The sequence below is a fragment of the Triturus cristatus genome, chromosome 6 (assembly GCF_964204655.1).
Source record: "Triturus cristatus chromosome 6, aTriCri1.1, whole genome shotgun sequence".
Classification (NCBI taxonomy): Eukaryota; Metazoa; Chordata; class Amphibia; order Caudata; family Salamandridae; genus Triturus; species Triturus cristatus.
Window position 1 is genome coordinate 528,718,035 of NC_140589.1, and position 72,089 is coordinate 528,790,123.

Below are 72,089 nucleotides of genomic sequence, written 5' to 3' on the forward strand. Positions count from 1 at the left end.
TGCACTTAAACTAGTGAAGTACACCAATTACTGTGGGTCAAGTACAAATACAAGTTCAATCCTCACCGCTGACCACCAATGTTAGATCTGGGGGTCTCTAGTTGGCAGGGTAGGTACCACTGTCCAAGTAGGGACCCTTGCTTCTAGTCAGGGAAAGGGGGATACACTGTTAAGATAACCCCTGCTCACCCTCTAGGTAGCTTGGCCTGAGCAGTCTAGGCTATCAAAGGCAATGTGTAAAGTATTTGTACCAACACTCACAGTAACACAGTGAAAACACCACAGATTTACTCCACACCAGTTTTAGAAAAATAATGTATCTTTACTAAAAACTTCACAAGACCAAATATTACAGACAAACCAACATATAATTTAAAAAGGTTACTTTAAGGATAGTTCAAGAGTTTGCAGAAAGTACTCCAGGATGTCAAAGTCAGTGTCCTGCACAATGCGACTCTCAATGCACAAAATGCGACACTTTCGTGCCCAACAGTACCTGTAGTTGCGATAAGGTTCCCAAAAGCTATAACAAGGAAGATGGCAAAGGCGATGCGATGCTCCTGAGATCCTGGGGAGGCTTTGCAGCAGCCCTGCTTCACGCAGCAGAGGTGGATGCGCCGGCTCCGATCTGTAGGGGGAGGATGCGATACCTTTGGCTTTCGTTGCGTAGGTTTCTTAGGGGGAAGCTTCACGCACAGGTTCGATGCGACACTCTTCGATGTGGTGCGATGCGTGGCGCAGCGTTGCCTTCCGGCGCCGCAACTCTCGATGCGCCACGGAACGGGACTCTGCGTCGACGCACGCAGCGATTGGAGACTTTTCACGCACCGGCAGTGGTGCGGCCCGCAAACTGGTTCTGCGACAACCCTCGCAATGGCAGGAAGCTTCACGCTTCGGGACGATGCTCGACGCACTCGGCGATGCGGAGACCCTGCGTGTTGCGATGGTGCCGCGATGAAATTTTCCACGCACTCTCGTCTTGCGACACGCAATCGGATGATGCGCTGGGTACCAGTCACTCTTGTTCACGCTTCTGCTTCCCAGCTCCCTCAACACAGCAAAACGACCTCCTGAAGCCCCAAGACTGGGCAAGCACTCCAAGGCAGGTCAGAACTCTCTCAGCAGAGTTCCAGGGGAGCTGGTGGTGAAGTCCTTTTGTTCCTGGGACTTCTTAACAGGGAGCCAGCTCTTCTCAGGCCCTTGGAGATCAGAATCAAAAGAAGGGGACACAGCAAAGTCCTTCCCCTCTCCTTGGCAGCAAAGCAAAACAGCAAGCAGGCAGTCTTCTCCTCTTCAGTTTCTTCCAGCTTTCTCCTTGGCAGAGGTTTCTTCTTAGTTCCAAAGTGATCCAAAGTTTAGGTGTCTGGGGTCCTCTTCTTATACCCCTCCAAGTCTTTGTCTCTTGTGTTTCAGTGGGGGGATTCCCCTGCTCAAACCGGTTCCTGGGTGTGCTCTGCTCTGGAGCACCTGGTTCCTTTCAGAGTGAGGGGCAGGGTCGTTAGACGCTCAGCAGGAGGTGGAGCCTTCTTTGTGCCAGCAGAGGCAGAGTCCTCAGCCTGGCCAGCAGGGGGTGGAGCCAGCTTTGTGTTTGTCAGGGGCAGCCCTATTCAGACCCAGGGACTACTCCTACCACCCATCTAAAGCAGATCTCCCTATTCACCCTGCTGCTGACTCATCCAGGCTCCTGGAGCCACCTAGCACATCACCTGACACCAGTCAGCCAACCAGCACACAGGCACACAGGAAGGTTAAACAGGAGAATAGCTACTTTCTAAAAAGTGCTATTCTCACACAGTGAATTTAAAAACCATCTTGCTAAAAAGATGTATGATTAAATTCTGAACACAGAGATACCAAACTTGGATTTTCTATCTCGCCCTTATGGGAAGATAGGCATGTAAACAGCCTTCCCCATTCTATCCTATGGGCAAGATAGCCTCTCAGCAGTGAAAAACGAAAATGGCTGTAATTCACTACCAGGGCATGTTACACACCTCAGTACATGCCCTACCTTTCAGATACACTGCACCCAGCCCAGGGGGGTACCTAGGGCCACCATAGGGATGCCTGACATGTACAGAAAGGGAAGGATAAGGCCTGGTCAGTGGGTGCACTGGCCAGGTCGACATGGCAGTCCTGGACTGCACATAGGCACTGCAAGCAGGCCTAAGACATCATTTTAGCGCTACTCCTGTGGGTGGCACAATCAGTGCTGCAGCCCACTAGTAGCATTTGAATCACCAGCCCTGGCACACGCAGTGCACTTTACTAGGGGCTAACAGGTGAACCAAATATCCCAATCATGGATAACCAATCAACACAATAATTTACCAAGGGAGCACTTGCACTTTGACACTGATCAGCAGTGGCAAAGTGCCCAAAGCATCTAAACCAGCAAAAACGAAATCCAGCATAGCATCAAAAATACAGGAGGTAGAGGCAAAAAGTCAGGGGTAACCACGCCAAAGATGCCAGGTCTAACACTGACCATGGAATGATCAACTATGTTTTTCTTGTGGCGAGAGAACCTCTCGCCACACACCATTAGACACAACTCATACCAGTGAGTTGGAGTGTTATACGCTTGCATATTATGAAAATAAAGACTTATTCAGTTTCATGAACATTTATTTTTATCACGTCGTGAGAAAAAACAAACTTGACTAATAACCCATTTTCTTACTGAGTTCAAATGGAAGCCTGTTTCACTGAAACAACAAAGCTTGACAAGGGTAGGTCTCTGGTCACAGACTTCATATTTTCAGCCTCTTGGTTATAAATTCTTGAATTTCTCCCACATCTTTATAGCACATGGAAATGTACTATTCGTTTTAAATTTGCTCTTTTGATTTGAGTCTGATCTGCTTTTTTCCTGTTCTGGGTTGGTGTTGGAACAGAGAGACAAACAAATCTACTTTTGTTTTTGGTGTCATGTATTTTGTATCTGAGACTGACAAAGCTAGTGTGAAGTTACTGTCTTTCCTTCAGGGCAATTATTCTAAGCTTAGATTAGAGCAATATAAATAGCTGATAAAATCATCCTTCCATAATTGAGAGAGGAGTTTGCCAGGACACCCGGGTTTTAGAGGTGTGTCCTAGTATTAATTCTCTTCTCACCAGGATGGCAGGAGCCTTCCCAGATGGGAAACATCTGTTCCTATCCTTTTCCTTTCATTCCTGACAGTGCTGTAGAATTGCTTCAGAACGTTTTGCCTTTAGCCTGAGATCTAGGAAAAACAATCAATGGCATACAATCACCATTGAATACTACACAGGCAAAAAGATAAGACTGATGTTATAAGGTCAAAAATGTGCCCGATATATTGAAAATCATATACCGTATACAATACATATACAAATATGAAAAGTCCAGGACTATTCAACAACATATACTATTGCATACATAAATATGTGCTATATACAAAGTGTATTACATAGAACTCAATCACAATAGAATTCACAATATGCATACAAAAATACTTAATTAGTTGTCCGTGGAAGCATAGCAAGTATCATCCAACATATAGCCTTATTCTTTGGCATTGATATGTGGAATACTGGTACGAAATGCCTAATCTGTACGTCGTTTTTTCGCCCCCCAATCAAAGAGTGCTATTGCCAAACATCACCCAGGGTCTTCTTCAGGACTATAGATATATTTCAGAGTAACCTGTATGGTAAACAAATGGAGTATCAATGTAGTAGCGTGCCTAGTCTGCCCATAAAAACAAAGGAGGGGGTCCCTTGTGCACCTCTCAAATGTATCAAAGGCCTTTAGGTTGCTACATGGATGGAGGGATCGCAAACATCTCAGAAGTCCATCATATGTACCTATAATTGAAAAACAATATTGACCAGAAGTCAAATAATATATAAATGCGAGCGTATAATGTGCTCAGACCATTAGTGTCCCTACCTTTAGGATACGGTTCAGGGGCTGGTATCCACTTTCCTAAATGGCCACACCAAGCGGTAACTACGGAACAAGGGAGTAATGGGCTGAAAATTAGAACTACAAATCAAGCACATTCTAAGTTTCTGCAGTGTGCTTTATCATGGAGCAGTGCTACCTTATCTGTCTAATAGCCCATGTCACAGGGGAGAAACGCCACACATCTTGTTCCTTCCTCTGCGTTGGTGTTGGGAAATGGGAGCCGATAGTGCTTTCTGTGTCTTCGTGATTTAAATCATTTCTATAGAGGATAAAATGTAAAATGTCCTTGTGGTTAAATAAAAACAAAAATAAATTACAAAAATAAAATTGGTTTCTACTTGGAAACGCGATATACGATATCTGAGATACCTTCCAAAGCGGTGCGGATGCATCCGTGTGTCTCCACAGCCCGACCCGAGTCTACTGATAAGACGGGGGCCAGCAGAGAGCGAGGAAAAAAGGGGGGACGGCCGCTACATAAGTTTGCACAGATACTGTAGGTATTGAGTGCATGTGAGTTCATACTGTGCCTGCAGGTCTGTAAATTACATAATGCATGATTTTGTCCAAATATCCCCCATCTTTGAGATCCCCTAGTCCCACTTCCTTCCTCCCTCCACCTATTGCAGCAGGGCCAGGACTGGTGCGTCCCACAGGGGCATTTCTAGTGTGATTTTGCCTTCCCACCTAGCCTTCTTAGTGATTTAGATCCATATCCTAATCACCATCGCTGTTGGGGGTGACAAGGAGTCCAGTTTACCCCTACCATACAACTGTCAACATATCTCTGTGTGTCTATAGCCCGCCGGCCAGCCATCAATGTTGGTTTATGTTATTCCGTGAAGGATCAGTTGTTTACTAATGCCAATTGTGTTGCCCAATAGTAGAGATGTAGGTATGGAAACGCATCGCCTCAATCGAAGGAAGACCATATGAGCGTCAACAGCGCTATCCACGGGAGGCCTCTGTCCCACAGTAGGAGCCTGGTTACGGCACCCACCAGGCTAAAAAACACTCTTGGACCAGGAAAAGCACATTTTGCAGCGCCTACAGGAACTTAGGAAGATATATCATTTTGTAAAGGGTGGACCGGCCCAGCAGGGATATGGGTAGCCTGTACCAATGATCCATGTTCTGCTTGTACTCCTCTAGAATTCTACCCAAGTTATTCTCGAAAAAGATCTGCTGATCCCTGGTCATGTAAATACCCAGGTATCGGAACGTTGACATGGGACATTTTCAATGCTCCTGAGGCTGCCATCCCACTAGGGGAAAAGGTACCATTTCTCCCAGAAAATGCGCAGCCCAGAGTATCATCCGAAGGACGCAAAGATTTCAGTTGTGGAACTGGGATGTCCTGTAGGAAACAATCCATGTCCTGGGTCATACCTGGATCTAATCTTGACAAGTTTAAGTCTCCCAAAAAGAAGCTGCTGCTGCCCTGTGGCCTTCCCCATCATGTATTTCATGGACCCATCTCTGTCCTTCTTCCTGGCACACCAACTAAGTTAGTAGTTTTCCCATCTTATTGCCCACAACGTCAGATTTTGATGGACCTATGAAGATGGAGCGCCAGGACTAGGAAGTAGTGTAGGAGTGATATCAATCACATAACATTTGCTGCAAATGAATATTCTCATAATCTAGGGTGCGTGGCCCACCAGGGATTCAGGAATGTGAGCAATCTAGTATCCTCTTGAGGTCGCCCACTCCTCCGAGCCACTCTTTCTAATGTACTGTGTAAGGTTAGGATCAGATGAACCCCGACCACTAACAGTTCTTCCAGGACCTTCGTGATCCAGTGTCCCAGGCATAACAGACCCCATGACTGCAACCACAGGGCAAAGTACCAGGAGGTTACATAGAGCTCCTCGCCCTGCCACATGCCTCCCACCACTGACAAGCAGCCCTGCAGGTCCACCTAGGTCTGCAAAACTAAGGGGCATATTCACAACGAATTAACAGCACTTCATCGCAGCCAAAGTCATGATAAATTTACCTCCCCATTCACAAGCTGGTGCTAACAGCCCACAGCACCAGTTTACCCACGATAACAGCCGCAAAAAACTTCGCCACAGAGGCCCCCCGCAACTATCGCTAATGAGATGCAGAGTAGGCGTTCCCATGCCAAAAGTCGCAACAACATCACACCTCAACATTCTCAACGACCAGTCAGATCTGCGATAAAAACCCAAAACAGGTGATAAATCTACACCTGCTCTGACCTGGTGTAAAGTCGGACGGCAGTCTGCACAACAAAAGAGAGACCAGCCAAGGGTCACATCGGAAGGGCAACAGATGCCATGGAGCCACCCATCATGTGGACTGGACACCCAAGAGGGCCACAACACCCCCAACACAACACCCAGGCCCGCAACACCCCCAAGACCACCCCCAACCCCGGACTAAGAAACTGCACACCAACACCACAACTCCCAATACCGGGCACATGCAGAGCCCCCTTCACGTGGAACAGTACTGTGCACGTATGCTGCATTTACTGGGCGCAGTATCACTGGCAGGGCTGCGGATCAGTTACCGGCTCAGCTTCCGCATTGCCTACATCACATGCCTCCAGCCCTGGTTCCACTGCCGAACATGCACATTCGAGTGTCCCATAGATGTCTGCCTATCCAACACAACTGTTGATGAATTGGACTATGACTTGTGTCTGCGCCCCCTGTTGGATCATGAACAGGAGTGTAACCTAGACAGCCGTGCATGGAATGCCCTGACATACTGCGCATGTTTTGGTAGTTGTGCATAGGAAATTGCACAATTCCTCATGTGCAGTGACCACATTGAGGCGCTCCCCTGTTGGGCTGTGTTCCTGCAGCCACATCCGATTGTCACCCACAGCACATGTCCCAACAACTTGTTGCATCATGGGGATTGCTCACACATCCCACCACAACGGAGGATATGTCTGCCTACGTCTGGGCTCTGGATGCATGTGCGTGGAACTACGCATGTGTAAACACACCTGTGCAAGGTGATGTAGATCCATGCCCAGTGCAACACAGCGTCGTTTGGCAACGTTGACAATTCGGACACACTGCTAGGGGAGAGCACACACATGGCAATGTAGCACGACATGTGAACCTGTCGGACCCTCACACCTGATCACTGTCAGCAGAGCAGACAATCAGCGTACTCCGGAGGCAGAGCACTATGCAGATCCCATGGGCAGTGAGTCGTGCCCCCTCACACGGGGCAATGGGCAGACGCCAAACATCCCATGACTCATCCAGCAAGGCAAGGTGGGCTGAGAGCGTTGCCATCCGTGATGAATGTTGCCCATTTTAGCCCCAACATTTTCAGAACTTCGACATGTACCCATGCTGCGTGTAAGTGTCTTAAGCATGTCCCTGCCTGTTGTGGCTGTTGCCTTGTCCGTACTGACACTCACATGCCAATAAAGTCTATGCAACTCCACTGGTGTCTAACTGTAAGGTGTGTTGTTTAAATTGTCCACTCGTGCGCCACAATGGGCATCGTCCTTACACAGGGAGGAACTGACTGGCGCATGTGCAATGGTGGGGTGTCCCTTTGGCAAGCTCCACCTCTGTGAGCCAGACATTGTTATTGGATAGGTGCTGGACGCCATGTGCACTTACGTGACTTCAGCAATGTGAGTATGGTGTCCATCCCCTGACCATGTGGAGTAATGTCATATAGCACAACAGAATGTGTCCACACAGATGTGTGTGAGTAGGTAGGTGACGTGAACTTCCGGTGTTACATGTGCTGTAGGACACCACTCCTGGCCTGCTTTCATTTTGGTAAGTCCTACACACAGCCCTATTCAATACATGGACGTGTGCCTACATTGGGGGTTTTGAGATTGTTGTTGATGTGCAATGGGGACACAGCTAGTACTCACATTCACAGTCATCCAATTAGCCATGTGTCTCAGATGTCAGTTACCAGGGTGTACCTTCATGTGCAATCATTGTACCTACATCCAGCCATACCTCCATACGTGAGTGAACATAGTGATGACACATCTGTGTGATTTAGAATGTTTTATTCACATTCAGGTGATTGCGGGAGCTTGGGCTGTACATGGCCATCCAAGCCCACATCACATGGAAGCCCAGTGGTGTGCCAACCAGAGTCCTTTGGGGATTGCACAGTGATTGGGAAGAGGGAGAGTGCAGTCTGCAGCAGGATAGCTGTGTAATTGGCCAGCGGTGAAGCAATGGCAGTCTGTGTCGGGGTCCGGGTGAAAGTCGCAGAGTGTTCCAGGGGTCGCTAGGAGGTGTTTCCCAGGCCATGATGCATAGGTTATAACCAGATGGACAGGCCATACGGCGGTGATGGCTGCTATTGCCTCCTTCCCCACACAGTAGTTCACATCCCCTTCTTACTCCCCTGATACAGGTTCTGTGTCCGGTGTGTGTGGTGGGGTGATGGCTGCATCACTGTGTGCCACTGACACATCAGACTGCAAAGGTGATGGGGCAGCATCACTGTGTGCCACAGACACATCAGGGGTCAGAGCTGTGTGTGTCAATGTTCCCGTTGTAGTCATCTGGGAATGTCAGTGGCAGCAATGGCAAGATGAAGTACTGCAGGGCATTGAAGTCCCCCGCTACTACTCGCTGGTGTCCAGCCGTGTCAGACACCCTTCCAGCCTGCATCCGCTCCATGGTCTCCATTGACCTCCGCATGTGTCCCAACTCTGTGCTGTCATGGCTGGTTCCTGTCTGCCCACACAGTTCCTGTGTACGATTCATGGCACCAGAGAGATCATCCAATGTCTGTGGCAGAGCATGGTGCGGACGGGGGGTTACCAATAGGGACTGTATGTGGTCCATGATGTGACTCAGACACCCACGTATGGCATCGAGTTTGGCTGCCATGAGCTCGAAACCCACCCGCAGCTGTTCAGCCAACTCCACCTGGGAAGACCACACATGTTGTATGTGCTCCATGTATTGGTCGGGGGGTCCTAGGAGACAGCCGTGGTGGTGTGTGTTTCCTGCTGTGTGGTCTGTGCAGGTGGTGGGGTCACCTCAAGGCAGCTGGCCTGCCCTGCTCCTGGGGGTGGGGTGCAGAGGCTGTCCAGTATCCGTTGGAGGGTATCTTGACATATGTGCAGGTTGTCCTCTGCATCATCAATGATGGGGTTTGTGTTCTGCTCTGCAGCAAGTGTTGATTGTCCCTCTGCAATGTTTAGGGGAGATGCAGGTTAACAGAGTTTCACATGTATGTTGTTGATTTGCATATGTTTACATTCAGACTGCATGCCAATGTACATTATGTATGTTTTGGGGGAGCTGGCTATTCAATGTCATTCAGTGTGTTTTCCGAATACATGACGGATGTGTGGTGGTACCTGTTTGTTATTATCACACTGTGTCAGGCAATGCCAGATGTGGGTGGACAGTTACTACGCACGAGCAGAACCTGTTGTGGGCTCTGTCCTGTGGTGCTGGTGTTGCACATTGTACCACATTGCCGTCATTGCTGATGTCCTGTGATTGCTATGTGTGTGTGCTGCATTGTGGGGGTGTTGCCCCTGCAGCTCTGATTTCATGTGGCCTTCTCCCTTTGAGGCGGAGTGCCTTTGAATTGTGTGCTTTTGGGGGCCTGATTTGCTTTTGACTTGGGTCATATGTGCTCTCGGACAGATTTTGTGGCCTGGTGCATTGTTCGTCTGCTGCGTGTATTGTAAGGCCAGGGTTGTGGGTGCATGTGGACATGTCAGGGTGTGACCTGCTCCTTTACGGATGTGACCCGCACTGTGCTACCTCCATGTCTTTTTTTCTGCTGCTGCCATGCTATCGGACATGCAGTGTTAATTGCATAGTCAGTGTGGGTCACAGAGCCACTGCTTTGCTGGATTCGGCACATGTCCCTGGGTCGGTTGTGATATTGCTGATAGGGGGCAGCCCCTCTGTGCACATTGTGGATGGGGGCCTACTTGGCATTTCTATGTGTGCTGCAGTGTGCCAAGGCAATCAGGGACATGTTCCACGGTCATTGTAGGTGTGCAGTGTGCTACGCATACTTGTGCATGTGTGCCATTGTGCCCATCTCCCCCCCGTTCCTGGTCATTACTCACCCTGTTGCTGTTGGGTCAGGTCGAATCGTGCTGTGTCAAGGCCCCCCAATGCTGCCACCATCTCCTCACTGCTGACTGTGGCCACTATTTGCTCCAGCTCATCCAGCACCTCCAGTCACCGTTGCTGCCTCCCTGTTTTCGGTGAGCTTATGTTCGATCTGCCTTTTCAGATCATGCCAGCGCCTCTTGACCTCCTCCAGTGACCTCCTCGACACTCTGACTGCATTGACGTTGCCAATGATGACCTGCCATATTTCGGTTTGGGTTGTCAGTGGAGGTGCCGAACAGTTGTTGATGGTGTTCGGTCACCTCCGTAACGAGGATCCGGTCTTCCTGCTGACTGAACCCCTTCTTCTTCTTCCTCTTGTCCTTGCCCTTCCACGAACGCGGGGTTCCTGGCTGGTCCTCCGTGGGGCTTGTGCTGTCCGGCTTGTCCTCTGCACTCGGTCGGGGTGTTGCTACGCAGTTTGAAAAATATTTTGGCTTTTTTTTCATGCTTTTATGTTGCTTTTTCCCACCAGACATGTGGGATTTGCAGGCCTGTGGCTGGTCTTCAGTGATTTGTGTACCGCGATTGTCCTCATCGCATGATTTTTTGCATTTCGCATTTTTGCGGCGTGGGTGCGATTTAGATGCTGACATTTGACGTGTTATCTGGTGTCTATCGCATGCTACCGCCTTGTTGTGAATTCCACGCTGACACAGGGTTATTTTCCCACGATGGGCTGCGAGATTAAAAGTTGTGTTACGCTTCTCTTGCTGTAGTTATCACACGTTCTTGTGAATATATCCCTAAATGTGACCCATGTTCCAAGATACATGAACCCTTAGAGCCCGTAGAAAAACTGGAGTGGACCAGAAAAGTGTATTTGCCTTTTCTAGAAACACACACTGATTACTCAATAAATGGGTCTCTTGCAGCAAGAATAAGTCCAGGGCACATCACGCCAGAGATTTCAGCACTATCCCTCTCCCCAATTTGTACCCTAGGCCGTTGACATTTCAGGAAAAGATTGTAATGAACGTCTTTTTGGCAGTGGTCATCTGCTGTGGAGGGGATATGTTGGGATGTGGTACAGTGTGCTAAAAGAACCACCTTTAAAGCCTTCCATTAGATTCTGGTGCAGTTCCCCCTCCCCAAAACAACCCTGTTGTCCTCCCCAAATAACACCCCCTCAATATCTCCTCGTGCTGTATGTTTCTAACTACTCACCCCCCCAATGCTTGAGGTACCTGTCACCCCCGTAACATTGCGTCTATAGTGAAACCAGATCAAACAAAGTAGTTCTAAGTGTTTGTGTGGGTGAGCCCTTAGACCTACTGGATGACTCAATAAGTAATGCCTCTAAATTCACCTGATTTGCATATAGCTGGGTCTGAACTGAGGTGGCGAAGTGAGCTAAAGAATGATGATGGATTCAACCCAGATCTATGACTGGGGGTGAGTGTCTGAAAAGCTTCAACGCTCCATCCATTATCTCCTTGTGTTTGCTTTGTTCACCCTAAGTTGGCAGCGTATGCCCAGACGTGAGTCCCTTGCTCACTTTGTCACTGGATTCAAGCTAGCCTGACTGATGAAGGGTGTTACCCAGAAACCAGTCCGAGGATGGTTGTTTCCTGTCCAGGGAAGAACTGGCTTGGCAGTTCGGGCTGGACTGTTCCCATGAGGCACAGGGTCAATACTGATTTACATCTCAAAGGCGTGCCCAAGGGGGTGCGGCCAAATAGGATCCCACCTGCACCAGTTGTGGGAATGCCTGATTCTCCAGAAATAGTGGGAGAGGATCACATCGGCAATGTTCTTAACCTGTCACAAAACAATGGAGGTCTTGCCCCGCTGGTGCCTCCTCAATATATGGGAAGCAACCGACCTATCACAAGCTGAGAGAGTGTGGGTTTCCCTTGATTGCATGGTGGTGAATCGCAACATAGCAAGAACATGGAAGGGGGTCACTAGGCCCAAACTCAGTTAGTGGTAGACTGATATGGATTGGTGTATGCAAGCGGAGAGAGTGATATATGAGGGAAGAGGGTGACCACAAAAATGGTCCAGGATCTGGGGTGCGTGGAATGTAAATAGAGGGATGATATGTACCCCAATCGACGACGCTTTCCCGTCGGCAACAGACCACACGGAAGAGTAAAGTTTAGATCGTAAAGGATTTACTGAGATACGGGGTCTTGTTATGGGCCCTAGATATCTTACTGATCGATATTGTACCAATGCACTGTGACTCTCCGAAATTATTGATGACTGCAGTGTATTATGCTTTCTTTTCTGTTCTTGTTTTGGATTATTCAATAAATAGATCTTTTTAAAAAAAAGTCTGATTTGCCTATAGCTGGGTCTGAACTAATGTGGTGAATTGAGCTAAAGAATGATAATGAATTCAACACAGATCTATGACTGGGGGTGAGTGTCTGAAAAGTTTCAGCACTCCTTCCATTATCTCCTTGTATTTGCTTTAAATTCGCCTCACCATTCTCATCATCCTCCCTTCTCTGGGACCCCAGTCTTTGATGTTTGGCCATCAAATGAGTTAGTCTGCCATCATCTACGTGACCTGCAGTGGCAAAGCCTCCTTCGCCCCCTCCTCCTCCTCCACCTCCTCTGCAACCTCCTCACTGGCCCCAGAATCCCTGTGGAGCAAAGACTATTCGGTGGCTAACATTCCGGGATTGCCCTCCATCACTTCCTGCACAACCCTCAATCACTCCCACTTTGCCTGATGTTTAGTGGATTTCATCTGCTTCTTCCGACTCTAAGCCCTCTTCATGACGCGTTTTTGCCATTCCAGGGCTGGTGGCCATTCTGACACCCGTGGCATCGGGTAGCCCTTCTACTTCAACCCATTCCAAACTTCGTGGGCCGTGGCAAAGAAGTAAGAGTCCTCAGGGGTAGTCACTCTTGATTTGACTAAAAATAGCAAGGCATGCTTTAAGTTAAGGCACTGTAGGTGCCACTTAACTGGCATGAAAGTCTCTTTTTGCCTTTGATCAGCCCTTGCATAGTTCAGATAAATATTCACTGAGCTACCCTCACTTGTCAATGGATCATGCCGTTGTGCCACCTGGAGGAATTAATCACGGTCCCTGTGGTTGAGCAGCTGCCAAGTAGGGGCACTTGCATATAGGCCCCAAAACAAATCTGTGGGCCCACTCCACTGTGTACATTTTGGAGGCTCATCCACCCAACACTACCTCTCAACAGCCATTGTTTTACGAAGTTCGACGCTCAGGCCCTCCACCCTTTAGGGGAGTCCAATCAGGTGAACACTGTTGCATCTGGCGCATCCCTCTATATGCCACTAGTGGGTCCCTCTCCTCCCTCTGGAGGGAGGAGGCAGAGCTGGCTTGTCTATCACAACTGGCAGCACCATCTTGGGGTGCATATTTCGCACCATCCCCCACCTGATACTGCGACTTGGCACCGTTTCCCGGCCGGAGTACTCCACTTTAGCCTAGCCCTAGGAGATTCTTGGGTCACTGGCATCTCCCCAATGATCTGGGCCTCAACCCCTGTTGGCAGTCCCTGGGTCTCCCTCCTGTGGTGCGCAAAAGCCCAGTATGGTGGTGTAGAGGGCCAAGAGGTTTCACCTTGGTGGTTGCGCTGTCCTACTTCTGGGGGGTGATCAAAGTGTCTTCAGACAGCCCCGGGTATGGAGCTCTGTGTCAGATGGCCACCCTGCATGGCCAGGCATGTTCAGGTGGTACCCACGCCAGTCTCCTGTAACATGGGGTCTGGGCCCAGTCTCCACCAAAGTAGGGTTGGCCTCCCATGGCGCTCAGTAGGTTCATCAATACCATCAATATAGTGGATACCAGTGCCCTACTCCCCGTTTCTGACTCCTCGTCTGGACCCCAAGAGAAGGGTCCGTGCTCCTGTGTCTCCTGTGCAGGACCCCACTGCTGTCCTCATCAGTGTCCTGCTTTCCTGCGCCATGAGGGAGGCCCGCACTCTCATTTGTGCCTCCCTGTTTTTCAACCTTTCGGCCCTTACCTCCAATCACATTTGGTTTCAGAATCCCGGTGTACAACTCCTCTGGTGCCTTCAGCAGGCCACAGCAGTCCTCCCCAGGGTCTCAGAGAGCTGCTGTGGTCTCGGGCCCTGAAAAGGCTGTGCCAGGCCTCTCCTGGGTCGTGGAGGGCCGCCCCACCCAATCCCATTGGTTGCTCTCACTGTGGGACTGCATCAAACCGGCCTCCACTGCAGACTCGGCCTGTCTCTCACCGGTTACCTACTCCATAACTGTGCACTCCCCCAGCCTCCGCTGCACATTATCGCTGGCCCTGAGCCCAGTATGAGTCAAGGTTGTCAACGGATCCCAAGCCTATGGGTCCATCTGGCCGTGGAGCTCACTGCTTCGTGACCACTGCCATTGCTGGTCTGGCCACGCCCCACCAAATTATATCGTTTGAAACATCCATGAACTATAGTAGTGACATATTTTTTTCTTCATTTTTATTCTTATGCAAAAAAGCAGAAAAGACAAAACACCTGAATAAATACATTGATAATCAATTGAGCAGTCTGGTGTTACTTATTACAAATATTTGATATAAGAGAAAGGAATTAATCATAATCAGATATAAATCAGGATCAGAATGTATAAGGACGTACTTCTAAGACAGTTTCAACAATGAAATCAAAGGTTCCCAGATACTTAGCAACTGGCAGCACTTCTCATCCTTCTGAATACTAGATAGTTCCAAACCACATATGTCAAAAAATTGAGCCAACCAATCCCCCTTGGTAGGGGGGCTTATTGTTTTGCAGCCAGTGTTTAGCTGTTTGCAATCTAGCAAGAACAACTTGTTCAGAGTACTCAAATACTATACATTTGGTTGTAGGAAAAACTGAAATACCAAGCGATCACCTAGCATATGGAATATCTCCTGCCAAAAACTGAAGGTAGTGAGGATTTCACACAGATGTGCACAATAATCTTTGCATCTTGCAGACAGCGGAAATATTTAGAATCAGGACGGGAGCCCCGAGAGAACAATCGATTTAATATATAACACATGTTCTGGATAAACGTGTAATTCTGCATTTTCAGGTGCGAAATATTTAAATACTTGTTATTGCAAGCAATGGTTAGTGCTATGTCTCACCTTTCCTATGTGTCCAACAGCAGACTAATGCTGGCATATCGCCAGCGGGTTTTTTTAGGAACAGGCGATAGCACCTACCAATTACACCCTTATTTCTATTGGACGCTAGGATATCAATATAAGGAGTTGATCCTATTCTAATGGAAGGTTTCCCCATAAAATATGTAAGCATCGGTAAATTCTTTTTTTTTTTAACTTTCTGTGGTATGGACTATTTAGTCACCAAAGTATCAAAAGAGTGAAACGTATGCCCCTTATACGACTGTCCTAGCCTTTGTAATTTTGATCGAGACCAGGCTTGAACAAATAAGCTAGGAAGCGATAGATTGTGCCATAAACATATATAAGCATTAAGGGGCACATTTATCAACAAATTGCGCAGTCCAGTTCAGCAAGTCAGATTACATTTCAACAACCTTGTAATCCAATCATGAGGCTATCCCATTTTATTAAACTCTGCTGCATTGCTTCTAAGGTGTGGAAATAGTTATTTCATAAACCTTATTGATATTAGTAGAGATTTGAATGCATGAGTTTGTGGCTGATGTTACAAAGCAAGAATCGTCCGCCGGAGAGGCTCAATTAAATAGTATTTGGGTCTTATTGGTATTAACTGATTACCCTGACAGCTGCCCAAATTCCATCGACTCATGTTCTATTGCTGGAATAACTGCAATAGCATCAGAGGGAAAATGGCCACATCATCGGCATAAGCAGCGTGTAGTGCCACTCAGATAGATAGGTGATTAGCTACAGACTTTTGGAGCATTTGAAAATAGGGCTCAAAGAATAATATGAACAGTTTGAGAGAGAGAGGGCAACCTTGCCAAGTCCCCCTGAGAATTAAAATAATTTCCAACAGAATATTCATACATACTATCTCTGCTGTAAGATCTTTCTACAATGCTCAAAACATAAAAATAAAATAACACCTCAAAACTCATAGGTCAAAAGAGACAATAAAAACTGCCAGGTACCCCTCTCGAAATCCTTCTCTGCATCCATCAGGATCATCCCAGCAGATACACCCCGTACTGATGCTATATTGAAGATTGAAATAGCAAGGTTTCTAAGTGATGTGGAGCAAAACCATGTTACAAAGGGTGCACCCACTTTGCAATCCTGAAAGAGATTAGATTAGCAATGATTGTGGTGTAGATTTTGCAGTCAGAATTGATTAAAGATATGGGCCTATATGAGCCTCCATTTTTTAGACCTTTATATATTTTTTAAAGATCTCTATATAAGTCTCTTTCCATGAGGATGGAATGTATTCGCTATCATCAACTGCATTTAGAAGCTGAAAAAAACCAGTGAACAAACTGATGTAAAGTTTTTGTAAAACTCATTTGATATAGAGCCTGGGCTGGCAGCCGTTCCTGCTGATAACCATTTAAATGCAAGCCAAATCTCACTTAAATGGATAGCAGTCTCCACACCGCACTATCAGTAGGGAAAATAAAGTGAACTGATGATTCATATAGATACTCGTGAATCTTATCTTCAGTTGGCGCGAGTTCCTCTTTATATAGCTGTTCATAGTAGTCATGAAACACAGATACATTTTCCATCTTATCCCGAATGGAGCTGCCCTATGCATCGAGAATGCTATGAATATCATTTTTATTCTGGTTCTCCTTCAATTTCAGGGAGAGACTTTTTCCCAAATTCTCATTATTCTCAAAGTAATTCAATCGATTTTGCTGATGTCGGGAGGCTACCTTACCCCATAGTTGTTCTTGATAACCTTTTTTATAGTATTGAGTTGTGTTAAACTTTTTTCTTGTATAGGTCTTTTTTGTTGTGATGCTAATGACCATGTTTGTTTGATCTCTAGTGCATTAGGCACTAAATTAATATTACCACAAAAAGAACCTCCCACTCTGAAACTCTAATAACTAAATGTGTACTGTTCATCTTGATTTCAGGAATAAACTCCATAGATCGAGATTCGGATGTGTCCTTTCTCCTGATAAACAATCAGCCAGCAACCAGAAGAATCAGATTTATTCTTTAAGACTTTCCAGGTAGTATGTTTTGGTAAAAGTGTCACCCTTTTGATAATTCCATCCAGTTTAGTAAATGACAGGAGTTTAAAGCTAATTTGTGACAATTTTTGAGCCTCTTTGCATGATACATGGGTCTCCTGAAGACATACTATCTCGGAGTGAAAATACTGAAGTTCTTGTTTAAAAATCCGCCTCTTAAAGTAAGCTCTTAGCATTGCAACTAGTGATCTTTATACTACCTGTAGGGAAGATCCGGACTACACAGTAAATTGCTATAGATTGTAGATTTGGTGTTATTAAAGAAGAATTAGTAAGAGATCAAGTTGTCATGCATGCGTTTGATCCTTCCATACAAGATAGGTTATGGTTAATGGTGAAAACTTACTTAAAGATTTTCTTGCGGTTGCTAGAAAAGCAGAGTTGTCTGGTAGGTGCGCCGAAGCCCTCAAGAAAGAGAATTCTGATAATGCGCAACAGGAAACTGTTGCCAGAGTTCTCTCTAATAACTCCAAAGCCAACTCTGCTGGTAAATCTTTTGTTAAAAGAAATGTAAGTTCTAGTAGTAAAGAATTCAAATGTTACCGGTGTGACAGTAGATATCATCTTGCTAATGATAAGAAATGTCCAGCGCTCAGGCAAAAATACACCATATGCGGGAAAATGGGTCATTTCAGCTGAGTTTGCCACGCTAAGAAACCAAGCAAGGATAAAGTCAAATGCATTGAGGAAGGTCATTTATCCAGCCCGAATGAAGATAGTGATGATGAAGGTTGTTTTGCTTCAAGTTCCATGGGCAACGTAGTCCTCAATATTTCACTCACTAATGACAAACAAACTGATGTGTTTAACGTCCATGGGAGGAGTTAATCTTCACATTGCAGCTGATTCAGGTTCCCCATTCACCATTGTGAATGAAGCTGTATGGTCCGACAAATTTGTTTAAAAACTTGGTCCTGAATTATTTCAACCAGATATTGCTCCTGAGAGTTACACTGGTGAACCCATTGATTTACTTGGTTTTAGGAACCCCTTCATCTAACTCAGAGCATGCACCAGACTCCGTAGAAGGTAAAGATGACAAAGTTGGTATAATCAGTGGTTTAAATGGGCAGGTACTACTATATTACCATTTAAAGCATGGGGTATAGAAAATGTTTCAACAGAGCTCTCCACATTCTGCAAGTAATTATCATTGAGAGAGGCAGCATGAGTTTTGCACATGTCTGTCCAGCCGAATGCAAATTGGAGCCACTTTGAGCATTAGCTTTCCTTTGGCTAGGGAGAAATTCAGCAATAATTCTGCCGTAGTCTTCTCCTTTTCCATAGTTTTCTTCTGATTACATGGAGAGAGTCAAGCAGGTGCTGATAGCACCCCGTGCCACTTTTGTCATGCCTGTCAAACCCATAAAGGATGAGGCTCCAGCGGGCAGGTTTGAGCAAGTGGCTGCAGTGTGTTTCGCAGCTGTAGATGCTGTATGGCCATCCTTAACGGTTTGCGCGCTGGAGCCTGTCTCGCCATTGCCGCAGGTGAGACCAGCAACACAGCCTGGAGCACAAGAAGGGCTGTAAAGACACCCAGTGCACTGTAGCACACACCGGTGAAGAAAGTGGTGAGTTTGAGTGAAATCACAGGCTGAGAAATGTGGATCATGGCAGACCATCAGGGGCCAGGGTCTTCTGACAGGCCTCGAGAATGATCCTCCTCCATTGGAGACCAGGAAAATGGCCAGCGAAGATGTCAGGACTCTCGAAGCAGCTACAGTGTGTGCAGACACCATGGTATTCCACAAGAAGATTCACCCGCACAACAGCAGATCCTGCTAATCATGGTTAGCTCTCGTGAGAGCCGTACTGAGCCTACCACATCTCAACTGTAAGTGAGCACACTAGTGAGTTGGCGACCTCTTGACCCTTCAAATTGATCCTAATGACAAATCAAAGTGGCTCTCTTTTTTAAACTTGCCATTGTTACCATCACTGAAGGAATAATATTGATTCATTAAGAAAAAAAAATGCAAATATTGTAAAGAACTATTCCTATATGTTTATTTTATAATATATATCTGCTGAGTAATGACGTGTCAGCACAAGCAGGCCTACATAACTCACACTGATCAAGATTCCAAATAATATAGGTAAATAAATATGCTTTTTTAGAACATTATGCTGTCAAATCAGCTGTGTAGAGATTAGACACTTCAGAATGACAAAACAATTGGACAGATTTTAGCAACAAATGATGACAATTTCTTAGTCATTGTTTGAGGGCCTAGGGCCAGATGTACAACCCTATTTTTCATGCGCAAACGGGTTTGCGACCCGTGTCTGCATGCAAAATGTGAAGGGGCTATGTACAATTCCTAAATAGCGATTTGCAATTTATTTGCAACTAGCTATTTTATATTCTAGTGGTTTCTGCAAAACATTAACATCCACATCTATAAATAATTGTAAAGCGATTTGTCATTAAGGGCCATATGTAGGTAAGTGAAAATTACCGATTCCTAAATACCAAATTTTACCGATTCGGTATTCAGAAAGCGGTATTTCGTATGTAGGTAATTGTTCGGTAACTTTTACCGAATCGGTAACATTTGGAAAAAGTTTACCGATTCCACAATACCGACCGGTATTCCAGAATCTGTATTTACCGAATCTGCATTTACCGATTCGGTAATTACCGAATCGGTATATACCGATTCGGTATTTACCGATTCGGTATTTCAAAAACACAGCCATTGAGGAATCAGCCAATCATGTGCAACCACCACCCCTCCCAACCAGGAAGTGGCCACACCCAGGCAGGTGCACACAATCAGAACCCTCTGAAGAGGCTGGGAGTGCTGAGGAGTGCTACAGAGCCAGTGCCTGAACATTTGCAACTGATCCTGCACAATGGCCAGCCAGGACACAGATGGAGGTGAAAGGAAGAGGAAAATGAAATTCAGCGTGAAGGAACTGCAGGTACTTGTGGAGGAGGTGGTGAAGCACCACAACCAGCTTTTTGGAAAGCAGTCCCTGCAAGTTGCAGAGTCTGAAAAAAGAAGGATCTGGCAAGGAATACAGTTGCAGGTAAATGCAATTGGAGTCACCCCCCGGGACATTGATGTGCTAAAGAAGCGGTGGTACGACATCCGGATCATCACCAAGAGGAAGATGGCTGAGCTGAAAAAACAGGCCAGCCAGACCGGAGGAGGAAGGTACAGGGCACCTGACTTGACTGAACTGGAGCAGCTCGTGGAGTCCACCATCAAGCCTGAAAGTGTTGTTGTGATTGGGGATGCAGACAGCTCTGCCAGAGCTGCTACCAAAAAAGGTAAGAAGCATGCGCAGCATAGTGCCCCTCCTTCCCCTATCCCAAAGCCCCAATTGTGCTTTGTGAGTCCCACTCCAGTACAGGTGTTAGGTCAGACCAGCAATGCATTATGGGTGATGTAGTCAGTGAAACCCCTATCATGACAGGATTCGCATGGAACAACAGGGCATGTGACACACATCAGCGAGAATGAGGCAGAGGACAAAGAGATAGTGTTGCACAAATGTATTATGATGTGAGCAATGTAGGCCTGCAGATACACTGAGCTAATGTAACGTTTCTGTCCACAGACGAGACATCGCGCAGGACTGCTCAGGAGAAGGGAGAGAGGGCACCCAGGAAGCACATCCACGAGAAGGCCACCACGAGTGCAGGGCACACAACACCACCACAGGCAGCCTCACCACCACAGCCAGCCTCACCACCACAGCCAGGCTCGCCAACACAGCCAGGCTCGCCAACACAGCTGGCTACGCCACCACACCCAGCATCGCCGCTACTGCTAGCCTCACCAGCATCCACACCACCAGCAGTGGTGAGACCTAGAAGGTGTGCTGTTGGCAGACTGCATGTGTCCGAGTCCTCCTCAGAAGACTCGAGGGGGGATGAAACAACCAATGTGCCAGTGGATGATATCAATGCTGGTGTGCTGTCCACCGTTGAGGGAGCAAACACAGGTGCCAGACGCCGGGACAGGGCTCGTGTCAGCAGTCCACCTCCTCTGGGTGAGAGCCATGGTGTCTTTGGAGGGCTGGAGGCAACCATGGTGAAGGTGCAGCGCCTACAAGGCAAAGCAATACAGTCGGTACAACGACAAATGAAGTGCCTAAATGACAAAATGGGTAATATTGACAGGGGCATTTCATCAATGGCTGAGGGCATGAGGGCGATGGCTGCGGGCATGCGGGACATGTCGCAGTCTGTGATGCTGCTGTGCAGTAAAATGGAGGAGGACAGAGCAACACGTCTAAGGGAGAGGCAGAACATTGCGCACCATACCAGGGCAGTGAACCGACTAGCTACTGCCACTTCTCTGCTCTGCAGGCGCTCGGTGGCCATGCAGGAGGGGCTTGCGCACTGCAGCACTGATGTCACTAGGGGGCTGGTTAAGGTGACCAGTGCTATTGAGGTACTGCTGATGAGCCAGGCTGCCAATACTGGTGCTGTGGATGTCGTGGACAGCGAGGACACGACCAGTAGGAGCAGCATTACCCCCCCTGTCACAGACACACGGAGGAGCAGCAGATGGCATGGGGCTGCCACTGGTCCCACAGCCAGTGAGGACAGTCAATCACTGGCATCCCGCACTGTAGTGCGTGGGCGCAGACGCTGATGCAGCACACACTTACAGGACACAGTTGGGTGAAGTAACCCATGACTTCCAACTATGGATGTCACCAATTTGATAGGCCAGTTTTTCCGTTGTGTTGTGGCGTAGTGCCCGCAAATTAAAACTACGTCATTGCATCCAACTACTGGCTGTGTCCCCTTACTTACTTAGAAATAGTTGCATGTGCAGACCAAAAATACAACTTAAAATCAGGGAAATTCAGCCCTCCCAAATTCGTATTATTTGTAAGAAGTTTTATCGACCTTCTCGCCTTTTTATAGCTCCAAATAAATCTGCTGAATATACCGTCCAGCTCTTTAAAGAATTTATTATTTAAATTAAGTGGTATAGATCGAAAAAGATATAAAAATTTAGGCAATATCGTCATCTTAATAAGATTAATTCTTCCTATTAAATTCAGGGGTAGTCTGTGCCATTTTTTTAAGAGTAAGGTAATGGATTTGATTAATGCTTTGTAGTTTATATTATTAATTTCCTGGATTTTGGCCGTTAGTTTTACACCTAAATATGTAGCGCTTTTGCAAATTTCGGGAACGGTCGAATTTGGGGTATAATTAGCAATAACCTGAGTCTTTTGTACATTAATTTTATACCCTGAGATATTCCCAAATTTCCCAGCCTCAGATACAATACTTTGGAGTGCCATCACAATATCTTGTGTATAGATGGCGATATCATCGGCATATGCTGTTATTTTTAATGTTTTTGAGCCAGAGCTAAAAGGTACAATTTGGGCTTGAGACTGTAAAGCGGATAAAAAAGGTTCAAGTGAGAGAGCAAACAAAAGTTGTATTTTTGGTCTGCTTTTGTTTTACGTATTCGATCACTACTCACTAAAGAAGGAACACTCCCCTTTCATACTCTTATGCTAAAACAAGATTCAAACATGTTTCTGCTCCGTGCTAACGATCCAAACTACTTCAAAAGAGTCAAATTTAAGACCGCCAAAGACATAATAAAGATATGGGGTAACATCTCAAACTACTGTAAAATAACTTATTTCCATCAAATGATGCCGCTATGGGGTAACCCGGGTTTACCGGGTATCTTTAACGACAACTCTACTTATAGTTGGTCTAGGAAGGGTATCAATGCATTAGGGGATCTATATGGCACCCATGGGTTCATAGAATTTAATACTCTTAAACTATTATTTGATCTTCCTGAAACTATGAGATTCAAACACATGCAACTGCACGACTATGTGATTAATAAAAAACAAATCTCAGCGGTTACAGACAACGAAATTTGGTCCTGTCTATACTCTGGGAAAACTAAATCAATTATAAGAGATACTTATCACGTTTTATCTTGTTATAAATCAAACATTTTAAGTTAGCAGATAAATGGGGCAGGTTATTAGGTTTAAAAATTACAGCTAGAGAAATAGGGAGCTCCATGTCAAACATTAATAAACTTGTTCGCTCTTCAAGCTTAAGGCTTCAACAGTTTAGAACGAGCTGTATGTTATACTATACCCCCGAAATAATATCTAAATGGTCTTCTAATAATAATTCTTTCAGTGATCGAACTAAATGCCCAAAATGTTCAACCGAGGCCGCCGACTTGATACACATGTTGTTTTCGTGTCCTACCCTAAAGGATTATTGGGGGGACATTCAGAAGGTTCTAAAAATCAAACATATCCAAACACCCATATTCACCGCTGCTTCAGTTTTGCTTGATATATATCCTAATCCAATTCCACAAGCCGCGCTGACCTCAATACTTATGTCATGTGCTAAACTAACCGTGGCAAGAGCCTGGATATGCACCGATCCACCCACGGTTTGGGACTGGTGGGCGTTGGTTACCGAGATCTACACCATGGAGTCAGCTTTAGCTCGGCTAAGAGGGAGCCGTTCCTTAAATAAACACGAAAAAAACTGGGGAACCTTTATAGAATAAGATGGTCTTTATTATCTTACTAATTCTCCCCTTTTTTTTTTTTTTTTTTCTTATCCTTTTTGTCCCCTCCCGTGTTTATAGTTTAGTTTTGCTATTTAGCGCTGAGAATATATTATAATTTTCTATATTATAATTTTCTTGATTATAGACGTTAACTGATGTAAGTATTCATATGTGTTTTTTTTTCCTGTCAGCCTGTTCAATAAAAAATTATAAAAAAAAAAAAAAGAAATAGTTGCATGTGATCTCTGCCCGTCTCTCTCTCCCATCTGTTGCTGCTGGCACTCCTGCTGCATTTTGCTCTGGCTGTTCAAGATCATCATCATTGTCCTCAAAATCTGTTATTTCCGCCTCTGTACCAGTCTTTGTGGCAAGGTTGTGCAGCATTGCACAAGTGGCAATGATCTTGCAGCAGATGATGGGTGTGTACTGGTGTGCGCCTCTGCTTTTGTGGAGGCAGCGGAACCTGCTTTTCAATAGTCCAAACGTGCGCTCCACCACATTGCGCGTTGATTTGTGTGCCACATTATATCGTCCCTCACTCAGGGTTGATGGGTGTAGGTAGGGAGTGAGGATGAATGACCGCACAGCATATGCACTATCGCCTAGGTGAGTGAGAGAGTACCATTAGTCACATACACCAATACACATTCATATGCGGTAAGTATTAGGGAGTGTCACAGTGATTTACCTAGCAGGTATCCTTCGCCAAATTCTCCGGCAACCAGGCGTGTGTAGATCCCACTGTTCTGGAAGATGTAGGAGTCGTGGGTGCTCCCAGGAAACTTTGCTACGATGTCAGTGATTATGTTGCCAGCATCGCAGATTACCTGCACATTTATGGAGTGGGTGGACTTTCTGTTCCTGTAGATATGCTCAGTGGCTGCTGGTGGGCAGATTGGAATGTGTGTGCCATCAATACAGCCTATGACATGCGGGAAATGTGCCATCTGGTAAAAGTCGGTCTTTGTTTTCAGCAGTTCAGCCTGTGTGTTTGGGAAGCTAATGTAGTGTTGCATTCTCTGCATCATGGCATCCAGGAACTTCCTGAAGAAACGGGACAGGCAACTCTGGGATACCCCGCCTACCGCAGCTATCACCCCCTGGTAACTGCCAGATGCCAGTAGATGTAGGCTACAGAGCACCTGCACATGTGGAGGTATGGCATGCGCCCTTGTTGTTGGATGGTCCAGGAGTGCGTGCAAGTCCCTTATCAGGTCCATGATGGTTTGGGGGTGTAGCCTGTACCTTTCATGTATCTCAACCTCAGTCTGTTGAAAGAGTGTGATGCGCTGTCTGTAAATGCGCTCCTCCCATCTCCAAATCCTCAGACCTGCTGCCTGTAGACGTAGGCGCCTTGCAATCACATAGAGAGCCGCCATGGTGTTCACGCTGTTGCATTTTGGGATTGCTTATATGCACTGTGGCTGATTACCACCTGCTTTCACTCAGTGTTAAATACCGACTCTTAAATACCGAATTTCATGGAATTCGGTAATAACGAATTTACCTACATCTCTTTTCTCGTTTTACCATTTCATATTTACCGAATCGGTAAATATGAATTCGGTAATTCTGATTCGGTAATTTAGAATTCGGTAAGGATGAATCGGTATTTACCGATTCATAATTACCGAATCCTTATTTTTGGACTCCTACATCTCATTCGCCTAAATACCGGTCGGTAACGTGATATTTACCAATTTTCGGCCGTTACCGACCGGTATTTAGCTACCTACATATGGCCCTAAGTGTATATGCAAAATATAAAAACAATTGATAAATAGTTTGTTTGAACAATCTAACATCTGAAAATGAAAAAGCTCAGCTATTTCAGATGTACACTAATACCTGTGATAAATAGCATCAACTAAATTTGTTAATAAAAGATGAAAAAGATTCTGAAAAAAAATAAAAGTTAAAAAAGACATGAGAAAGGTACATACTCTATGTTGACATCTCATTACTTACTCCCCTGTTGCTTCTCCATTGTTCTCAAGTCCCTCGCCAAATCAGAGTAGGCCATTGCCAGAAAAAGTAGCATCAGTGGTGTTAGGGAGTGCTGCACTCTATATAGTTTTTGGGAGGACCTTCTTAGCTCCTAGAGAGTTGGTATTCTGCTCCTGCGATGAATGTCCTCCCAATTCTTACTGCAATGCAGGCTGTGTTGCTTATGGACGAGGGTTAAACTTCTCTGGCTATGGCCCACAAAATCTTCTCTTTTTGATGAAGGCTGACTAATAAAACAAAAAATTAAAGGACGAATGTTAGACCTGTCAGCCTTAGCGTGGTCATTCGTCCAAACATTTTGCCTACTCCCCTCCTGTTTGCTGCAATTCCTTTTTGTTGGCTTTAGTACTCTGTGCACTCTACAACTAGTAATTGGAGCTAAAGTGTTTGTGTGCACTAAAACTAAAACATGGTAAAATTGGCCTACACCTGATTGGAACATTTTATTTCCACATTAATGAAGTAAAGTGGTACAACATGTTCCGGTGGCATGTAAATTAAATGCTACTAGGGGGACTATAGCATCTGTTGCGTCACTTAAGTAGCATTTTAAAACAAGTCTCACAAGTTTCAAATTGTCAATTCAACCTGGCAAATAAATCTTCTGTCAGGCCAAAAACTCTCTTTTTAATGCATATAAGTCACCCCACAGTAGGTCCTAAACAGTCATTAGGACAGGGTGCAGTGTATTTTAAAAGTTGAGCATGTACTTTTAAGTTTTACATATCCTAGTAGTGAAAAACTCACAAGTTTGTTTTTCACCACTGTAAGGCATACCTTTCCTATTGGATAACATTGGGTTACCTTATTACATTTATTAAGCGATAACTTTTGTTTGGGAACTGGCAGAAATGTAATTTGTTTTCTCTATAGAATTGTAATTTAAAATCCCCTTTAATGGTAAAGTAGGATTTTAAGTCACAGTTCTGAAAATGCCACTTTTAGAAAGTTGTTACAGCAAGCAAATGATGGACGGAATGCTGACAATGCAAACATTCTCCCCAAGTCAAAAGATCTGGGTTAAATCCATCGTTCTTTTGCCCACTACGCCACCCCAGTATGGACCCATCCATATGCAAATCAGTCTTGACCCTGTGTTGTATTCTGCTTTAGGTGTCCGTATATAGGTTTTCCTGATACATGCCCTTATATAGGCACAATTCGCGTTGCCCTTATATAGGCATAGGATGCCAGCCCTTATTTAGGCATCAGCCATGCTATCCAAATACAGGCATGGTCACGTACATCCGTCACTCCAACGTCACAACGAGTTCTTAGAAAACAGACCCTTAAGCTCTTGGGATTTTCCCTAGCCCAGGATTATTGATTTCTCCAAGAACTCATTTATTATACATGAACCGCTATACCCTAAGGGGTCATTCATGACGTCTTCCTCTGCCCGACTTTACTTCAATGCAAACATTCCTAAGCACCTTCCAGGTATAAATATAGCTTCCCTTACCATGGCAAGCCATGGCTCGGCTGCAAGACTTGATACTGCTCGCAGGCAGCAAGCAAGGAGGAGACCTCGACTTAGAGGAGCCCGTGTCCCGGCCTGACGCACTGACAAGACGCTGTCATCCCTGCTCGCAGAGAATCCAGCCCAGTGTTCTGACTCCTTTTGCGGGGTGTTAGAATTCGAGAACCGGATAGAGATTCCAACCTCTCATTCTTAAGGTATGGAGCTGACTAGAACCTAGAGGGACTCTTGGCATACAAACTTAGCATACAAACTTAGTATACCAGACTATAGCATACAGCACCTATTTCTTACCTCGTCCTACAATTAGGTACACTGGGGTAGAATTAGTTAGAGAACGCATCGTATGAGTGCTCGCATTTTTAGCCTATGTTATTTGTGTATATGAATATATGTGTCATAGCTAAAAGATAATGCTAGCGCAGTATTATTTCTTTCTACTGTTTACGCTGTACATAATATATCTTGCATACTGTCTTATGATTGTAACAGCACATATCTCCTACACGAGAAATACGACTGTTCAATAAATCCTTTTTTTGAAACCCCTGTCTACTCTTTCTGTGTAAGCTCTGCAGAAACTAAGCATGCATGATTAACTGTTATCTATTGTTTCCACGATTCTGAGAGTAATATAAAATCTGAATTGACCATTAAGTTGAATTTTAGATTACTATTAAAATGAGTTCTGCAATCATCTAGTTGCTCCCAAAGTGAAATTACGCACTATAGGTTTCTATTGTGTAGCCCAGTGTTTTCCTCTAGGAGAGCCAGCCTTGGCACAGTGAAAAATGACTTTGAAGGATTTTTACTTCCAGGATATGTAAAATATTAAATATGTATGTCCTGCTTTTTAAAGAGCATGCACTATGCTGTAAGGGAATTTAGGGCCCACTTTAGGGATGATTTATAGGTATTAAAAAGGAATGTTTAAGCCTGGCAAATGGTTTGTTTTGTCAGGTAGAAGTGGCAGTTTAATACTACACATCCAGGCTTCAGTGGCAGGACTAGAGACATGCTTTACAGTGCTACTTTAGTGGTGGTATAATGAGTGCTGCTGCCCACAGTAGCCTTTAATTTAGAGCCCCTGGGTACATGTGGTACAATGTATTAATGCAAGTACATTAAATGTGCCTATTAGAAAAATGCCATTTGTAACATGTTTAGGAGATAAAAGCACAAACACATTAAACCTGGGTAGCAGAAGATCAGCGTGCAGGCTTAGATGGCTAGCAAAATTAGGTTCAGTAAAGAAGACAAAATATCAGGGAAATGCCATGCAAAAGATTTTCATTGCCAATAAAATGATTCTTTAAAAACATTGTCTAATCTGACAATAGTGATATTTGGTCTGTCCTCAACGACAGACACTTCGGGTATCTTCCAGGTAAAAGAAAATATTGTGTAGGAACAACTTGTATGTCTGACAATAAGACGGACACGATTGATGCCACTGTCCAACAGCATGTAGGCAACTCCTTTATAAATAAATACTATTTTTTTTTTGTCCTCATTCAGCTCCAACCCAAAAGACTGCTATGGCAGGACAGTCCTTAAACATGTGAATGTCTGAGGCTTCTACCAAGCCTTACTTCCCGCAACAGACTGGAGTACCTCTCCACATTTTAGTCAGCCTCAATGGAGAGAGATAGGCTCTATGTGCAGTGAACAGGTGGTTTCTTTTCAGCCAGGCTGGTTTTACAATACCAAAAAGAGTTTTAAAAGAGTTCTGCCATAGTTGCCCACACTGTTCATTTGGTAGAGATTCACCCCATAATTCATCAGCCAGTTTAAATTCACCATCCACGCCCTCCTCCATGGTCCAATACCAGAAGGAGACCTCCCTCTTTCCGGCTGGCCTTGCCACTAACTGATATTCCAAAATGTTGCCTTTGCCTATATAATTTTTTAGGGTTTGTTGTGTTAGAGCCCAACTTCGCAGCTGAGTATACTTAAACCTTGAAAGGCCCTCACCAACTCTTTCTCAAAGTTGTGCCCATGAAATGAGTGTACCCTCATGGGCAAGGTCCCTCCAAACCATCAAACCAGCTTCTCTAAGAGGTAATGCCAGCCTATCCCTTAGACACTCCAATGTGCCCGGGAGAGTCCCAGAGTGGAGCTAAGCTTGAGAAATAGTTAAGGCCAACAAGACGCTTAAGTTAAGACTGGCCCACGTTCTGGCCATGGCCTGGAGAACTTTTAGCTTAATCTTTTTTTTTCTATTTGGTTAACTGAATTTGAACAAAAAACCCTCCTGAGGTAGGCTGGCACCCCTTAACATAGCCAGGAACATGTCTCTTGCCCCAGTGCTTACTGGCATTTTTAACACCATCCGGGAATGTGAAAGCTGAAAAGCCCATGCAAAGTATTGTAGGCCGGATAAGCCAAGATCACCTTTCTCTCTCCTATGCCTCAACTTCTTCCAGACTATTCTGGTAGATATATACATCCAGTCAAAAGAATGGCCTGCTGAAGTTTATCAATAGCTGGTTCATGAAAATGGAGGGGAATAGAGTTAAGAAGAACCACCATCTTAACCAAATTCACCCTCCCAAGAATAGTTAAAGGTAGATGGGCCCATGATTTCATCTGTTTCTGGCACTCCCTTGACACTTGCGCTAAGTTAACCTCTGCGGTCTTGGCTATATCCTGGGCTATTCTAACCCCCAGATATCGCATGCTGGAACTGGCCTGGTGCTGGCAACCCTCAAGATTCCACGTCATGGCCTCGGTTTTCCTGACATTCATCTCATACCCCGAGAGCTGCCCGAAATCCTGTGCTAATCCAACCACCGCAGGGAAAGTTGTTGCCAGATCTGCAGAGAGAACCAAGATGTTGTCTGCATACAGGGCCACCTTCCTCTCCCATACTCCATGTTTAAAAGGCACGATACTGAGGTCCTCCCTGAGCCACTGAGCAAAAGGCTCGATATACATATCAAATAAGGAGAGGGAAGAGGGGGCAGCCCTGCCTGGTCCCCCTAGTACTCTGAAAAGGTTTAGTCAGATTACCATTAACCAAAAGTCTAACTGATGGCTCTTGGTATATTAGTTGAATAGTTCGAAAGAACCTCTTACCCAAATTGAATTTCCCCATGACTTCCGAGAGATATACCCAATTGACCCTGTCAAAAGCCTTGGTGGCATCAAGTCTCATGGCAGCAAGAGGGAGTGAATAGGTGGAGGCAATATCTATTGAACCAATAAGGTCATAAGTAAGGTCCGATAGATGTCTTGCCTTGACAAACCCCTTCTTGTCAGAATGGAGGATATCGTCAGCCACAAGCCCCAACCTGGCCTCCAGGATCGTGCAAAGAATTTAAAGTCCGCATTCAACAGCGAAATAGGCCTGTAAGCCCACAGCTTGCTGGATTTTTACCAGGTTTCAGAATCAAAATGACTGCAGCGTCATTCCAAGACCCTGGGGACATAAGGCCATCCGATAAGATCTTGTTAAATAATTGTGTCAAGACCGGGATTATCACTTTCCCCAAAGACCTATAAAGCTCAGCTGGAAGCCCGTCGGGCCCTGCAGCCTTCCCTCTCTTACAGGCTGCTATGGCCTTCCTCACCTCTTCCTGCGTGATGTCCTGCTGCTTAGGATTCAGGGGCGTAAGTGTAGTCTTATCCAACCAATCCTTGGCTTTGGGCCTATCTTCGGCACGAACTTCTTGGTAGTGGTCTTGAAAAAAATCAAAAAAAGGCATTGCCAATTTCTTTATCTGAAGATAAAACGGCTCCCCCATCGTCTGCGATGATTTCTTTAATCTGATCGTGAAGCCTGTCCGATTTAGCCTTCCATGCCAAGAGCTTGCTTGCCCCTTCCTGTACTCAAAATAGGCGAACTTACTTGCCTCCCATCAGAGCATAAGCCTTGTTTGAAGAATACTTTCCAACTGCTCCTTTAATTCACTGAGTTTACCCAGATCCTCATGCTGCCTTCCCGCTACACCCTGACTACTAAGATCTAACTCCACTGGCTTCATCTCTGCCTCTATAGATGCAATCTCCCCTCTGAATTTTTTGTTCCTGAAACTGACCCTACTCGTGATAATTCCCCTTAAAAACGCCTTAAGGGAGTCCCAAACCAAGGTAATTATAGCTGAGCCTTGGTTTACATTCAAGAAATATTCAGTCTCCTGGGATAAGAAGGACATCTCCTCCTCCTCCAGAAGTAGGGTTCGATCAAAAGATAAGACTCTGGACTGCTAGATCAAGATCTAATAATATCCCAGAGTGGTCCGAAAGATGAGAGGTCAAATACACGATGTCTTTAACCTTACCCTTAGGGAATGACTGATCAGAATATAGTCTATTCTTGGTTTGTGTCGATATTTGCTGTTACAGTATGATACACCCAGCTGCTGACCAGATCTTTCTCTCCAGATGTCACAAAGGCCAGTTTGCATCATCAGAGACTGTAAATACACCCTGGACTAAGAGGGGACAATATCTCTACTGCTTTCAGATTTATCAAGTGTTGGATTAAGAACAATGTTATAGGCATTGGCGGAGCTGCTTGTGCCCGGAGCACTCGTCTCCCATTTTACTTTTTGTGAGTAATCCCGCTTTACCGTCCCATTGTCTTACTGCTGGAAGAGCTGTTGGACAATTTTTGGCCCTGAAATTCGCCTGACTTCGCCCCCCTGGTTTGCTGGGGATGTGCGTGGGGAAGTCGGGGGCTTTCAGTTTTTCCTGCTTGTCTCGCTGGTCCGAGGCTGCCCTGGAGCTCAGGAAGGGCCGTAGAGCAGTGGCTCACGGGCTCCTCGGGTCAGTGGAGGCAGCATCAGCATCAGCTGCTACCTCGACTCTTCGAAGCACGACGGGACCGAGCCGAGGAGCCAGCAGGAACTGACTCCAACAGATACCGTTCTTTTCCAGCTGGGGGTGCCGCCGGAGGAGCCAGAGGAATCATCGAGCAGCCACAGAGAGTGTTACAGGTAGTGGAAGCCCAGGAGGCACAGGCTTGCCCCTTATTTCAGGTGTGACCAGTCTCTGATATTGCCACAAAGGGGCTGAACAAAAAAAGTAAAAAACATGGGGGGGGGGCACCCTGGGGCCCTTTAAATTAAAAATAGCACAAAATACAACAAACAGCCTACTGAAGAGCGGGCCAATAATCAAGGCTTGGGAGGTCCACCTAATGCAGCGACACCTACCAGCAGCTCAGCATTTCAAACTTATCAGGTTAAAGGCAGAAGTATTAAGTCTGGGAGGGCCAAATGTAATCCCCTCGACACTAAAGTTAGGGTCACCCATTCTCTCCGGTCATACTTCAGAGTACAACCAGAGGTATTAGATATCGCGAAGCAGGGCGAAGCCCTCAGAAGAGGATCAACAGGGTATTCTTCGGTAAATGGAGTCTGTGAGTAGTCCGCCTCCCCTGAAAGTTATACCAACTACATCCATTGAGAGTTCGCCTGTGGCGGGGTCTGATAAAGTGTCTGATAAAGTGATAGACCTTGCTGGCCAGAGTGAGGTTGTAGTCGCAAGCCCCAAGCTAGCAGAGGGGCTGATAAAGGCTCCAACGATCAGGAAACAAGTGGGTCCTCAGTAGCTACACTGGAGGCTCTTTTCTCCACACTATCAGATGACAGAAAGAAGGGCTTTTTGGTATCCGCCGTCAATCAGGGCGAGATCAGGAACTTTTGTGAATCGTTGGAGAGGAAAGTGGAACTTAAACGCCAGGACTGAGACTCTAGAGAACACAGTTGGCAAACTAAAAGATCATCTTGGGGCTGCTAAGGTCGACACTCAGACAATCAAAAGGAAGGAACTGGCCCTTCGCGATAGAATGGAGATGCTGGAGAACAATTCCTGCAGAAATAATCTTTGTATTCTGAATATTCCGGAAGGGAGCGAAGGGGCTGACCTTAAACCTTATATCATCTTATTGCTTAAAGAATCCCTGCAACTAGAAGAATCAGAGGCGACCTTGAGAAATGACATACAGAGAATCAACAGGGATCCGTTTTGCAAGAACCCCAATAGAACAAAGCCAAGAAGAATTCTCATCAACTTCCATACCTATTCCTTAAAGGAGAAGATCTTCAATATGGCCTTAAAGGCAAAATCATTGAAGGCCAAGGACTTCTCCTTTGAAATCCGCTCAGATCTTTCCAGAGCTACTCTCGATAGGCAGTGGGAATTAGGAAGGAAGATGGACAACTTCAAGAGACTCGGTGCCGTTGCTCAGTTGAAATTTCCAGCATTTCTAAAAGTTATGCATAATAACAAAATGCACAACATAAGATCAGTTCAGGAGGCAGACGAGTTGCTTGATAGCATCGGAAAGGGGGTTCCCTAGATACTGTTTTTTTTACTTTCTGGGGTGGGAATAGGCTCAGTTTCCTCCCTCTGGATCTGTCTCTCCTCTGCTTCTGTATGAATTGACATAATGATGACTCAAAACACTATTTATCCACTTATTTTTCTCTTCAGGATCTATTTATTTTCTTTCTTAGCTGGGGTTTAATCACTTTCTTTTCACATTTTTATTAATCTTACACATATTAGGACGGGATCGGCTGCTCCGGGTAGCAGAATCTGGCCTCCATCTGTCCAGACAAATGGGGGATGGGTTCTCCGGGGGGGGGGGGGGGGGAGGTTCCTGGGTACACAGGGACTGGGGTGGGGAGCAGAGGGGCATAAAATATAAAATGTCCTCGTTTGCATCAAACTCAATTCAGATAGCCGCTGTTGGTTTTCGATGGACCGGGTGCTGGTCTCCTCTTAGGCTTAAGTGGGCCTGGGATCTCAGACTTGAACCACCATGAAAACAATTCAGATATTGTCCTGGAATGTCGATGGCCTGAGAGTGAGGCCCAGAAGGGCCAGGATCTTGCAATATCTAAAAGATTCCCCAGTGCAGGTCATTGTCCTCCAGGAAACTCACCTTCTTAAGGAAGAGACCGCTGAAATATTTCAGAATAAAAAATGGGTGGATTCCTTTATGTGCACAAACCAGGCTGCCAATATTAGATGGGTTCTCATCCTCTTTAAAAAAACAAGCTAATGCCCAGATCCTACACCATCTCGTGGACCCATGTGGCAGATGGGAAATTCTGAAAGTCTCCCTAATGGGTCTACTGTTTACTTTGGTTGGCTATTACGGCCCAAGTCAAGATGACCCCTCTTATTTTAAGACCATCTTTTCGCATCTCCTAGATTTGCAGACCCGGTTATCATGGCCGGGGACTATAAATAAATAATATTGTAACATTTGCACAAAGTGTGGTATACACGCATGCCATTTCCTTTCTCATAAGACTTATGTTGTAAGTTGTTTTCGTTTTTTGAATGTGGAAACATTATAGCAATTATGCAGACACTCAAAAATATGAGATGTTGTTCGTGTGAATTGCATATGATTTTTAGGGGGCGATTCTGATTTTGGCCGCAAAACGAACCGACCGACACGGACCCGGACCGGATACCGACCGACACGGACCAGCGCCATATGACCCGTGCAGCACGATGCAACGCGCATGAATTAAAACCGACACGTACGGAATACAAGCCGTACGACCGAGCCGTAGGGAAAATAGTGATCCGACCGGAAAACCGACGCGAATTTCACTGACCGACATGAACCTGGAATGAACCCGACCGACCCGTACCCGCGATGTCCGGTCCACGCAGTACAATGCAATGCGTGGAAACTCAGACCGACTCGCACGGAGACCAAGCCGTACAACCGACATGCACAGAAAACCGGGTCCACAAGCAATAGAGACCTTTGCGACCGACGCGTATGAAACACAGAAGAAAGGCAGCGTGAACGAGGCGGAGAAGCCCGCACGAGACAACATCAGCATCCGTATCCGTCAGATGAACGTCTCCTTCATGCCTACAAAACCCAAAGGAAAAAAGACAAAAAAAGGACCAAACAAGCAATGACAAAGCCAATAAATACCAAATTTAAAAAACCTGGGACAAAGACACACCCACAACTCCAAATATATAAAGGACTACAATCACTACCATCATCCCTTGCAAACAGGAGACACAGCCAGCACCATTACACAGCAACCACAGACAAACTCCAAACTCACCCATCACACAACTCACACACCATCAGCACCTCATCCAACATCACACACATACAGCCAGCAAAACCAACACCAACCCACCCTCACTTGCACCCTCACACACACATCACTCACCACCACCACCCATCACCATGCCTCCAAAGAAGAATCCAAAGTTCACAGATAGTGAGTTAGAAGTGCTGGTAGACGAGATCATCAGAGTAGAGCCACATTTGTTTGGTACATTGGTCCAAAGGACCCCCATGTCACAGAAAACAAAGATGTGGGCGAGGATTGTGGACAAGGTGAACGCACAAGCACCGGCAAGGTGCACAAAGGACGATATCCAGAACAGGAGGTATGACGTGCGCAAGAGGGTCAAGAAACTCATCGAAAAAGATCTGCCCTGAGTCATTGCACCGGCGGTGGCCCTTCTGCCAAACCAGTCTACTTCAGGACCTGGGAGGAGAAGGTGCGGGACATCCTACCACCAGAGAGCGTCCATGGGCTAACAGACATACCAGAGCCTGGTGAATACACAAACAACATACCCAAGATTGTGTGGGAAGGGGACAGTGAAACCATGCACCGCAAGCAAAGCTACACTAACCAATAGATGATCAACCCAAGATGTGTATGCCAGTCAGACAAACACAATACCTGCCATCTCATAGTGACTTGGAACTGTGTCATGACATGCACCAACCTACAAACAAATAGAGCAAGGCAGTGGCACAATGCTAAATAGACACTGCCAGACAGTTTGCCACAAACACACTACCTCACAGTGCAGCTGACTGACAGGTAGGAATTGTGGGGATGCAGGTGAAGTGAGTGTATCCAAAAGCATGATGGGGTTTGTAGTCACAGATAATGCTCCCCCTCAAAATTGACCCATCAAGACCTCTCTGAAACATGCCCACATCACAGGGAGTGGAAAATGACTGACAAGATGGCTGACACTGGGTCCTGCTGTGGGGACCACAAGGCCCTGCTAGGGCATGTGCGAAAATCAGAAGCAGGACACTGCTGACTGACATCCTGAAAGACAACTTGCATGCCCTCCAATGGAAGCAAGTTTCATGGTGGGATGTTTGGCCGGGTGTGAAGGAGGACTGACAGCTCTCACCATACTTACCAGCATGTGGAGACACACACCCCCCTCAACACAAACTCCACACAACTCACCGGGTAGAATGCATTGACTCACACCTCTGTGAAACATCATCAAAAGACACCCCGTACTGGGTGCAGCTGTGTGAAGCACAGGGGCTCTCTTTGGACTTGTAGCCAAACAAACACCAGGATTTCACAGTCAGCCATCGTGCCATTGCTGTCACACCCTCTCACAGGGAAGCAGAGTCAAGAGGGAGGAAGTATGAGCATGCTGGGAAGAGGGGTGTAGACAAGAGCATGATGGGAGTCGCAATCACAGACAATCTACACCCACTCACATGGCCCAGCAAGCATACACTGAACCATGCTTGCCTCACAGGGAGTGGGAAGGGACTGACAAGATGTCTGACACTGGGCTCTGTTGTGGGAGCACAAGGCCCTGCTGGGAACTGGGCTACAATAAACAACAGGACTTCACAGTCAGCCTTCTTGCCATTGCTGTCACACCCCCTCACACGGAAGCAGAGTCAAGAGGGAGGAAGTATGGGCATGCTGGGAAGGGGGGTGTAGCCAAGAGCAGCATGATGGGAGTTGCAGTCACAGACAATCCACACCCACCCAAATGGCCCAGTAAGTTCCAACTGAACCATACTCGCCCCACAGGGAGTGGGAAGGAACTGACAGGATGTCTGACACTGGGCTCTGTTGTGGGGAGCACAAGGCCATGCTGGGACATGGGCAACAACAATATCAAACTCTGTCTGTGACAAGCTGGGAAAAAGCAGTGTACAGGCAGGCATCTGTTGGTACAGTAGAAAATGTCATGTTTGTGAACCATCGATGCATGTAGAAACATAACTCACATCGTGTGTCTCTTCCAAACACAGGTGGTGCTGGAGGCCCAGCACCAAATGAAGAGGATTCCCAGGCCCAGACTCTGGTGGAGCTCTCTGGTCTGACTCTGTCTCTGTCCTCTTCGGATGACGACAACCAACCTGGCCCCTCCGGTGTGAGTCATCATGCAGCACCAGCAGCACCAACATCTGCACCCCTGTACCCATGCCTCCATCATCTAGAAACCGACAGGGCACCCCCGCCAACACGGACAGACCAAGGCCACTGAACACCCACAGCACAGGGACACAGGACCCCCCGGAAGCTACAGCAAACACCACCAGCAACACCACCCAAGGGGTCCCAGTGTCACCTGTGTGTCCAGCTGCTGGTCCTGCCCATGTGGATAGGGGTGCTGGGAGGGGTGGGAGGCAGAGGGTGCACCTTCCAGAGGGGTCTGGACTACATGATGACCCCCAACTGGCATGCATCATAGTTGCGTACCAGGATAACACCGGAGGATTTGGCCAGGTAGTGGTGCTCCTCAAGGACATGCAACAGGAACAGGCTGCCCACCATGCCCGCATGGAGGCCAAGTGGGATGACCTTACTGCGGTGCATCGGGACATACTCCAATGCCTCCGCCAGATTAACACAAACCTGTCCACACCTCCCTGTGTGGCCACAACATCTGTTGCAACACCATCTGCCAGCGCCACAGGGAGGGAGGAGGACTCTGGTGGAGAGTCCCCTGCACCGCAGAGGCCTGCACCTGAGGATCCCCAACCCCCGGAAGAAGAGGGGTCATCCGAAGAAGGACATGTGAGAGGCAGATGTCCCAGCACATCCCCCAGGGCCTCTAAACCTGTTCTGGACAATGTTCTTTGTGCGCAACCCGTTCACCTCGCCCACATGACAGGGAGGGTTCATGTTGGGCCAATGTAGCAGATGACTGTGGACTTTACTCTGGACATTTCATCTACCAGCACTTCCAACTCTAATGTGAACTTTGGATTCCAAAACCGATGTACAACACCCACCATCCTGTGCACTTTCCTCACACATCTTCGAAAATGAAATCAACAGTACACCATACTTGCCTCTGTTGTGATTCCAAATTGTCATGTGTCATGGAGATGTCGATCTGCTACACAACACAGTGCATGCCAAATACTGCAACAATGTGACCAACGTTAGGTGAGTCATGGTGATGTGACACATGTGAGGGAGACACACCACAATGGCAACACAACATATACTCACCATGGCCATGTTACTCATCACACACAATGATGGTGAACTGAAACACATAGGTATGCACAACCACAACACCTATCCACAGTCAGTGGTAACAAGTCCACAGGTGAGGTAAGCAAATGTCACTCAGATGTGGGAAGACAGACAACGCACCTGACAAAGCATAGCACAGGTTCATTACACATCAGCAACATGTTTATTCCATAATAGTTGCAAGGCAATGGTATGTTACGGTGGACACACGGTCACAGAGTGTCTGAGAATTGTAGTCCAGGGGTGTGTGGCACATCACTTGATGTCAATTGACTACTCCCACACTGGTGTCGGATTCTGGGTGTTGGGGGTCAGTGTTGAACAAACAACAGGCAAATTACCCTGTGAAGGACAGACACAAGACACAGTCAAAAGTACAGCAAAACAGGAGAAAAATGCAATACACATGCACCAAACATGTCACAATAAACCTACACAAAAACAAGTTAGCAGTACTACCCTATTGTGGAGTACACACACCTGAATGGACACATCACTGCACGCATCCAGTCAAGTGGCACACAGACACACTCAGACAGCAACAGAGCAGCCACAACACATTCCAGGCTAACTCCATACACTGACATAACATCCCTGGAAACTCACTTTCCTTGTTGATGAGCTGTGAGCGTATGTCACCCTCACCCTCATCATCACTGGCATCTTGGCCCAGACTGGGATCCTCCACAGGTGCCGGAGGTTGGTCATCGTCTTCGTCATCCTGGATGAGAGGCACCTTCTTCCGCACTGCCATATTGTGTAGAATGCAGCATACAAGGATTATTTTGCACACCTTTGCAGGTTCATATGGGAGGGCCCCTCCGGTCTTGTCCAGGCAGCGAAAGCGGCTTTTCAGGAGGCCGAATGCCCGCTCAATCACCCTCCTGCTCCGACCATGTGCCTCATTTAGCGCATCTCGGCTGGTGTCACAGGGTTCCTGAGGGGTGTCAGCAACCACGGCATGTTGGGGTATCTGGAGTCACCTACACACCCAAAAATGAACGAGTAGCTGAGTTTTGTAGGAGTGCGGAATACAACATTGACAAACACACACAATGATAAACAGTCAGTACACACCGACAAGCCAGGCATGCTGAGCTGGCATCTGTGACATCAGCGTTGCAATGTGACTACTCCTCATTATGTAGGCATCGTGTGCAGAACCAGGGAATTGTGCACACACATGTGGGATAGACATCTCTTCAAGACATACCACCAGAGCATTGATCGAGTGGAAATGTTTCCTGTTCCGGTATGCCTGCTCATGTGCCTGTGGTGGTCTCAGGGCCACATGTGTCCCATCAATAGATCCAATGACTTTCGGCATCCTCCCCAGTGTATAAAAGGCATCCTTTATTTCAGGGAGTTCAGCTGGGCTCGGGAACTTGATGTACAGGTCTAGGAAATGCAACATCCCCTCCAAGACATCGTGCAGCACCCGACTAAACATAGTTTGCGACATACCACCAGCAGTAGCCACAGTGTACTGGAAGGAACCAGTAGCAAAGAAGTGCAGGGCTGCCATCACTTTCACCTCTGGGGTCAGTGCTGTAGGGTATGTCCGGCCAGGTAGCAGATGTGGCGTCAACTGCTCTGCCAACTCCTCAATCAGTGGTCTGGTGAAACGGTACCGTCGGATGCAGTCGCGTTCCTGCATGGTTGCAAGGTCTGGGATCGGTCGATGGACAGCTGTTGCTCTGCAGAACAGAGATGAACAAAGGAAGATTGTTGGTTCATCCACCCATGTGGCCATGACCAGGCTCAATATCACATGATAGATCATGACATTACACAATGTACTGAGGTGTGTGCTGTTGGGCATGGACACACATGTCACCTACATGACCATCACCTCACATCTCAATTCCACATGTCCACATGAGTCCCATGTAGTGCAATGGCCAATCATCTGCTGTGACGTTCAAAACACACACCACAGCGACAAGTGAGGCCTGATGTCTCCCAGGCATCACAGATCTTTGCCATGCAGATACCCAGGGTCCCTGTATTGCCACATTGCCAATGCAATTGGACATGGCGTATCACGTACACACCACAAGGCAAGCGTGAGTCCCACAGGTAGTTGCCACTGTTGTCCCTGCAGGCCCTACATGTACGTCTCTTAGACACACACACATGCACACACCATCAAGGTAGATGCATATACCACATGGATGTGGAGACTGTCTCCCATTGGGCACATTTGATCAGCCACATCTGAGACACATTATGCACAGAGGCTGTGGGTGCACATCAGAATTATGGCTACAGGTCTCACAGTGACGTACATGCTATCACCCCCAGGACTCAGGGTGTATGTGACATGCCCCAAACAGATCCAACATGAAACTGTGTCCGTGACTCATGCCCATTACTGTACATTTGCACATCACAGTGGTAATGTGCACGACACACAGAGGATTCTGCCCCCATGTACACATGCACAGCCTGGGGGTGGCTGAACAAAAGTGCCACCCAACAAACCAAATGTGTCCCCCCAACACGCAGGGAATGCACCCTTACATTCCATGGGACACTGTGTGGGCAATGCTGTAGTGTGGTAGGTGTGCACAGGTGTCCCTGGCAAGTAATTGTGTGTTGAATCCGTCGAATAGTCACACCAATGAACTCCGACGCGGGTGACAATGCGTATGCATTGCACGGTTCATGACCGAGCCATGCGTACGCTTTGCCATTGACTGCAAGAAGGTCTGACGCGGGTGACAATGAGTATGCATTGCACGGTTCATGACCGAGCCGTAGGTACGCTTTGCCATTTAATGCAATAAGCTCTGACACGGGTGACAATGCGTACGCATTGCATGGTTCATGACCGAGCCGTGCGTACGCTTTGCCATTGACTGCAATGAGGTCCGACGCGAGTGACAATGTGTACGCAGTGCACGGTTCATGACCGAGCCGTGCGTACGCTTCGCCATTGAATGCAATGAGCTCCGACGCGGGGGACAATGCGTACGCATTGCACGGTTCATGACCGAGCCATGTGTACGCTTTGCCATTGACTGCAATGAGGTCCGACGCGGGTGACTATCATGCATACGCGTCGGGCAGGCATGGTCCGAGACAGGCGTACGCCTTGGCCATTGAATCGTATGGAAACGGGTGCATGTGTATTTTCAAAATACGTGTTGTACAGTCAGTTGACCGATCCAGGCGCACCCATTGGCTCTGGACTGTCATGGAGACGGATAGAAATTCAGTTGAATGCCTACAACAATGTTGCAATTACTAGTGTTTCATAAAGGTGAAGATTTGAACGATGCGGAAGGCGTGTACGAGTTGTACTTTTCCATGGATTGGCCAGATTCATAGAATGCAACCGTGTTGGACCTATCACTTTCGACACATGGCACAGATTCTGCCTCTGCAGCACAGATATAAGGCTGGCTGTCCCCAGGGAGCTCACTTGCCTGCACTACATGCTACTGGACCACATCCCTGCTATCACTTCTGCTGTCTCCGCATCCTCTGGCTCCTGCTATGGCACGTACTCTGGAGAGGGCCCCAGCCTTCACTGAGGAGGAGAACCAGGCCCTGCTGGACGGGCTCCTTCCACAGTACAGCAAGCTGTATGGGAAACCAGGGGAGCCGGTGAGTGTGCAGTCCACTGCCTTCCTAATTGTGCATGTTGTCTGACTAGAAGTACTAGCAGTGTGTACACCAGTGGCAAGCATTCTCACTCACTACTTTCATCACCCAAAGTGTGTAGGTACATGTAATGAACAGGTGTCCTGCTGCTAAAGTGCATTAGTGCAAGCGTAAACTTCCCAGGCATGGTTAATATGTCAGACATTCAGGTGATTTGTCCTTCCCCATGATTGCACTACCTGTGTAACTCATTTCCCTTTGTGATGATGACATGTATCTCCAAATGTGTGCAGCACAAATATGGGGCATGTGTGTTAATGTACTTTTGACTTTGTCATCCTCACAGGTTGATGCCCACCAGAAGCAGGAGATATGGCTGACCATCGCCCGGGCAGTTCGTTCGGTGGGGGTCTACAAGCGCCGGATCCGTAACTGCCAGAAGAGGTGGCAGGACCTTCGGGGCTGGACCCGGAGGATAGCTAGAGTCCAGCTGATGCTGTCACCACCACGCAGGAGTGGCGTACACCGGACCCTGACCCCCCCCCCTTGCTCCGGATCCTGGCGGTGGTCTTCCCGGACCTGGATAGGCAGCTGAAGGCCAGACAGCAGCAGGAAGGAGGTAAGTCCATGCCTAATCTGTGTACTATGTCTGACATGCTAATTGCAGTCTTTTGGCCTGGTCACACTTCCACATTACGTAGGTCTTGTAGTCCAATACTCAGGTCCCTCAATTGTGTGATGCACCCTCCTCATCTGTTCCACAGGTGTGGATCCTACAGTCTGTTGCTTCTGTCACTAGGGCACTGTGTCCCTGCAGTCAGCTATGCTTCATCTACCGGACAGCATCTGTTCCCGTGACTCTGTTGTGTGTTTCATGGGTGGTTCAATTGTTTGCCCAATGCCTGAGATCTGAAATGTGATCTGTGTGTGCCCTTGAGATGTGTTCCAATTGCTGGTCTGACTCGCCACATGTGGCTGGGGTATTCCAAACAAACCCATGCAGCAGGGGACTCTAATTGTGGGGCCTCAGGAGTATGTATATCAAGTATGTCACACTTGCTTAGCCACCTGACTACTGTCCAGGGCCAAACACTGTCTCATGTAGACCTGGGCAGTCATGCCTCCTCAAGGGCATTTAGAAACACTCTGTAATCCCACTCCTGTGTATCAAATTACAGGTTGTGCTTAGTGACATGTGCCTTCAGGTGTCTGCCTCTGTGTCATTGTGGCGTGGCTTGTTGTTACGTACAACTGGGGTGTCCATGATTCAGAGGGTCAGCAGGACATCTGAGATGTGACAGTGAGAGACAAGAACTGTGTGACATATAGGTGTGTGATAATCTGACAGCGCACAATGGTGTTTGCAACTGTGTCCTTCAGGCAGCTGGGTTACATGCATGGCAGACTGTGATGCGTTAATGTACAGGGAGTTGTGTTTGCAAAGACTCATATGTCTGATTTGCATGATGTGGGGTCTTCTAGGTCCTGGATATGTTGTTTGCAGGGGATAGGCAAGTGCACCGGTCATCTGCAGAGTTAGCTTTACCCCTTAGCTATGATTGTGAGACAGTGCAAACTGTTGTTGTCTGGATGCCCTGCCCCTGTGACAGGAGACAGTGTTGACTGACTTTCCAGGCATGCCAATGCCATGGCATTTAACTTGATATGAGTGATCCTGCATTGTGTTCAAGTGTGCACCATGCACCCCATTGTGGCATTGCCCATCAGGACATGAGAACATCATAGTCTTGCTGGCATGCATCACAAGCATGTGAAATGAGTCTCTGCCCATCCCTTCATCCGGACACCTGTACTGTGTCAGTAGCAAGAGATGTGTTGTGTGTATAGTGACATACTCCTACATGTTCACTTGCATGTACAACTAATGTGTGGGTGGTGCATGTCGGACCATTGGGGTATTAGCATCCAACATGCAACAGACATATGTGTGCAAGTCAAGGAGGGATATGTGTGCCATGGTTGATGTTGAGAATGACAATTGGCTTATTCTAAACAGTGTTGGCACTTTGAGCTGTGTTCAGCTGATGATGCCAGGGCTTGCCCTGTGATGTGATGTACTCACTGTGGTGTGTGCAGTGAGTGCAGGTGACTGATGTTGTTCTCTTAGTTCCTATTCCTATCCAGATACATCCACGGCCACAGAAGGGGACAACTCCATGGACCAGGATGAGCCACAGAGCCTGACAGGGACAGAAGGAGAGGAGTAGGGGGGACCCAGTGGCACGGAAGGCGAGTGGAGCCACACAGAGGAGTCGTCAGCACCATCCCCCCCAGCTGAGGGCCACAGCATCTCTGAGGATGACTCCCTTGTGGAGGCAGGTGTCAGCAGCCACCAAACCCCAGCTAGTGAGGCTGTCCCCGCCACTGCCCCTACCACCACCACCACCACCCTCCCATTGGCTCCCATCCCAGAGGTCCCTGTAGGCTCCCGTGTTCGGGAGCATGTCTCCTTTGTGCCAGGCACTGCATCCCCTGCCCCTGTGTCTCCTGCTGCCCTGAGTGAGGAGTCTGTGGACTTAATTAGACAGATCCATGTAGGGCAGACATCGATGCTGAAGGTTCTCCATGCACACACAAGTCTGTTGACGCAACTGGTGTCGTTCATGGAGGGCATTTCCTCGGGCATGTCTGCCCTACAGAGGACCAATCAGTCCATGGCCTCCTCCCTGATGGCAGCAGTGTCCCTCCTCCAAAAGTCCTGCACCCCTCCTATCCCTGCACCACCCATGATTCCTATCAGCCTACCTGTCCCAAGCACACACACACCTGCACATTCTCACAAAGCCACAGACACGGGCAGCACACAAACCCCCAAACCAAGGGCTAGACATGCACACAAGCAAGCGCAGGAGACTGATACCACACTCACAGGGGCTGGTTTGCAGACACACACACAGTCATCCACAACCACTCCGCAGTCCTCCGAAACCTCTCCCTCCCAGCCCCCTTCCCTTGCCTCACCTGCAACCCCATCTCCACAGAAGCTCTTCCTCTGTGACCTTGGCCTCTTCCCCACCGACCCAGCAGATCCGGATTACAAGGGGAAGAGGAAGTCCCCACACACAGAGGGGAGTGCCCCTCACACCTGGACACCCTCCCCCAGGTGCAGTCAGACTGAGACCCCCACCCGCAAATCCCCACGGAGCCAGAAGAGCAAGACCCCACCGCCACCACGCAGCTCCAAGGCAAAGTCTCTGTCCTCCATCCCCCAGGCCACCACTCCAGAGGTTCCCCCGCCCCTCCCTGCCCTGGGTTCCCCCACCCACAGATACACCATCCCCAAAATAATGAGGCCCTCCCCCCTGCCACTTGCTCCTTCACACCTGGTCAGACAGTTAGTGCCACTGATGTGGGGACCGTGTCCCCCCCTCTGTCCTGCCGACCTCACCTGCACCCCATTCCGCTCACATGGATTTAGGCACTGCAGTGGAGTCCACAACCACCCCGTCTGACTAGGGCACTGCAGTGGGGACCCAATCCACTCCATCTGACCTGCCCACTGAAGTTGTGCCGGCACCCACCCCATCGGATTTGTGCCCCACAGTTGTGACTGCACCCACCACTTCAGTCAGCTCCACTGCAGTTGCAAGTGTCTCGCCTGCATCCACCACCTCTTCACTGCCTCCTTCTGCTGCGCCCTGATCCTGTCCCTGCGGTGCCTGGCCTGCCCCCATGTATACCCCTCCGAGGGGATGTCCTCTATCCTTAGCAGTGCAGGCAAGCAACATGTGACAGTTGTCACTCTAGTTCACTCCTTGGCATTTGGGAATGGACTGGCCATTGGCCTTTTGTTTGAACGGACGTTCAACTTTTAATATGCTGAATAAAGCTTTTTTCTTTATCCCTGTGAACTTGATTTAGCTGTACATTATGTTGATGATGTTTAACATGCCCTTGCACCTGTAATGCTTGGTTTCCAATATTGAATACTGATGTGTTGATGTGAGGTACTCCATGTGGTCCATGAGATATGTATCCTATTCTGGTGGGTATCCATGTCATCCTTTGTAGCTACCTGGGTGTGTCATGATCAACTATTTGTGGACATCTCTGTGAACATTTCATTTGCATAGTCACATCTTTGGCTTGCACCCATGCACATATGATGTGCTTCCCATTGTCCAATTTGTCAATTTCCCTGACTTTGTGCGCATCACCACTGGACCTAATGGTGTGGGCATCATTGGTATAGGAGCAACTGGGTCCTCTGTGCAACTTGCTGTACATAGGATTTGAGTATGTGCAGATGACTTAGGGGAAACTCCCGTACCCAGGCTGTTGTGACCAGAGCCTTCATTGTGCGGTAACTGATGGCTGACTGACCAAGTGTTCTGCTTACACGAGTGAGACGTGCTGTGAAAATGTTTGGCACAGCTGGGCTTCCACAGGAGTTGGGTCCCCTCAAGTAAGTGTGTTGTCCCGTGCCATAGCCTGGGCCCATGGTGTGTTTTGTATGAGCATGTGTGTGTGTCCACATCTCTATTCATACACAGGCAGTGTTCCCTTGATTTGTTCCTGTTGTTGATGCTTGCTGAGTGGTACTGTGTTCATCCCACTACTTTGCCATGGGCTACCAGATGTGTGGGTGCATGACACACTACTGTTAATTGGTGTTTCATCATTGGGATTTGTCAGTTCTGAGTGGTGATGATGTTGTCAAACACAGATGGGACACAGTCAGGGTTTCCCAAGGCACTTGTTTATTTGGAATATCATGTAGTTGTCCCTAGGTGGTACCTTTCAGTGATTGAGACATGTGTATATGTGTGTGACTGCTCCAACTTGTCGGGTTCAGGGCTGCACTGTTGGCAGGTGTCAGCATGTGTGCCTTGTGGTTCTCCTTGGCTTCTGCATTGTCCTGGGACTGTGGCATGTATTCTGAAGGTTACGTGAGCTTTGACGTCATGGCCATGTACCGCATACTGTGCAGTATGTCTGTCATTCACCAGGGTTGCAAACTGTCCTTGTGTGATGAGTCTGTGCACCTTAGTTCCTCCAAACATTCCTGTGTTTGTCATTGGTGCATGTGCAATGTCACCTGTCCATGTGGGCTTCACAGATGCACATTGTTGCAGTTCAGGGTGTGTGGTGTTGAGAGTGGACTGATGTAAATGTTTGCATGGATGGTCCCCTAGCTCCCATTTGTCCATGGATGAGGGGCCATGCTGAGGGATTTGTGTTTGTGTAAGGGATTTGTGTTTGTGTATGTGTGATGTACGTTTGTGGAACAGGACACACGTCTGGGTTTACCAGTTTGTAAGACATCTGCCTTTGTCATCACAGTGGAGGTGTCATGCATTCTTGTGTCACCCCAATGTCTGGGGTAGTGCTGTTGTGTGTCAGTCTCTTGCTGTTTTAGTTGGTGTTCATTTCAGCTTGTGTCACATGTGTCTGTTGTGCTCCCTCTCATCTCACAATTCCTGATTGCCCACTAAGGGTGTCCCAATGATGGTTTAATTTATTTTGTATGGCACTGTGTCCACATCTGTGTCACTGTGGTTCAGCCCTCCTCATGTGTTGTGTAGTTGCCTGGGGATACTGAGACACACACACACATGTTGTGTCATATGTGCAGTGTGAGGTTGCCTGTTTGTGTTTGTGCATCTGCATCAGTGCATTGGTATTGCTGTTGTGGGCCTTTGTCTGGATGCTGTTTCTGTGATTTTCCCTGCTGCCCCTGTGAGTCATATCACATCATTGTGCACATTCATTCTGGTTGTTAGGTGCCATTGCTGGCATGGAATGGGAGTTTGTGAGCTGACACCTACAGTCTACACAGGTTGTTTTGATTAGTGTGTCTATTTTTGAGATGTGTGTATGCTTTGTGATGGTCACTTCTGCAATTGTGTCATTGTACAGTGTATGCATTGTCAGCCCCTCTGGGTGGTGCTTGTCTGAACATGGCCGAGAGCGTGTTAGGTTTTCACAGCACTGTTAGCCTCACCACATCTCTGTGGGTATGGGACACAACCACTACTTCACCCCAGAAGTGTTTAATGTGTTGGGGGCAGGGATCATACATGCTGTTTGTTATTTGCAGCTTTGACCATGATGACACTTACCTTTTGGTCACTGTGATGAGGGGGGGTTTAGACCCCATCACCACAATGCTCAGCATCTGCTGCAGTTTGGAAGCCCACACTTAACTTTTGTTCTACACAGTGAGGGGGTGTTCTTTTTACATTGACACAGTGCTATAGTGATGCTTGCCTTGTGTAGGGCACACTCATTTGTTGGTCACACAGGTGATGGTAGTTACATTGTATGTTCAAATTCATAATCACTGTTGTGGGCATTTGTCACAGACTACATACTGTTGTCATGATGTTAGGGGGGATGTCTTTTGCTGACATACCTAATGTTGGAGTATGATGGATGTGTGGTGCATCACCCATCCTATGAGTGGGGGTGGCAGGGGCGAGGGGCAACAGGTCCCCTGTGGCTGGGGGTGGCTGGGGTGATGGGCAACATAAGCCCTATGAGTGGGGGTGGCAGGGGTGATGGGCAACAGGTCCCCTATGGCTGGGGGTGGCAGGGGCGATGGGCAACAGGTCCCCTATGGCTGGGGTGGCAGGAGTGATGGGCAACATTAGCCCTATGAGTGGGGGTGGCAGGTGTGATAGGCAACAGGTCCCCTATGGCTGTGGGTGGCAGGGGTGATAGGCAACATAAGCCCTATGGCTGGGGGTGGCAGGGGTGATGGGCAACAGGTCCCCTGTGGCTGGGGGTGGCAGGGGTGATGGGCAACAGGTCTCCTATGGCTGGGGGTGGCAGAGGTGATGGGCAACATAAGCCCTATGAGTGGAGGTGGCAGGGGTGATAGGCAACAGGTCCCCAATGGCTGAGGGTGGCATGGGTGAGGGGCAACATAAGCCCTATGAGTGTGGGTGGCAGGGGTGATAGGCAACACGTCCCCTATGGCTGGGGGTGGCAGGGGTGATGGGCAACATATACCCTATGGGTGGGGGTGGGAGGGGTGATGGGCAACATATGCCCTATGAGTGGGGTAGCAGGGGTGATGGACAACATATGCCCTATGGGTGGGGGTGGTAGTGGTGCTGGCCATGCAACCCCTATGGGGGCCTGTTGTTGGTGGCCAGGATGTGGATCCCCTGTGTGTGTGTACCATTTTGCGGTCGTTTGTTGTGTGGTAGGTGTCTGACTTACCGTCTGCGCCGTCGGCATCGGTTCCTGATCTGGTCATAGATGTAGAGTACTGGTATGACTGCGCAATGGGATTCATGATGTGTTCGTCTCGTACACGCTGCTTGTTGCTCCGTCTCGTACCCGCTGCAAGCTGGTCCGTCTCGTAGCCGTGGATTGAGTTGTGGTGCGAATCGTAGCTGATATGCTTGTTTTCCGGATTCTGTGACGTACTTGTCAGGGCGGAAACTGCTATGGATACTGCTTCCGGGCGACTCGGTTCGGCGTTCGGAGTTACGGCTGAGACAGAGAATGGAGCTTGAATCAAAGCCTACGTGGCGGTCGTGTTTTTGGCAGTTATGCGCATCGTACTTCATCTACAGGACGGACTGGCTACGGGTACGTGTCGGTCGCATGGTAAGGCTACGGACAGCTCTCGGAGAGCTGTACGACCCGGATCCGAATTGACCCCTGTGTGTCAACAAAGTCTAAATAGAACCATTTTCATGTAAAATTGGTTGTTTAAGTGTCTATAACTTTAACCTACTGCTCATACGTGGCTTTTTTAAATTATATGAATGATTGTTTTTTTTTATTATACTTTTATTTTGGAGAGTTTATTAAAGGAATAAAAGATGAACAACCTTGTAAAAATTAACAATATATACACAGCATCATAGGAAGAGTAAAAAGACGGCTGGATTCATACAGTATTTGATAAATAAATAAATAAATAAATAGATGAAGGAACATTACCAAGTAAAAAATAATATTGTACATTCCTAGAGGGCCTTCCAGTTTCTCAAAGACAACTCTATTTCCATTTGGACTCCTATAACCCTCCTTACATTAAAGGCATTCCCATAAAGATTTGAACTTAGTATAAGTACCAGATCTTAAAGCATATCTTTTTTCCTGATCATGTACTCTACACATTTCATTCAGTCATTGTTGGAATGTTGGGATATTTTCGCTTCGCCAATTCTGTAGTATTAACGACCTGGCTGCTAATGCAACAATACATTTCTCGTGTAGGGGACTAATTGTAGTATTCAGAGAACAACCTAGGATTGGGATGTAGGATGTATATAACTACCCCCATCTCCAAATTGTATTTACATATTTTTTTTATACCATCCCAGAGATGTTTAACCTTAGGACAGTCCCACACAACGTGAGACCAATTAGCTCCACCTGTCTTTGTACATCAGAATCTTCTATCTGGTATCTGCGGGTGTATACTGTGTAGGAAAGTGGGGTCCTGTAAATTAGCAATTTCATATAAAATTGAATTTTTCTAAAATTAGCACCTCTAAGAAGTGTGACTTTAAACTTATTGATCTTATTCCAAGTGGCCATTGAAATGTGAAGGCCCTCTTTAGTTTGCCGCTCATCCCGAACATTCACGGACGTTCTATTATTAGTGTCTTCTCTGAGAAACACCTCAGTGAGATCTAGTTTTAAAGATAGTAAGATGGGATCTATATTTCTTCGAAAATTTCAACCCTGAAGAAAAGACCATTGTAGTATGTCTTTATAGCTGCCGAAGCCGTGTTCAATCTCGTTCCAGTCTTTCCAGGCGTCTAAATTGATGAAATCTAACACTGTGCAATATCCATTTGTTTCCCTTTTTTGTGAGGTATTCAATTCGACCAAGCACTGTTCCCTACATATATATCTGATAGACGTATAGAGCCGTTTATCAGGGGTTTGTTAAAGTGCTTAAACATTTGTGCTTTTTTGCTTTAGCAACCATTGCAGTACTTTGTACCGTACTTTTTTGTTTTTATTTACAAGTCTCAGTAAATCTAAAATTTTGTATTCTTTTAAAAATGTAATCATAAAAATGTTGTCCTTACTGGAGGAGCTAGAGCTGCTAATAAATCTATACGAATCGTGTGCAAAATTAGCATAGTAATATTCACTAAGGTTCGGGAGAGAAATACTTCCTTCTTTGGTTGGAATATATAGTGTAATTAGAGCCAATCGAGGTGTTTTATTTGCTAATATAAAGGATGAAAATAATCCTATTTCTTACAAAAATTACAGCTGCAATATATAGGGAGTTACTGAGAATAGAAAATTACAGAGGGATACAATTGACATGCGGATTAAGGCCATGCGTTCGATTATCGAAAGTGGCATTTGAGTCCACTTGGCAAATAACTGCTTGATCTTCTGTATTAGCGGTATATAATTTGGTAAATATAGATCATTCACATTTTCAGAAATATATATTCTTAAATAACGCTTTGGTCTTGTATTCATCAAAGTCTGAACTTTGAATAATAAAGTGTCCCGTGTGCAATTACATAATAAAATTTCGGTCTTAGCCTTATTTATCTTATATCCAGCCATTTCTTGAAATTCTTTGAAAATTTGCAAATATTTCCTTCTGTATATTTTTCTTGGGTTTAAGAAACAGAGCGATGTTGACTGCATATAGTTTTATATTTGGCATCCCATTCATTGAGGCTGACATAGTTGCTTTTTCCCTGATGGCTATCGCCAATGGCTCTATAAACAAGGCAAAAGTCTAGGCGACGGGGCATCCCTGGTGCGTGCCTCTGTTTACTCTACATGTGCCTATATTCGTGCAATTAATAATTATATGCGCCATGGCTCCATGGGTTATCATTTGTGTAATGTTTTTCTGGAACCCAAATCATTCAAGAATCAGAAAAAGGCTTTCCCACAACACCAAATCGAAAGCATTCTTAGCGTCTAGTACAGCACCGGTGCTGGTATTTTATTCTGTTTCATGTAGTCTATAGCTTCCATTAGAAAGTTAGTATTAGCAAAAAAGTTGTCTACCTGCCACAAACCCACATTGATCTGGATGAATAAGCTAATAGGCCTATATGAATTGATGTTCTCCTTGTCTTTCTTTAGAAAACTGACTACCACTGCAATACGAAATGATGGCGGAGGTTACCCTCCTTCCAATATGTGATTAGCCAGCTTTAACATTTCTTTATTTAGTATTGGTGCAATTTTTTAATAAAATTCTGCTGGGAAGCCATCTTCGCCTGCCGATTTACCGGTGAATAACGAGTTTCCTACGCTCTCTATTTCTTCGAGGGTGTTATTTAGTGACCATCCACTGGCCTTACTCATTTGAAAGACAATGGGATAGGAGGTTTGTCTAAAAATAGCCTGAGGTGACTCGGCAACACTCTGCTGCTGTGCGTTATAAATTGTCTCATAATGTTGTAGAAGGCTCACTGATATCACCATACACAAATATTGATGCAAAAATATTGATGTCAAAAATATCAACATCCTATATTTAAAATTGTTAGTACAAAAATATTGAAACAAAAATATAGATGTAAAAAATATAGATGTACAAAATATTGATTTTTATATTTAAATGCACATTTATGTTAAATATATTAAACAATAACATTTACTTTAAAAAATATTTAGATTTAACCCCTTCGCTGCTAGGCCTTTTCCCTCCCTATGCTAAGCCTTTTTTGGTCTATTTGGGGTTGTGTGCGCTTAGGCCCCTGTAACATTTTGACGACATAAGGTATCCATGCCAAATTTGTGTCCTTTTCTTCCAACATCATGGGGATTCTAAAGGTACCCAGGGTTTGTGGATTCCCCTGGAGGGGTCCCAGAAATTAGCCAAAATACAGCAATTGTTTTTTGTTTTTTTTGGAAAAATGGGAAAAACGGGCTGCAAATGAAAGCGTCTGGATTTTTCTCTGCAAATGGTATCAAAAAAGGGTTTGTGGGGCTGAAATCACAATTATCCCAGCTTTTAGGGAATGACAGAGTTTTATCAGAAAACCAACATTTTTTACACAGTTTTGGCATTTTTCTGGAACACAGCCTATTTTTGCTATTTTTTGTGCTTTTAACCTCCTTCCAGTTAATGGTAGAAATGGGTGTGAAAGCAATAATGGATCCTGGAAAGGTATACATTTTAGAAAAGTAGATAAAATTCTTAATTCAGCAAGGGGTCATTTTTGTAGATCCATCAAGGTTTCTTTATAGAAACTAACAGGTAAAAATGGGAAAAATTGAAAATTAGTTGAAAAAAAAAAGCCTTTTGTGTCAACGTTTTTACCTGTAACTTCTTCTAATTATGACAGCTCTTTGAAAGCAATATACCTTTACATCCGCTGGACCTTCCTGGTTGTGGGCATATGTAGTACTTGTAGGTTCACCAAGAACCCGACGAACCCAGAGTCAAAAACTGAGCAGCAATTTGCAATGGTTTTTTATTATGTTCCGTGTATATAGCAATTATTGTAGGAAAATGTATACATGGAAAAATCGGTATGAGAGACACCTATGTATTTCTGAAATGGGAACAAATTATAGAGTTTAGAAACAGTACATATTTGCACATTTTCGAAATTGGGAATACTCATACTAGCAGGAGAATTATCAGTCATTTTTCAAAATGGCTTCTTTTTTACACTAATTCTTTCATTTGGAAGGCAGAAATGCATCAAAAATCAATAGGTAATAACAGTTGCTTTACACATCTGAATTACTCTAAGTCTCCCGATAAAAATGGTACCTCACTTGTGTGGATAGGCATAGTGCCCACGACAGGAAATGCCTCAAAACCCAACGTGAACACACCACATTTTCACAATGAAAATGTACGCTTTTTTTGTGTAGTGTCTAGCTGTAGTTTTTGAACACTAGCTCTGTGGGCACCTTGGGAAACCTAGCAAACCTATACATTTTTAAAAACTAGACACCCTGGGGAATCCAGGATGGGGTGACTTGACTGCCTCCCACCAGGTTCTGTTACGCAGAATCCCTTGCAAACCTAACAAATTGTCCAAAAAAACACATTTTCCCTACATTTCTGTGGTGGAAAGTTCTGGAATCTGCATAGATCCACAAATTTCCACCCACCCCGCGTTCCCCAAAGTCTTATGAGAAAAATGGCACCTCACTTGTGGAGGTTGGCCTAGTTCCCGCGACAGGAAACGGCGCAAAACGCAAAGTGGTCACACCTCAATTTTGCAGTGAAAAATGAACCTTTTTTGGCAAAGTGCCTAGCTGTAGTATTTTAACCCTAGCTCTGCGGGCCCCTTGGGCCTCCCACATAAGTGAGGCAACATTTTTACCGGGAGACCTGGGGGAACGCTGGGTGGTGGGAAATTTGTGTGAGCCGTGTGATGCCACAACTTTCCCACACAAACATGTGTGAAAAAAGGGATTTATTCAGTTAAAATTGAGGTTTGCACGGGATTCTGGGTAAGGAAACGTTGGGGGATCCATGCAAGCCATTCCTCCCTAGAAGCCCCCGGGTGTCTAGTTTTCAGAAATATGTGGGTTTGGTAGGTTTCCCTAGATGGCCGCCGAGCATGGGGCCAAAAACCCAGGTGACTCCCCTTGCAAAACCAGGTGGTTTTGAGATAGGCAATTTTGATGTCGCCTCACTACGTTTTGGACCCTTGCCTGTCGCGGGTACCTGGGCCTCCTACACAAGTGAGGCACCATTTTTACCGGGAGACCTGGGGGAACACTGGGTAGTGGGAAATTTGAGTGAGCCCGGTGATGCCACAACTTTCCCACACAAAAATGTGTATAAAAAGTGATTTTTTCAACAAAAAATGAGGTTTGCAGAGGATTCTGGGTAAGGAAACGTTGGGGGATCCACACAATCCATACCTCCCTGGAAGCTCCCGGCGTCTACTTTTCAAAAATGTTTGGGTTTGGTAGGTTTCCCTAGATGGCCGCCGAGCACGGGGCCAAAAACTCAGTTGACCCCCCTTGCAAAACCAGATCGTTTAGACATAATTAGTTATTTGTTTCTACAGCGTGAGAATTTCGGCACAATATTGGAAGGAAAATGTGACAGACATTTTGGGGTTTGCAGGACATTGTGGATAAAATAACTTTTTGGAATTCACAAGAGAGCCATCACCATGAACTCCCATGGGTTTACGACAATATCTACAGTTGGTGGGTTATTCTTACATGGAAAGTACACCTTGGCAGAGAAACTAAAAAGACAAAGATTCCTGCACAGCCATCTATTCCTCAAACACACACACATACTGGTTGGATTTGGCACAAGGGCGAGTGATGGTTCAGTATAATAAATTTTATTAACAAGAGATTTCACAAAAATGAAATGCACTGTCAATAATTAAATGGACAAAAAAACGAACCAATGACTAGCAGCTCGTAAGCTGTAAAGCCACGGCAAGGCACCAAGCGCTTTAAAGGCCATTCACACACCTTTCATACGTGATACATACAAGACCATTCACACCACCAGGCACAAAAACGACACATTACAACATTCACAAAAAGGGACAAGGTACACCCTGCTTCAGAAAGACAAATATTACTGCACAGCCATTTAATCCTCAAGCACACACACATACTGGTTGGATTTGGCACGAGGGTGAGTGATGGTGCAGTACATACAATTGTATACGCAAGTGATTTCACAAAAATGAAATGCACTGTTAATAATTGAAAGGGCGAGAAACTGAACCATTGACTCACAGCTCGTGAGCTGTAAAGCCACGACAAGGCACCAGCCTCTTTGCAGGCCATTCATACACCTTTCATACATGTGACACATACAAAACCATTCACACCGCCAGCCGCGGGCCCATCACATTACAACACTCACACCAGCAGACAGCACCATTCAAGGGCCCATCAGTTTCACACGCCCACATTCTTGACACAGCAACCACACAAGCTGGTGGATTGCTTAGAGTGGCACTCAGCTAGCAGTCTGTGTACTGACCAGCAGCAAGTCACTACTCACACACTGCCAGCCAAGCACCAGTCCACGCACACCGCTAGCCGAGCGCCAGTCCATGCACACCACCAGCCAAGCACCAGTCCACGCACACCACCAGCCTCGAACCAGTCCATACACACCACCAGTCAAGCGCCAGTCCAGGCACACCACCAGCCAAGCACCAGTCCACGCACACTGCCAGCCAATCACCAATCCACGCACACCGCCAGCCAATCACCAATTCACGCACACCGCCAGCCAAGCGCCAGTCCACGCACACCACCAGCCATGCGCCAGTCCACGCACACCACCAGCCAAGTGCCAGTCCACACACACCACCAGTCAAGTGCCAATCCAGGAACACCAACAGCCAAGCACTAGTCCACGCACACCGCCAGCCAAGCGCGAGTCCACGCACACCGCCAGCCAAGCGCCAGTCCACGCACACCACCAGCCAAGCGCCAGCCTACACACACCGCCATCACATTTAGGATTTTATTTAGACAAAAATAAAAACACAAACAAATTGCAAATAGATACAAATCTACTAACACAAAATCTGAAACTAAATACATTGCACTAATGCCAACCTTGAAACAGAATCAAATTTTTTAAAGAATACAGACCAGGCAGTTCACTTTACCACTCATGGATGCTCCCAAAAATTCTTTTGCGTGTGGTATGCTCTAAAACAAGCGGGGACACACAGACCAGGGTTAGAAGGACACTCAGGGCAGTACATACGAGTCTCCTTCCGCGTACCCCTTCGCCAACAGACTCTACATCTCCTAGTGGGATAGTCTTTTGAGGATGTGGGAGGAATGAAATCAGGAAAGTGGCGATCTTTCAATTGAAGCAGGTGGCACGCCATTATTAGCATAACGACAAAGAAAGGATTACAATATTGAGTATGCGTAGTGCATCTCTTTCCCTTGAATTGGATCTTTCAATTGAGCCACATCCTCCACCACTCCAACTCTAGAAACACTTGGTTGTTCCACAACATCAAGGCTGCCTATCACAGATTGCTGAAACTGAACAAAAGTCAACTTTGATGCAGGAGAACACTCCTTGAACACAACAAAAGCATTGAAAGTTGCTAAATTAAAGAGATGGATGGCCAACTTCTTATACCAAACATAAGCCTTACGAAATAGCAGTGTAAGGTTCCAACCTCTGATCTACTCTATCAACACCACCCATGTGCTTATTGTAGTCTAAAATGCACACAGGTTTGCGCACTTCAGAAATCTGACCCCAAACAGCCACAGGTGAAGTACTCTCATCATGGATGGTAGTCAGCATGTACACATCCCTCCTGTCCACAAATTTCACAGCTAGTAGTTCATCACTACGCAAGAAACTGCACTGTCCCCTCTGAAGTTTTCTGCAAACAAGCTCTTTTGGATAACCTTTAAGGTTAGAGCGGATTGTGCCACAAGCAAAAGTGTCCACTTTGAGCAATTCCTTAAACAATTGCACAGCAGTGTAGAAGTTATCAAGGTACAAATGGTGGCCTCTGTTAAACAGTCCTCTAGCAAGATCCCACACAATTTTCTCAGAAACTCCAAAAGTGGACGGACAACCAGGGGGGTCAATAGTGGAATCTCTACCAGTGTACACACGGAAATTAAAAACATATCCTGTCCTACTCTCAGACAACATATACAGCTTAATTCCATAGCTTGCCCTCTTGCTAGGAATGTACTGCCTAAAAACCAAACGGCCCTTGAACAAGACCAAAGACTCATCAATAGATATTTATTTCCTTGGAGTATAGATCTCTGAAAATCGATCTACAAAGTGATCAAGAACAGGCCGAATCTTAATAAGACGGTCACAGTCAGGGTGATCTTGTGGCAACGCCATAGAATTATCAACAAAATGCTGCATCCGTAGCAAAAGCAAATACCGATCACGAGTCATAACTGCAGGAAATTTGGCTGTTGCCATCAAGGGACTGGTAGACCAATATGAAGCCATGGATGGCTTCCTTATCAAACCCATCAATAAAGTCAAACCCAAAAACTTCTTAATTTCTTCCAAATTTGTGGGAGTCCACTGGGTAGCTCTAGAGTGGGGCCTAAGTTTGGCACTGTTGTCCCTCAAAAACTGTTTAGCAGATAAATTAGTCTGCTCAACAATCTCACCCAAAAATACATCATCCATAAACAACTGAAAAAACTGTATAGGCAAAAAAAAATCACAATCCACTCTACACCCTGATTCACCACTAAAGGCAGCCAACACTGGCTGCACCATGTTTGGATCAACCCAGAGTCCAGCACTTCCAGAAGGAAGCCTAGCAGCCTCAGGCTGCAATCCAGATGCTTCTTTCACCATCGGCACAGCAGTATCCTCCTCTAAAACAGGCACTTCATCCGCACTGGGAGTAGCTTCATCTGCACTGAGAGTACCTTCATCATCCGATGATTCCATGTGGAGAGAAAACTCACTGCCTGAATCTTCCCCTCCCTCCTCTCCCTCAGGCGCACTGTCAGTCACATAATCCTGCTCAGAGGAAGATTCAAGAAGCATACCAACCACCTGCTGAGCAGTCATTCTACGTCTAGCCATACTGCTTACTAATAAAAGTAACTTGTCAAACAAGTCAACAACAACAAACACTTTGGAAAATAAGTAATAAACAAAATGCACCTTTATCAGAAATACCTACATGCTCCAAAACAATACCACTCACTTGCCAGAAGCAGATAAATTCACCACCACCTACTCTGCACAGACACAGTATGGATCAACAATATCCCACTAAAAAAGAAAGAGAAAAGAAAATTACACATAAGACAATGCAAAACACATTGCAAAGAATTCCATGCACAAAACACTAACTAAATAAGCTGCCATTATGAAACCACTTACAAAACAATTCATTCATACATGACAAAAATACTAATTTGGAGTATACAACAAAAATGTTTTTCTTACCAAAAAAATGCAACTACGCAAAACTGCAGAACACCACTGTCGAAATCGCGAACAGGAATCAAAAGCTTAACACTAGAATAAAAAGGAGAAAAAAACATTACAATCACATATGCAAAGAATACACCAGTCCACACACAATCCACCAGCCAAGTTAAGGGGTAGGTGAGCCTAAGAGTATAAATAAAATATTCACCCCCATAAAAGGGGAGCAACCCTTGCCCTTGAGGCCACTCCCAAACACAAAAATTAAATTTAAAAAACGCAGGTGGCTTCTCCCCCCCTTGAGGACAGATGGGCCTAAAAACATATTGCTATTCTGCCACCCAAAGAGGGCACAAATGACCACAATCATCCTCCCATAAAAGGGAGCAACCCTTGTCCAAGGGGCCGCTCAACAACATAAAATAAAAACCCGGGTGGCCTAGTGACCCTACAAATAAACAAATCAGCCGATCTGCCCCTCAGGGTGGCAGAAACGGCCAAATTAATGCTCACCAAATGGGAGCAACCCTTGCCCAAGGGACCACACCCCACAAAATAATCCCTGGTGGTCTAGTGGGCCCAATTTAAAAAAAAACATGGCCATCTGGCCCCCTGCGGGGCAGACACAGCTACAAAGATTGACTCCAAAGGAGAGTGACCCTTGCCCAAGGGGTCACTCTCCACAAATAACTCCCTGGTGGCCTAGTGGGCCCTACATTAGACAAGCATTTGCACTGCAATCGGTCGCGCCTTTGGGACCTTATATGTACTTAGTTATGCAGCACATTAGCCTGCGCCCTGAAACATTTGCTGTTCTTTGACATGGAGGGAAAGTAAGCACCAAACTGCGTGACACGCCAAGTATTGGAACACACGGGAAGAAATATTGCCTTTCAGCGGGAAATGGTATAGTCCAATGCTCTGTTTTTAATATAAAATCTGGGCCTTCGGTATTCATATCACTGACAATACAAGATTTAAAAAAAATATTATTGTCTATGGGTGCTCGTGGAAGACAATTTCTATAGACTGAAAACCAGAGAATGCTGAAGTGATTCTGGTATTTTACTGACCTCTGCTGGTCGTTTTCTATCAAAACAGTTAAATAGAGTCAGTTGATCAGAAAGAAAAGTCCCTAAGCGGAAGCAGACAAGTCAGACAAGTCCTAGGGCTGATCCCCAAAGCACACAAACCATAAAAACATATAAGTAAATACTAAAGAATATACAATAGGTCTCAAATGCTCAACCTAAAAATGGCAAAATCTGCCCCCCCCCCATGGGGGCAGACAGCCTAAATCATAAGCACCAGGGGGCTACTCCCCACTAAACAATACCTGGTGGTCCAGTGGGCATTTTTTTTTATATTAAGAAAATCTGCCCCCCCCCCGACCCGGGGGCAGACAAAGCCTAAAACATAGCCCCCATAAGGGGAGCGACCCTTGCCTAAGGGGCCGCTCCCCCAAACAAAACCTAACATCACAGGCATACAAAAATGGCCCACAAAGGGGAGTGACCCTTGCCCAAGAGGCCACTCCCCACTACATTTATTCAATTGGCCCAGTGGGACGAATACATTTTTTAAAATTTAAATCTGCCCCCCCAGGGGGGCAAACAAAGCAAAAATGTAGGCCCCCAAAAGGGGAGCGACCCTTGCCTAAGGGGTCGCTCCCCAAAACAAAAACTAATATAGTGGGCTTCCTAAAATGCCCCCCAAAGGGGAGTTACCCTTGCCCAAGGGGCCACTCCCCCAACCAACACACATTGCCCAAATAAAATAAAAAAATCCCTTGTGCTAGTGGGCATTCCTGCTGCACGATCGCACGATCGTGCAGCAGGAATGCACAAAAGAGGCATAGAGGGAAAGGAAAACCGTTTCCTTTCCCCTGATGCCTCTTTCGTTTAAATCCCCCCCTCCCCAGCCCCAAAACTTACCTCTTTGTTCACCGACGCGCAGGAAGCAAATGTCTACCTGCGCGTCAGTAAACAAAGGGAACCCTCAATGACGGTAGCGCACCTCGTGCGCTGATGTCATTGATGACGCAGAAGGGGTGCGGGGGGAGACAGGGGAAGGTCTTCTCCTGCCTCCCCGTAACAAAAATGCCGATCGACCACCCAAGGGGGGAGTGCCTGCGCTTCCTCCGTGGGTGGGTGTCATGATGAGCTGGGCTCGTCAGGAGCACACGGCGACTGTGTGCCATGACGAGCCCAGCTTTTCATGAGCACACAAGGGATTAATATACATTTTAACAAATATAATTAAATAAATGTAATTTACAAAATATTTAAACAAACATACATAAAGGTGCCAATTCCGATCCGTTAAAAAAATATTACCGTACGACTTGTATCCGTATTTTTTACGTACGAATCTTACAAGTCCCGTACAACCGGTGAAGTACGATTCGTACATGAAAAATCCATACAAATCGCTTCGGGAAAAGGTCTACGAGACGTACTCGGACAGTTTTACATACAAATCGTAAAACTGAAGTCCGAGCCCGCAAGTACGATCCGTCCCACCCTTCCGAATACACAAGCGCTTGGAAAACGTCCCATACGGAGCGAACGCCATACCACTCGTATCCGGGTAAACTTGTGCCTGGGATACCAGTCGCACAGCCCCTCCTACCCCGCATATGTCAGCACCGTACCCACGTATGTCAGCACCGTACCCCCCCACCATGTCCGCACTGTACCCCAGCCCCGTACGTGTACATGCCGTACCCCGCCACCGTACCCCAGCCCCGTACTTGGACGCACCGTACCCCAGCCCCGTACTTGTACGCACCGTACCCCAGCACCGTACCCCAGCCCCGTACTTGTACGCACCATACCCCAGCACCGTACCCCAGCTCCGTACCCCAACACCGTACCCCAGCCCCGTACTTGTACGCACTGTACCCCAACACCGTACCCCAGCCCCGTACATGTACGCACCGTACCCCAGCACCGTACCCCAGCCCCGTACTTGTACGCACTGTCCCCCAGCACCGTACCCCAGCTCTGTACCCCAGCCCCGTACTTGTACGCACCGTACCCCAACACCATACCCCAGCATCGTGTGTGTACGAACCGTACAACAACATTGCATATGTGAGCACTATACAACAACATTGCATATGTACGCACCTTACATACGCGAAAACAACTCGTACAGAACCAGGACACTGTAAAACACCACAAGGAGGGTCAATTCGACTCGCACAACACCACAAAACACGTCTACAGTACAAAAAAACATCTAAATGACTGACCTGGCACATCCAAACAGGCAAACAGAGGACCAAACTCACAACCACCTCTTATTACACACCCACCAAAATTTCAAACCCAGCCACACCCACAAATGGACCATTAAAAAGGGCCCACACACACAAATCATGAGCCTTTGCAACAGACCCACTACTGACAGACACCACACACAAACAACTGCACCCATACACCTTAACTTACACACCTTCACACAACCTCCTTCACACAGACCCCCTCTTCACATTCAGACCCACACCGTCACATTCACACCCACAACCATCCACACCCTCACCCCACACCATGCCCACAGACAAGAATCCAAGGTTCACAAGGGAGGAGCTGGACATCCTTGTCAACGAAGTCCTCAGAGTCGAGCCACAGCTCTTTGGAACATTGGTCAGACAGACCAGCATAGCCGAAAAATCACGCCTGTGGCAGAGGATCGTCGATAGGGTGAATGCTGTGGTGCCCATCAGAAGGACCAGGAATGAATGCCAAGCCAGGTGGTACGATCTGCGGAGGGCAGTCAAGCGCAAAATGAGCGAGGACTACGCCCAGAGCAACATCACTGGAGGTGGTCTGCCCCGCAGACCGGTACATTACCATCCCTGGGAGGAGAAGGTGATGGCCCTGCTTCCGCCGGTAGGAGTACACGGAGTCGAAGGAGTTGCAGAGCCTGGTGAGTACACTAACAATCTACGTAACATGGGGGTAATGGCATCCACACCCCAACTACACCAAATGCACGCAACTAACCCCAAGCCCTCACCTGACACAACCACACTCAAAAACAACGCTCATGCCACTAACATGTGCATGCCCCATTCACAAAGCAAGGCCATGTCCCAGGCTACACGAACCACAAACACAAGAATGGATGTCCGTGATGCTGGGAGGGTGGGGCTCAAAAAACACATTGTTCGACTCAGAAGCAGACTTCATTGCCCTCTGCCCATATGGCCCAGGTACATACCCATGCACCATGCTCAATGCACAGGGACTGGCTAAGTACTGACAAGGTAGCTGACACTTGGCCCTGCTGTAGGCAGCACAAGGCCCTCCTGTGACCACTGTAAACTCTAACACCAACACCACAAGCTCAGATATCTAGGACAGGAACTCACACTCACTGTCATGCCAGCATGCTCCATGAGGGGACAGACACATCACCTGGGAGACCCAATGCCAAATCACACTACACCCAACAGCAGGCCCTGTCACACACACCCCTTACACAAGCACACACCCCCGGGGCAGGCAATGGATTTACCCACTCTCACAATGGACATGTGACACAACAAGATCAATCAATAGCCAAAGAAGCATCACAGCCAAAAATCAACATGGCAACACTCATGAGAACATATCAATCTGTCCCCCGCAACATACCCATCCACAAGTGAACATTGAGAGGAATGCTAGGCACATCCAACTACCTGGAGGAACTGTGCCAACTTGAATATGTATGAAACATGGATGTCACATGAAACAGCATTAACATTGTCTCTCTCTCACACACAGGGCAACGTCATGGATATCCCCCCAACAATGGGGGGGAAGAATCACAGTCCCAGGCTCGGCAGGAAGCTGATCCCACCGGCAGCGACGACTCTCAAAACTCCGTGGATGACCCCACCCCACCTGGACCCTCTGGTGCCCAAGCCCCTGCAGCACCTGCTTCAGGTAAATCTGTGCCAACCACCACCCCCATTCCTGCCACATCCCAGGAGACACCCAGGAGCCCTGCCCGCACTGAACAACTGAGCCAGTCTGACCTGGAGGGACAAGGTTCTCGGGGGACCCAGGAGGAGGCAGACAACCCCGCAAATGCCATCCCTCAGGGGTCCCGTAGACCCGATGTGCCCACAACAGCAGGCCAGGCTCGTGTGGGCAGGGGTGGTGGGAGTGGAGGCAGGTGGAGGCGAGAACCTGACCAGCCAGCTGAAGGGACCGGTATGTTACACATACACCACATCCTGGGCACGTACCGGCGTGACACCAGGGCCATCAGCCAGGAAGTGGAGACCCTCACAGAGATTAAGAACCAGCAGGCTGAGCAACACGCCAGTCAACAACAACACCAAGGACGGATGGAGGCAAGACTGGCTGAGCCCCTGGCGGTGCAAACGGACATAAGCCGTTCACTCCGTCGGATCGCCGACAACATGGGCAACGCTCCCTGTGCCCCCAGGCGAAGACCACCACCAGCCACAGGGAGGGAGGAGAAGGAGGATTCGTCCGACGGAGCGTCCCAAGCATCGTCAAGGCCTGCATCTGAGGGTCCCCCGAGGAAGGTGGGTCGTCCACGGAAAAGACCGTGAGAGGCAGCGGACCATCCCCAGGTCACCTGCCCTGGCACCTGGCCCTCATGCGCTACAGCAGCACCTCATTCAATGACATTCTCTGCCACATGGACTTGCTGGTCACAGTCTGACCAATGATGCCAAACACTGTTGTCTGGACTCTGATGACTTCAAATGACAAGGATCTCATCTCCCCCTGTGAACTTTGGATTCTATGCACACTGTATAGAAACTATTTTTCCACACTAAACACGCCCCCACCGAGAATAAAAGTTAATTTCTTTAATTATATGTTGCAGTCACAACCTACGTGTGGGGAAATGTCAAACTATGCCTGAGTGTTGAACTAACTCCAGCCATTGAAGAACCAGAACCTTTTGGACCTGGTGGCGCAGGGTACGCCCTCCGTCTTCTGGGTTCACCTGCTTCATTACACAGAGACACGTGACACTCTGTCGGCGTTAGAAGATTGGATTTATTTAGCTGCAGCTAGTACAGTTATCCTAGAAGTACACAAAGTAGGTTCTCAGGAGACTGCCACTTCACTCTGTGGCGCATCAGATTAAATACTATACAATACAGAATTATTAACAAAACACACGCCCCAAGCAAAGAAGAAAAGAGCCAATAGGGTAAGTGGAAAACAAAGCGGAACCAGTAAGAAGGGTTCGAAAACAGAAAGATCAGATGACTCGAAGAGACCTTTCCTCCAACTGTGTTTGTCATCCCACCCCGAACTAATTTATTAACAGATTACAACTGACTTGCAGGTGGTGAGATACGTTTGTGTGTATTGGAGGACAGGCATGACACAAGAGAATGCTAGCAGGAGACAGTGAAGGCCAGTTGATAAGATATGATCGGGAAAGAATAGTGTGAGCCTACAGATAGTTGAAACAGGGATTAGGAAAGCCAGACACGGATTAGTGTACTCGGCTAGTCCAAACATCAGCTTCACAAACAAGGCAGAGGACTTATTTCGACACCAAACTACGGAAAAAGCAGAATAGACTTCGTTCGCCGTGCTGCCTGAGTGATGGCAACACAAAATGGCGGCGGGTTTACAAAATGGCGGGTCGATTCGATCGTGATCGAAAATCGAAGTTCCTCAGACCCTCCTTTTGCCAGAACTCAGGCAAAATAGACTCATGTTAATCTGAGTCCACATCAATAGCCATGAGATCATCAAACTGTTGTTGTAACATCATCCTTATGTTTTCTGTTACTTGAGGTTTGGGTCTTGAAATGCACATGGTAGCACAAAGATCACAGATAGCGGGACCACAGTGCATACAAAGGCAACAGGAAAATACGATTGTCAAGATTATTCCAAGGAATGTCAATGCTTTCCAACCCCATTTGGACAGTAGTCCCCAAAACCATTCCGTTAAGGACCAATCTCCTTCGTCCTGATGAATAGACTCGGAGATTATATGCAACTTGGAAATAGCTTGGTATACTGTCGGAGCGTCATTAAGAATGAAAATACAACAGCTTGACCCGATCAATTTACATACTCCACCACGATCGGCAAGAATAAAGTCTAAGGCAACTCGGTTTTGCAAGGTCATAAGGCGATCCGCCTGTAGTTCCGCCGTGATATTACTCAAGGCTCCTACAGTGATGTCTATTGTAGTCTCTACGACACGGACCAGTTGCCTTATATTTCTGCTATTGGCCATTGGACCCCAGAAGGGAAGAAAACCTTTAAGGAAATCTCCTCCTTCTTGTCCCGCGATGTCTTTTGAGTCTATAATTCCTCGGCTGAGACGGGTTCGGTGATAATTGACAGAAGCAGTGTAAGTAGGAGAAAGAAGGAAAGCTATGTAGCAAGTACCAGAGAAACCCGTGGGCAACCAGGTATAGGCTCTATCATGACAAATGAAATAGGTGCCTTGAGACGGCACTAGAGGAGGTGAGTTCAGAGAGGAATAAATGTATGTGTAGGAACAATTACTCTTTGGTGCAGTGTCAGAAGAGCGATCGTTTATTTTTAAACAGAAGTTACCTTGATGCGGTACAGTCCAGATTGGTGAGGATTTCTCTTTTCCCATTTTATTATTAAGACTCAACATGTATTGGGTGACGTTCCAATTGGTGTATGCTTTTATTTCATCAATAGAAATCTTGCTGTTCTCCATGATTTTAGCCATAACTACCATACCCTTAATCAAAGAACTATGACTAAAATCCGGATAATTAATTTGTGAAGCAACAGACCGTCTGAATTTACTTTGATATGCATTTGAGAAAATAACAAAGAATGCCCAAGCAGAACCCTCGTAGGAGAAAGGAAGAACTAGAAATGGTATTCCTTTCTCAGTAGTATGCTGCATAAGACCACATACCCAACAATCAGTTGTGTTAACCACTAATTGATGCTGGTGTAATAGTTGGACAAAGGAATTGTTGTAATACTCGGTTCTTCTGACAAGTTCATGTGAAGGAAAAGTATGAAAGAGATGTGGAGAGATAGTAGAAGAAGGCAAAGAGGAGGAAGGGGAGGTGTTTCTTGGCTGCAAAACATAAACTATCCAACCAATAATCGCCAAAGCAATACATAAGGATATCAAAACATATAGAGTTACACTGTAACGACTGTACATTATTTTACAAGATGCTTTCTTCATTTAATTTCTTCTCTCTTGATTACTTGGTGTAGTTTCCATTTTCACTAGTGGATGCTCACGGCAATCTTCCTCAATCACTGAAGTCACGATGCTCAACCGTCCTATGACACTGAAAATCCTGCAGACCTATTGTCACTGCTCAGGTCGTGACCTAGACTCCTACCGTGACCCTGCAACCTAAACAGAACACTACACAAGGGAGAAGAAAAAAATTCAATTGTTCTTTTGTTTGGACCTAAGGTTGTAGTGCTCCTTTCCCAGAACACTCTGATCTTGAAACAATGTTCTTGGTTCAGTCGTATTCAAGCGACGATGCAATGGAATTGCTTCCTGTAAAATGTAATTGTCCTCTTTTTCAGATAATGTCCCATTCAGGTGTGCATCGCTAAAGGGTACAAATCGTGGAACTGTTTCGCCTTCACAGTCACCAACCCCTCTACGAACCCACTGATCAAAAGGCAAGGGCAAAGGTACTTTCTTGCAATGCACACCGTGAAACCAATTTTTCTTTCCTTCAACTTTAACTGCTGTCCTTGTCGTCAGTAGGACCATCCGGGGCTCCCGCCATCTGGGCTCCAAGTTCTTTTTCTTCTGAAAATTTCGGGTGCAGACCCAGTCACCTGGTCGGATGGAGTGACCTGGATCTGTGGAAGCTTCTGGCAGAGCACTCTGAACCTGTCGATGAAGGACATGCAATTTAGTTGTAAGGTCATGCAAATAGTCAATCAACATTGGGTAGGGCAAATCTGAGAACTTTTTAAGACGAGGTATTCCCCATACGTTGGCCAGACGGCTAAACACCACTTCGTAAAGGCTAAGTCCCAGACGAGAGTGTACTGCAGTTCTGGTGGATAGCAGAGCTAAAGGCAAAGCATCAGGCCAATTAAGTCCCGTACTTGCTTGAATCTTCGCTAATTTTAACTTCAAGGTCCCATTGTAACATTCTACTAAACCCGCTGATTGGGGATGATTTGCCGCGTGGAACTTTTGCTTGATTCCAAGACCTGCACAAACTTTCTGCATGACTTGGCCAACAAATTCGCTCCCATTGTCACTCCAGACAATGCGCGGCAATCCAAACCTGGGAAAGAATTCTTTTAGAAGGATTTTGGCTGTGGATAAAGCTGTGTTGTCTTTCAAAGGGTATGCTTCTATCCATCTCAAAAAGGCACATACTACCACCAGAACATATTTGAGGTTGTTGCATCGATCCATGTGAATGTAATCGATTTGCAACACTTCAAATGGGTATGTCGGAGGAGCAAAGTGACCTGCTGGAGTGGGGGTTCCCTTTCCTGGATTATACATCAGACAAACAATACAATGCTTTACTACGTTGTCTGCACATTTCGGGATATTTTCATTCTGCCAAACTGGAGCTAGAAGTTTACAAATGCCTTTTGCACTAAGGTGAGCTGGACCATGAGCCATAGTAACCACTGGGAGTACATAAGCATCCGGTAACAACCAACGTTGATGTTCGGATAATTCTATCCAACAACCCATCTCATCTAACATTCCCGTACTTTCTCTCCACTTGCCTAACTCTCTTTCTGTAGCCTCTTTCTGAATCGTTTTCACTCTTTCCACTGTATTCTCACACATTCCTCTCTCTCTGACCCAATTCGCAGGACCTGCCATATACATTCGACTCATTGAATCTTTCGCTGTTTTCTTTGCTGTTTCATCAGCAAATGCATTTCCCCGTCCAACATCATCCGTAATCTTCTTGTGAGCACTACATTTCACTATCGCTATTTGGACAGGTAAAGCAAGTGACTCAAGGAGATCAGTCACTAACTGACCATGCTGTATCTTAGTGCCATGTGAAGTTAGGAAACCCCTCTCTCTCCAGAGACGCCCAAAATTGAACGCGACACCAAAGGCATACTGACTGTCAGTGTACACGTTCACTCTTTTCCCTTTTGATAATACACAAGCTCTCGTCAGTGCTATCAACTCTGCTGCTTGCGCTGAATTGTGTCTATCACGTGCAGTTTCCACAATCGTATGTAAGGTAGTTACAGCATAGGCTGAAACCGTATCTCCATTAGGCATCTTAAAACAAGAACCATCTACCCATAGAGTCCCATCTGGATTCTCTAACGGTGTGTCTCTCAAATCAATTCTTCCTTTTGTCTCTTCCTCAGTACGGAAGAAACAATCATGCTGATCCTCAACACTCTCCTCATTTGGAAGGGGCAACAAAGTAGCTGGATTTAGGGTATTGCATCGTTTGATGTGTACGTGACTAGCCAATAGCGTCAGCTCGTAACCAGTTAAACGTGCACTCGTGAGATGCTGTGTCTTCGTTCTGTTTAGTAAGGTATCCACTGCATGTGGCACCATGACAATGAGAGTGTTATCTAACACTATCCCAGCAGACTGTCGGATAGAAATTGCTGCGGCTGCTGTGGCTTTCAGACAACTAGGCAATGCTTTAGCTACGGGATCTAACTTAGCCGAAAAATAAGCACATGGCCGCTGTCTATCTCCAAATTGCTGTGTCAAAACTGATAATGCACAACCTTCTTTCTCGTGAACATACAGCGTAAAAGGCTTAGTGTAATCTGGGGTACCCAGTACAGGAGCAGAACACAGAGCAGTGCGTAAATCAGTGAAACTCTTTTGGCACTCTTCAGTCCAAGGAAGGGGCTGAGGCGTATCTTTTAAAGTGAGTGCCAACAAAGGTTTAGCGATCAAAGAGAAGTTAGGGATCCACTGTCTACAATAAGAAGTGATTCCCAGAAAAGCACGTACTTCCCTTTGTGTGGATGGTACAGACATTCGAGCAATCGCCTGAATTCGCTCTGGTGTCAATCGTCGTCCCTCCTTTGATTGGAGATGACCCAAGTAGGTAACCTCTCGACAAACATACTGTAGTTTGGAAGGTGAAACCTTGTGATTCAGCTTAAACAAGTGACGCAACAGTGCAACAGTGACATCTTTACAGATATCTTCTGAATCGGCGGCGACTAACAAGTCGTCCATATATTGGATAAGGGCGGCACCAGACGGCAAGTGAAAAGTATCAAGATGACATTTCAAAGCTTGGCTGTAAATGGAGGGACTTTCACAGTACCCTTGGGGTCCGCGCTTAAATCGGAAGCTTCGGCCTCCTAGGGAAAAACCAAAAATGTCCCTACTCTCTTCTGCAATTGGAATACTGAAGAAGGCATTCTTCAGATCAATAACAGAAAACCAAGTCGCTGTGGAAGGTATCATAGTCAACAAGGCAGTGATATCTGGAACAACAGGAAATTGTGGAATCACAATTTTGTTTACTTCTCGCAGATCAATCACAAACCGGTACACAGGAGGCTGAGAAGGATCAGTACGTTTAAGAACACGAAGAATAGGACTATTGCATGTGTTGCCTCTCGTTTCTTCAACCACACCCTTCCGAATAAGATCATGAATGATTTCTAAAAGCGCCTTTTCACCTTCAGCAGAAATTCGATATTGTGGAATACGTGGTAATTCAACATTGGGTTTGAGAGTGACAATATAAGGTGGTATCTCGAGACAACCCACATCGTTCGGACCCGTGGCCCAAAGTGCAGTCGGAAGAAAAAGCAACTCAGCAGGAAACTGATCTTTAGACAGATACATTGGGGAGATCAACTTCTGACCTAGAGTAAGATGTACGCCTGAAGGAGAACAATATATTGTAGCGTGCATTCTTTTCAATAGGTCTAGACCCAACAGATTCTCACCACAACCATTCGTTAACAGAAGTGAAGCTTCCAAGTCATAAGGACCAATGGAAATAGGCAAAGGACAAGAAACTGGATTGCGAACAGGGGCGCCAGAGAATCCTACAGAAACATTCGTTAAGCCAGACAAAGGTGCCCCAGGGAGTTTATAATGAATCATTGCTCCAGTATCTAGAAGAAATGGCTCTGATATACCCATTGTAGTGACGTTGACATAAGGGCCATTTTGATCTACTGGGATTGGCACAACTCCTCTACTTTGTCCATGGCTGTCCTAGTTGGCATGAAGACTCTCATTCTCGCCTTCAACATAATGGTCCTCATTATAATATTGAGCGGATCTCACATTCTGCTGATCAAAGTAGTTCATGGAATTAGGAGAAGGAAGGGCACGCTGTTCTTGAGTTAACATACCTCGACCTCTACCTCTGTTTGCTGACTCGAGGCCAGCACGACCTCGTGGAGCAGATGACGCTCCATTGCGCTGCAATAAAACCGGACAACTGCTCTTAAAATGACCTTCCTCTCTACAATAGGCACATTGATTAGGACCTAACAAAGGTCGCGGAATGTATGGCTCAGGTTTCTGATACAATCTCTGAAACTGCGGTGGCTGTTGAGTCTGAGGCTGAACATAATGTGGCAGATAAGCTTGCTGCAAGAGAACCTTCGTTTTTAAATCTTTCGTCTTTTTCTCTTGCTTTTCTTTTTCTTCTTTGTCCCTATTCTCGTAATATTGTGCAGTAGCCAATATCTGGGCAGAAGAAGAAACAGCCCAAGAACTTTCCGAATCCTTTAATTTGTGTGACAGCTCAGGAAGCAAATTGAATACAAATTTGTCCACGAATAGTCGCTGTCCACCCTCGGTAGCCATGTCCTGACCACTATGATCGATAAATGTCTCCTCGAAACGAGTAAAGAAATCAGAGACACTTTCATCTTTCTTTTGTTTGCATGCTGCTAGCTTATCCCAATTCACTCTCAATGCAGGCATCACAGTTTTCATTAACGTAATGATTCTACCAGGAAGCTCCGAGATCAAAGCGTCAGGCTTTGCACCACCCACTTGGTCTCTATCTGTATCAGCTATGACATCCCAAGTAGCAACCAGTTCCTGTGCATGATCCTCTCTACGAATCTTAGCCCATATTGTCTGTGGGACTACATTACCCATTAACATATCAATATCTGCCAGATTCATAATACAAGCATCGATTGTCTGCGATAATTCTTTGTAATAACCTGCAGGGTTCTTACGAGGATCTGGTAGAGTCTGCTTAAGG